Below are 72,089 nucleotides of genomic sequence, written 5' to 3' on the forward strand. Positions count from 1 at the left end.
CCAGAATCTTTTTGCCTTTATTCAAAGCCTTTACAACCCTTTTTCACACACAGAAGGTCTTTAAATTGATGTGTCACTAGAAACACTCACCTATAAGAAACTCTTCACATGTTTGCCTCTCAAGCTTCAGATAAGGATCCCCCTCCATAAAATCACCAAATCAGATCTAATATTCATCCTAATAAGAGCTCAGATATTACAGCTAAGAAAACCATTCCTTTCCTTTCAGCTGCTTCTGAAAGCTACAATGGTTTATTATTATGTTCAAGTAACAATAACCGAAGCATCTTATTCAAATTAACAACAAACAAAAGATAACTTTTGTTTTAATGTTATCCTCACACAAATAGATCAAACTGATACCTGGAGGAAGTTATATTTTTCACAATTTATACAAATTAAAGGAAACAGTATTTCTTAAATGTGAAGGTAATTAGACATTAAAGTTGTTACCAAAAGAGAGATTTTCTTTTCAATGCTAAACAAGGTGATTGTTTTTTGTGGTGTGGAGCAGGTTGGCCAGTTTTCAACATGTGTGTAGTTGCTGTGTAGTTGCTGTTGGGACTAAATACTGTACATCTAAATAGTGAATTATTTTGTGTTAGGCATTGTCAAAGTGCACATTTTATTTAATATTGGTATGCACATACAGTATGCAATGTTTCCTTTTTTTGAGAAATTGTTTACACAGCAGGCTTATAAAGAAGATACAGTATGCAGCAGCTTTTACTGTCTGAATTGGACACAACTGCTTCTAAATTCTAAATTCTGCTTCTGATTGTTCAGATGCAATATTTTCTGAGTTTCCTCTAGTTCATCAGTGGTGCATGAGTTGAGCTCGAATTCAAAGAGAACCTACAGTACACAGAAGAAAACACAATTATTTCTGTGATTCATTTTATGATGTCTCCACAAAAAGAGCCCAAAAAAGTGTTCTCAGATGACGAGCTTTAACTCAGATTAGAGACAGCATTTTTCCAGCTCTGATTTATCAGACACTGAGAGATCTTTAAGCCCAGGCAGAATATATATATATAAAAAAAAAATCCACCCCCTTGTAAAGACCAGGGGTGTGAATTAACAAATTAGAACTACTTCACAACACTACTTAAGTACATTTTTCTGAAATCTGTCCTTAAGTATTTTATTTTATTTTATTTATTTTTTATTTAATTACTAAAGAATATTGCTTAGAAAAGACAGTACTTTTACTCCGCTACATTTCCCAGAAGAATCTTTATTTTTCGTTCTCTCTGGGATATCGATGTTTACATCGGCAGAGATTCTGATTGGGAAAAGCAGAGGCACATGCACATGTTCTGAAACCGAGTTTTTCTTTTAAATAGCCACCCAATAAACACTACAACAGACTAGAGGGTGTCCTAGTTTAACATTTGTAAGGGTATTTGTAAAATATACAGTAGATGTTAAGGAGGAAATTATTTTCCCAGAAGAAATAATGCATATAGGGTTAATAGTACCTGTACCAACTGTACTGTACCACTGTACCAACGGTCCTCAAAACTGCTGCCATTACCCCCGTGCCAAAAAAGCCTAACATGGTTCTCGACAACCTTAACAATTTTCGCCCCATCTCCAACTCACCCTTTCTTGCTAAATTTCTAGAACGTGTTGTCACACTTCAGTTACATAACCACCTCATGACAATCTTTTCGAATCCCTCCAATCTGGCTTCCGTCAACTTCACAGCACAGAAACTGCCCTGGTCAAAGTCACTAACGATCTTCTAATAGCTTCTGATTCTGATTGTCTTTCTATACTCATCCTTCTTGATCTTAGTGCTGCTTTTGACACTGTTGACCATAACATCTTACTTTCTCATCTTGAGACTGTATTTGGAGATTCTGACACTGCTCTCAAATGGTTCAAATCTTACCTCACTGATCGCTGTCACTTTGACTCTCTTAATGGGTATAGGTCTGAAATTGGTCTTGTTAAGTCAGGTGTTCCTCAGGGCTGAATACTGGGCCCCTTGCTTTTCAGCATTTACATGTTTCCACTTGGTCAGCTTTTAAAATCACATGGCCTCAGCTTTCATTTCTACGCTGATGATATTCAAATATACATCCATATCAAACCTGACACTGATATTCTATCTAATTGCATATCTGACATAAAAATTTGGATGACTCATAATTTCCTTCATCTTAACTGCGACAAGACTGAAGTCATGCTTATTGGCACCCCCCATCAACTTCGTAAAGCCAGTCCTGTAACCCTATCTGTAGATGGCTCTGTACTTGAGCTTCAATCTAAATTGAAAAACCTTGGGGTTATATTCGATTCTGGCTTAACATTCACCCCACATGTGCAGCATATTGTCAAAACATCTTTTTTTTCACCTCAGAAATATCGCTAGACTACGCCCTATGCTATCACTAACTGTGGCTGAAAAGCTGATCAACACATTTGTGTTCTCTCGAATTGACTACTGTAATGCTCTACTCGTTGGGGTATCTAAATCTACTTTGAACAAACTGCAGTATGTCCAAAATTCAGCAACCAGAATCCTGACCAGGTCTAGTGCAAATGATCCCATTACTCCTATCTTGGAGTCCTTGCACTGGCTTCCGGTCAAATTCCGTGAAGACTTTAAAATCCTCATGCTCACCTATAAGGCTCTACATGGCTTGGCACCTCAGTACCTGTCTGAACTATTATCGCCCTACTCCCCACCTTTCAACCTTCATTCTTCTAACTCTGTTCTCCTTACTGTCCCCCAAGCCCGTCTACATTGTAGGGGTGACAGGGCCTTCTCCTGTTATGCCCCCAAGCTCTGGAACAATCTCCCAAGGATATCAGATAGTCACCTTCTCTGAACGTCTTCAAATCCAGACTCAAAACCTTCTTCTTTAGAAAAGCCTTTACTTAACTGTTCCTTTTTTCATCCCTCTGCTTTTCTTAGTACCACCATCCACGGTCTCCTCTGTATATTGTAATTTGTGTTGTATCGTGTATATTTTTTTTATTTATTGTTGTTGTCATTCTGTAAAGCACTTTCAGAAGCCACCTTTAAAGGCGCTATATAAAATAACATTTTTTATTATTATTATAATTATTATTATTATATTTTATTATTATTATTAAAATGGAAAACAGTATAAATGGTACAGAGGCAACACACTGACATGATCTGTCTCCCTCTACTGGTTTGATATAATAACTACAGTCTGTGCTGTTGTTCTGTTTAAAGATAAACACATCTGAAATAAAAACATCCATAGTTTCATTTTCTCCTTGCTCCTACTTCATTTGATCAATTAGAAACTACTGTAACCCGTCTGTTTCAACAATAGCTTCTGAGCTCTGCCTTTATAAATGGAGTTGATTGGATTTCAACTTGACAATAAGTATTACAGTATAAAAAAACACACATATCGCAATGCTAAATATGTATTGAAATATTTTCTCTGATGGCATTTATAAGCGAAATGTTAATTAGCAGATTTTTTGGTAATTTTCAATATCATAACATTTAATGTTTCGTAACTTAAATATATCTACTTAAATATATATATTCAGAAGTATGGCAGTTACCCTCTTAAACAGTGATACATGTCTGTACAAATACCTCTCTCAGCTCTACAGGTGCTGTTTGATAATTTTAAATTAGAATTATTTAACATTAATATTGTAGCGCCACGTGGGGCGCTTTTGTCATGCGCATGCAAGGTGGGCTAAGAACAGCGCCTGAGGGGTGGGACTACGGGACTGTATATAGTGGGATGAAGGCTGGGAGACAGCCTCTTCCCTTTGTGTTTGTGTGTTAGTATAGGTGCAGTGCTGTAACCCCTGTCCCTGTGTGTGTCCCTTTCCCCGGTTCTGGTTAATAAATGTGTTGTTCAACCCCATTCCCTGAGTCCTATGCCTGCTCCATTCCGTAGTGATGATGACTTAAATATATCTACAACTTCTTTATATGCACTTACTGTATTACACAACATTTATAAATAGACTCAGTTCTGTTCAGTGTTGTAGCAGCTCTGCAGCTGTTCCCAGCCTCAGTCCTCTGTGGTGCCTGTTGATGAGCCAGAGCAGCTCCTGTAGAGCTGAGGGAGGTTTTTGTACAGACGTGTATCACTGTGTGAGAGGAGTGCTGCCATACTTCTGACAGTAATAATCTCCTGCATCTTCAGCCTGGACTCCAGTGATGGTCAGAGTGTAGTCAGTCCCAGATCCACTGCCACTGAAACGACCTGGAATCCCAGACTGACGATATGTTGCTCCACATATCAGGAGTTTGGGAGCTTCTCCAGCTTTCTGATGGTACCAAGCAAGACAGGGGCCTATTGAGCTACTACTACCACAATAACAGTTACCCAGAGAACTGCTGGTCTTACAGCTCACAGTGACTGTCTGTGATGGGAGAACAGATGACACTGATGGAGTCTGAGTCACGGTAACCTGTCAATTGGAACCTGGAACAAAATAAACAAGTAAATATCTTACTAGAAATACAATTTGATTATGTAAAACTTCCTGAAATGCCTGCTACAGATTTGTGCTATCACCTTGCAAACCTTTCAATCCAGTTTCTAGTTTGAAAAGATAATATAAAATTACATTGCAAATCTCCTTGCATTGTGTTACTTTGCATTAATTTAATGGGTGCTCACCATGAAAGAAGACAAGTGTCCAGATGAAGATGGTGATGAATGTCATTGTTGCTGTGGGTTCTGTTGCCATGAAGGGCAGCTCTCAGTCATGAAGTGTTTAACTCACAGGGCTATAAACACTCCCAGAGCACTGAAGCATGTGCTGCCAATGCAAAGTGTCTCTTCTATGCAAATTGTTACACTTAATAGAGCAGGACTTTTAGCCAAGATGAGCTGTAAACACAGTTTGTGCACTGAGGTCTGTGAAGAAATGTCTGCTGGAATCTGGTCTTGCATCATTCTAAATGATAAATAAAACAAGGTTTTTGTATCTTTATCACATGAATATTCCAGGAATCACTACAGCTAAAAGAACTTATCAGTTGTACCTCATGTTTTTTTGAAAATATAGTCCATTGTTTCTGATGAAATTCAGCATATGCCAATTACTTTTGTGTTTAGTTAAGACTCACAGTGTGGATCAGCCACTGTTCAGCCCTTTCAGTCACGGACACACACAAGACAACGATGCCACCGATTCTACTGCTGGGCACACTGAGGCTTTTCGCTCATAGAGAGAACTGAAACAAACATCAGTCTAGTATTTCAGTTAACTAATTAGTAAAGATAATTTTAGTCCTTGTATCTTAGTACTAACAGAAATCCTAATCATAATAGATAAATTTTAAAAAAATGAAATACATGGAAATGTAGAAAATATGTTTTATTAGGCAAATATGCAATATGCACAGTAAGCAATGTTCAATACAAAACCCCAGACCACTGCCAAGTATTCAAATCCTTTTTTTTTCCAGTTGAACTTCATTTTTATTAGAATTTACTTTCTCCAATCTTAACAATTGGGACCATCTCCAAGATACACTGCCGGGTCCTGGCTTAACCTGTCCCTCAGTCTCTAGGGGCCACATCTCTTCCAGAGCAGGGTGTTCCAGCACAGCGCTTGTCAACATCTGGGTTTTCCAGCACTGGGATTTTGAGGCCATCAAAGCAGCCCTCCACACTCTATTATCAGCTTGTGATGGCTGGGCTTCTTCAACAGCCTGGCTATTTATTCTCTTAGCGTGAAGCTCCAAAACAAGGCAGTGCTTGTCAACATCTCCCTGCTCATTAGTCCAACCTGTGCTCCTGGACTTCAGCATCATCCTCTTCATCCCTCCACTTTCTGTTGCTTGAGCTTCATCCCTGCCCTTGACACTCAGCTCAACATCAACTGTCAGCAGACAGACAGAGCCATTGGCCTGGTCTTGTCCTCTTCATCCCTCCACCTGCTGTTACTTGAACTTCATTTCTGCATTGACACACAGCTCAACATTAGCTCTCAGCAGACAGATTTTATTCCTCCACTCCCTCCCGTACAATATCTCCACATATTGTAAGATCTAAGAGGATAGAGCCCATGCTGGAGCACAAATGCTCTCCTCCTGAGCACCTTCAATGCCTGCTCAGATCCCATCATCTCTGTCTTCTCTTCTGCTTTCCTGGAGACCTTCAGACCTTCAAAAAGGTTTTAAACACAAGTTCAATAAAGAGGCAAACCGCTCAGTCTAACTCCCTGGGACTTCCCCACATTCCTATATTCAATCACTCACTGGGCTGTGGGTTTGGCTCAATGGTTTAAAGTAAATTTTGACTAATGTTCTTTTTAAAGTGCATGATTTAGACCAATATCCTTTTCCATTTTTATTTTCCAAGATGTTTTTAAGGGACAAGAAAAGAAGAGGAGTTAACAGAAAAGCATATGTGATTGATAAATTAATTGAACGCAATTAATTAATCAAACATATACATCAACAAAATAAATGTTCCAAAACCTTTCCACAATTCACTAAAAATGAAAAACTGAAATTATTTCATTTTAAAAGTATTCAGACCCCTTGTATTCATACCCCAAGCTCAAGTTCAAACAGGTGGAATACAGTACATTACCTCAAAAGTTACATCATTTGTTGATTGACTCCACCAGTGTAAGAATTTACTGGGTCACCTGTTGTCAATTATTTTGTAAATATAAATACCCCTCTTTCTGTGAGATCTTACAGCATGGTAGAGAAAAGAAGTCAGATTTTATTATAGAAAGGAGGAGGAATCTGGTGAAGGGTACAAGCCTATTGCCTCAGTGGAGCTCAGTGGAGTCCATTGTACAGAAGTGGAAAAGTATGCAACTACAGCCACACTGCCTAGATCAGGCCGCCCCCCTAAACTTAGTTGCTAGACTAGAAGTGCACTTATCAGAGAAGCTACTGCAAGGCAAACTGTGACACTGAATGAGCTACAGGAGTCAGTCGCTGTGATGGAAGTTAATATATATGGGTCAACAAAGCTTTCCACAAAAAGAGCGTCTATGGGAGGGTTGCAAGGAAAAAACCCTGGCTGAGAAACCCATATCCTTGCCTGCGAAGAGTTTGCAAAACCACATCTAGAAGATACTACAGAGACATGGCAGAAAGTCTTGTGGTCTGACAAGACTAAAGTGGAACATTTTGGCCTGAATGGTCAGAGGTACTGTACTGTATGTATGGCTCAAATCAAACACTACACATCAGCGAAGTTACACCATCCCCTCTGTGAAGTTATCAGGGGTTATCATGTTATCAGGATCAATGGGAAAATGAACAGTGTACAGTATATCACTGACAAATCCTGGACAACAACCAGCTTCCCTTTTGAGCCAAAAAGCTAAAAATGACAAGGACATTTGTCTTTCAAGCAACAAACAGACTAAATAGGCTACAAAGGCATTTGAGTCTGTCTTATGTTCTTATTTCCATTGGCAAAGTAAATTTCTTCCATGATTAAATTTCAGATGTACTGTAGGAATAAAGTAACTAACATTTTCTGTCTATAGTAGTTCAGGGGGGTAGCTGCGTTAGCATGCGTAGGCTGCAAAGGAACAGGTAATAGGTTTATTCCATGCTAAAAAAAAGAAGAAAGAAAACACAACATTTCGGCCTTGGAGCCTTCTTCAGGTGTGAGAGAGACAAGGCAGTAGGTAATGTAGCAGGAGAACAAAGGCTGGGAGGGAGGAGGAGTGAGAGGCTGGAGCAGGGGACAGGAAGAGAGGCCAATCAAGAGGTGTGGAGTCAGAATAGGTATAGAGAGGTATGAAATGAAACTTCCAATGAATGGAGAAAATTTAAAAGAAGAGTAGTCTTCTAGGGGGAAGGTGTGATCCTAGCTGCAGGATAATTTTGGTTTCGGTAGTCTTTCTGATGTATGAGTTTGGAAAACAGTCTTTGAGAGCACAGACAGAGAGATTAGAGTGGGCGTGGTCATCAGAGGTGAAATGAGAAACAATGGGCTTGGAGAGATCTTTAATCTTCACAGCCCTGATGTGTTCTCTGAAGCGGTCTCCGAGTCTCCTTCCTGTTTCTCCAATGTAGATGGCTGGGCATTTACTGCAAGAGATACAGTAAATAAGGTTGCTGGAGGTACAAGATGCCATCTGGGTGATCTGGAATTGTCCTGAGGGGTCTTGAATGAGTGTGGTGTTGGATGTGTACTTGCAGGTGATACAGCGAGCTCTGTTGCACAGGAAAGTGTGGATGGTTGCTGAGGGCAGTCAAGGGAGCTGTGAACAAGAAGGTTGCACAGATTAGGTGATTGGCGATATGAGATGATGGGGCAGTCAGAAAAGAGGGCCCCAATGGAGGGATCATTTTCTATCTGTGTCTTACAGTACCTTCAAATTCAGAGTTGAGCTTGAAAACATTATTAAGCCCCTTCAGAAAAGAGAGGGCTACATGTCCAAATTAAATAATCATAGCCGTATTCATATTTTTTCATCCCAAAGGATTGCAAAGAGCCATATAAAGTACATATGAGGTCAGCTCTTCTGCTCCAGCTACCCCACTGCACAGCAGATCAGGCGCAGATGTGAGAAATTACTACATCAGCTGAACTTAAATGAAATAAGGAGAGGGCAGATTGTGCAAGTCCTGCTCCCTATTGAATTACCACATAGATAAATAAAAGAGACACAGATTAACATTTAGCCTGGATTAAGTGGTTAGAAAATGGATGAATAGATAAACAATTATCAGATCTTTCTGAAATATCAAGACTCATCACAATGTTAAACATACAACACTGGCGATCTTAATAACCAGAGGTATACAACTATAATAGAAGCCCTGTTTTTTTTCACAAAAAGTGATTAAAAAACATTTTATCATATATTTATAATTTATTTTTGCACGCATTCTTTATTTTTATTTTGTCATATTGACAAGATGTTTAACTCATTTTAGTTTCGAGTTAGATGTTTCATGTCCTGTGCTTTTTAACTATGTCCTCGGGTTAGCTCTATCATTTTTTAATGCCTGACTACAGGGATTATTGAGTTTCAATGCTGGGCCTCTGACACGGATGAAAACACATTTCTGTGTCTTTGTCTCGCCCTACAGGTGTTTCTTGCAGCTGCAGGTAAAATAACTTGGACCACTTTCCCAGATGGCTGCACTTTGCCTTGAAGACACCTCAGTGCCTCTCAGTGCCTTTCCTGTCACTCTGATTGTTGAAGTGAAACAGTCCTTTCACACTCCTTGTCTGTTTCTACAAATTAATATCCTCTACCTTTAGAAATTCAGTAACTAAAGAAAGTTTCACCATGCTCCCAGAACTTCTTTTCAACATACAGAAATATCTTAAAATTGTTTAACTGCCCTTTTTTAAGAAATACTGCCCATTTACTGTCTGGATGAAAATGAGAAATGGAATATATTACCAAGCCATTGAAGGAAGTAAAAGATTTTTCTTTAAGCGGACAGGCATTGTGATCTTGAGTAATTCTTTACTTTAGATGCTAGATGTCAGTGATATATTCTTGTTCTGTTGTTAGGTGCTGTTAGGTGTTTTTTTTACTTATAGCACTGCATTCTGTTTATTGATATACTGTATAGTGGAGAACAGTTCACTCTGCCACCACAGAGCAGGAAGATGCACTGAGACAGAGCGGACCAATAAAATACAGATTCACATAATCCACAGTTTACTATTATTATCATTAATCAAAAGGGTGACTTACAGCACATGCAAATTGTTTAGACCACAAGCCTGCGTGGTTTGCATAAAGGGAGTCAGACAGTTTTAAATCTGAAGACTCATCACCAACCTGACATTTTTTTCAAATCAGGAAAAGACATCAGCCATGGTGTCAGTCATTTCAGTCACCTGGATTATTTTATTCTACACTTACTGTATGGTGAGTCAAATAAATATTTATCTACATTTAGTTCAAGTAGATAGGTGCGTCAGCATGCGAAGGCTGCAAAGGAACAAGTTAAAGGTTTATTCCATGCTGAAAAGAGAAGAAAGGAAACACGATGTTTCGGCAGTGGAGCCTTCTTTGGTTGTGAAAAACATGTTTCCTTTCTTCTCTCTTCAGCATGGAATAAACCTATTAATTGTTCCTTTCTCTACATTTGTTTTGTATTTTCACTTAAATATATATTACAATAAAATGGGATCTGTCTTATACACATTGTTTCTGTGTTGTTTCTGCAGGGACTGATGGTGAGATTACAATGACTCAGACTCCAGCCACACTGTCAGTGTCTCCTGGGCAGGATATCAGTCTCCAATGCAGCGCAAGTCAGTATATAGCTGGAAATTAATCTGGTACCAACTCCAGGCTGGTCACAGTCCTAAACTGCTGATTAAAGCTGGGGATGGGTGATTTGAGTTTCCAGTCGATTTCCAACTTGATTTAATGACAGTTGATCCAGAACTGTTTTTACCTTCAAAATCACTCCAGGATTTCAGGTGGAAAATGCAGGAGATTATTATTATCAGAAGTATAGAAGCTTTCACAGAGTGATACATAATAATAAGGAGAACAAAGTGATGCAATTAATAGATGGGGATTATTAGGAGGCCAACAGGAAATTATACTAGGATGCCAGGGTAACACCCCTGCATTCTTCAAGAAACACCATGGGATTTCTAATGACCACAGAGACTGAGGACCGCAGTTTTACATCTCATCCAAAGAATGGCTCCTTTTTACAGTCTGGCATCCCCGTCACTATACAAGGGCATTAGGACCCACACAGACCACAGGGTGATTGCCCCTTGCTGGTCCCTTTAATATCTCTTCCAACAGCAATTTTAGTTTTTCCCAGGAGTCTCCCTTCCAGCTACTGACCAGGCTCACACCTGCTGAGCATCAGTGGGCTATCAGTTATGAGTTGCAGAGTGATATACTCTTCTGGAGACTGAGAAAGGACACATACAAAGAGTCAAACTGCCAACAAGTCTTTCTGCTTTTTTCAGGTTGGCATTTTGGCTCCTTCTTGCTCATACTCTTGATCATAATCCATCTCTATCTCATTAGGAGTGAATCTAATGTGAAGTTAGCCTGTTACTGTACATACTGTACTGTACGTCCTCGGTTCGTCTCGTACATCTGTATGTAGGATATTCTTTATTTTACCACTCCCCACCAGATTTATTCAGTTGTAAATACTTAGTAGTTACAAATGAGCTTCTAGATTCTTGTTCATTCCAGTGTTTTCTAACACAGAACACTTTGTTAATCTCATTTCTTTCCTAATATTTGCTTTCGAATACTGTCTGTAAGACTGTTCACTTTCATGATAATCTCTTTGTTTGCTTCATCCTCTTTTTCCTTTCACTTGAAAGGGGAGTTTGATCTCTTTTTTAGATTTTCCTTTGCTTGACTGGATTGTTTTTACATAGCTCAGTAATAAAAGAGTTAAAGAGCAGGAAAAACAATGTCTTACATCAGCTATTCTCAGATTTCTGCACATCATTTGAACATGATCGTCATACCTGACTTCCCCAACTTCCACAGCAATACTAACTATGGGAGAAAGCTGTCCTAGAAGATAGCCTTACTTGGAGCAGGGGAGGAGTGCTGGTGTCATTCATGCCATTTCACCTCTGCTCCTCTTGGGAAGAGTGCCAGCCTTAAGCCTAAAACTTTGGCCTAAAAAGCACATCACTCTTCAGCCCCTTCCTCATTCATAACTGAGCTTCAGGTCCCTCTCTGTGTGCACACTCTATGATAGCCCCTTAACAATGACCAGGATTACACAGCCCATTCCAGGTGCACTTCAGTGTAAATAAGCTGACCTGAGAAAGCCTCTTGCCTTTGCCTCCGGACTGTGTTCCCTGATCTCCCTTCAGCTCTGATCTCTGTGTGTCACTTGACTTCACCCCTGGCTTTTAACCTGACTGAACCTCACCCTGTCTCCTGATCAGCCCTTGTGCGTGACTACAGCGCCTCCCCAGTGACCCCCCCACTTGTTTCGTATTACAACCCCGGACTGTGGTTACCAGCATCCTGCAGGTCTACCAATCAACCATGACCCAGGAAATTCCATGTGAGCAGTGACCTGTGGCTGATGTAAGAGCAGCCCCTGACACAACATGATCCTCTGATGAAACTGTCAAGATCCTTCCTAGAATGTGTGCTGGACGTCACCCAGTTGGATCAGCTTCAGCGCCATGACTGAATAGCTGATTATAGACCCACAATGCCGTGAAGTGAAAGGGTTTGTTACAACCTGATGGATCATAATGGCTGTGTGGCAGCTCCTTTTTATTTTACTTTCACCTGAGAAAAATCTGAAATTGAAAGCATTTGTTTGTTGTGCTTGGTCTGGAAGAATCTCCGTTTCTCTGTCTCTCATTCATCATCGATGTCTGGGCTCTTGAGCAGAAGCCAGGTGTTTGGTGTCTCTAACCCTCCTGGCTGCCTCACACACCTGCTGAAAGGGAGCCCGAGTGTAAATGGGGAGGATTGCCCTCTAACACAAGATCAGGCTGTGGTTGTTAAAAGTGAAAGTCTGGGAGGATGAAAGGCGCTGGAGTGTAACGCTCTGTTAAGCTCATGCAGTTCCCCCAGCACAGCATGAGGCAGCCTGTGAGGCAGAACTGGGGAAGGTGAACAGGGTTTCAGCTCAGGGCTGTGAAGGGAGGCAGGTGAAGGCAGCGACCATCTGGCTGTGTGGTTTCTCTCTCTGCTGCTGCCGTGAAACTGACTGTCAGTCTGCTGCTCTGTGATTGCAATCGCACTCTTTTCCTGTGATTGTCTCTTTGCTACTGTTCTGTGATTGTCATTCTTCCTTCCTTCTGTGGTTGTGCCAAAAGCAAAACAGACTAAATTAAACTTACAGTTTCAAATCTAATTTTAAGGTAATTTAAACAAATTAAGCTGAATTTCATGGGCTTCTGAGCAGCAGTGTTGTGTCATTTATCTGTGAAATACCATGTTGGCACTGAATGTGATAAATTCTTTCTCACTTTTTGTTGAAATGTGAAAATACTTACAGTATGCACAGTAGGTGACAATGCTAAATGATTGAATGAAGTGTGTCTATTATGAAGAGTTCAGCATATCATATTAAATGAACATTGTATATTGTATATCATATTTTTCTGGTTTATAAAAAGCAATCACTTTGTAGTAGCCTTAAAACAGAATATTTTAATTTTGAAATGTTAAGGACATTTTTGATGAGAGTTGGCTTTAATTTTTTTTCATGTTAAAAGTATAATATATATCTGACTATATTGCAAATTTGTCCTCACAGCTCTCTGGTCCAGGGGTGCCTTCTGCATGGAGTCTGGATGTTCTTACTCTGATCAAGCAGGATTTTTCCTTGTGCTCCAGTTCTTCCCACCTTCCAGAGCCCTGCTGGCTGGGATAATTGATCTCCGCAAGTTATTGCCCCCGTCAGCTTGTATCAAAGTGCCCTGTGTTGGACTGGCATCCTAGCTGCTGTCCCACCTTGCGCGAAGTCCTCCAGAATAGACTCTGGACCAGGAATAAGAGACTTTCTGATGATGGATGGACTCAGATTTGTATGATACAAGAACACAACTACACAATGCATCTGACTGTCAGACATGTCTGTTGTGGCGCTGGAGACTTCAGCCTTAGATGTACTGTAAGTCTTAGTAATAATTATTTCAGTACTGTACATCGATAAAGTTTCTAGTCAAACACCACAGAAAGAAAATCAAGTTAGAATAAGAAGAACTGAAAGGAAGACATTGACAGTGGAGGGCTGGGAAAGAGCAGTTTGGTGCAGGTTTTGGTACAGCTGCATACGAGACTTCACACCACTTTATTTTCACTGACACAACTCTTTGATTTATAATTAGAATTATTAGATGTCTTGATAGGTACAGAAGATATACTGTAGTGCTTTATTGGGCAATCTGTGTATGTAAACGAATATATGTATATAGAAGTGCTACTGCGGGCAGTTAATCTTGCTGCTTATGCCCTAGATGGGCTGCTGGAAAAGGACTAAGTGCTGCTGTATGCATGTATGTTGATCTCCCTATTCAGATTCCTCACCGGGTGACTGTTTATAACCCCATCAGCAGCAGAACCATGAGTCCCCCCCATAGACTGGACTCCAGTGGTTTGGTGGTGAGCAACTGTGACAGACAGTAGGGGGTGGGGCTTATTATTAATTTTCTGCCTCCCACCTTCCCAATCCCACACTGTTATGTGGCTGAGGAGATTGATGTTTCATTTTCTATTGGTTTGGAAGCAGGAAAGACTCAGGAGGGAAATAATGTACAGGCCGCTACCCTTGGGGGGGAAGTCTATCCCAGACATTGCCATGAAGCTGCTGTGCATCTTCCTGACCTCTGTACTGAGAGGTCTTGCTAGAGCACCTGAACCACAAATCTGGACTTATTTCCCCAGGTGTTGGGGAGGTAGGGAGTGTCAGGGAACCAATACGTGGAATAGGAGGATCCTTATGCATGACCGGAATCCCACAGGACACGGAGTAGCAAAGGGACAATCCAAAAGACAAAATCCAAAGGCTGGGTTGATAAGGGAGGCAGAGGGTCCGGTAACGAGAGATATTCAAAACAATTCAAAGGCAAAATCCAGAAGGCGAGGTCAAGAGGCGGAAGCAGAAGATTCGTAACGGGAGATCAGTCAAAAAGTTAGGAAACGTGCACTGGAGAATACTAAGATAGGCTTCTCAACAGTGAGCGTGGGAAGGTGTGCGAAGGGGGTTTAAATACTGAAAGGAAAGGGGTGTGATTGGATGATTGTTTAGGGAGTGAGAATTTGAGGAATCTGATGCATGTGAGAATGTGCTGGGATGAGATTGGGAAGCAGAGGTTCCGGGAATGTAACGTCGTTTGCGAGGGAGAGTGTGGGGCGTGACAGTACCCCCCCTTTAGGGTCGGCTACTGACGACCTCAGAGAGCGAGTACGAACAAAGTCATCAATGAGGCTACGATCCAAAATATCTTTCTCCCAGACCCAGGAACGTTCCTCAGGACCATAGCCCTCCCAGTCGACTAGAAATTGTTGGCGACCTCGGAGCCAGCAGGCATCCAAGATCTTATTGACCGTGTAGGAAGGCAGACCGTCAATGAGTCGTGGTGGGGGTGGAGGTGGCCGAGGCCGGGAGAGGGGGGATCTGTGGTAGGGTTTCAGGAGAGAGACGTGGAAGGAGGGGTGCACCCTGAGAGTTGGAGGAAGAGCAAGACGATAGGTTACAGGGGTGAGCTGGGAGAGGATGCGAAAAGGTCCAATAAAACGGGGTCCCAACTTATGTGAAGGCTGTCTAAGGGGTAAGTTTTTAGTAGACAGCCAGACAAACTGTCCTCGTCGTAGTCTGGGCACAGGTCGTCGATGACGGTCAGCGGTGGTCTTCTGCCGCAAGGAGGTCTTCAGGAGGGCGGATCTGGCTTGTCTCCAAATCCTCTTGAGGAAAGTGAGGCGCGTCTGGAGGCAGGGAATATCCAAATCAGGGATAGAGTCCGGGAGAAGAGAGGGTTGGTATCCTAGAGAGCAATAGAAGGGAGACATTCCAGTGGTGGAGGAAGAGAGAGAGTTATGGGCATACTCAGCCCAGGGGAGGAGAGAGACCCAGTCATCTTGAGAAGCAGAGACGTAAGATCGAAGGTAAGTAAGAAGGTCCTGGTTGGTTCTTTCCGTCAGTCCATTGGATTCAGGATGATAGCCAGACGTGAGAGATGTGGAAGTCCCGAGAGATTTGCAAAAAGTTCTCCAGAATCTTGAAATGAATTGAGGTCCTCGATCTGATACAATATCCTCAGGAATGCCGTGAAGTCTGAAGAGGTCAGCCATGTCTTGAGCAGATGGAAGGGCAGGAAGAGGAATGAAATGAGCCAACTTCGAGAATCTATCTACCACGACCATAATGGTAGTTTTGCCTTGACTCTCAGGAAGATCTGTAAGAAAATCCACTGAGATGTGGGACCAAGGTCTTCTAGGGGTTGGGAGTGGTTGGAGTAAACCGGGCTTCTTAAGACGGGAGGATTTGGACATGGCACAGATGGGACAGGCCTGCACGTACCCGGTAACATCAGTCCTCATAGTTATGGCCACCAGAAATGTCTAGAGATGAATTCCAAGGAACGTTTGACACCGGGGTGACCTGCAAATAGTGAGTCATGACCCCAGCGAAGAACAGTGGAGCGTATGGTATCAGGAACAAAGAGTCTGTCTGGAGGACACTGGGGGGGAACGGTTTGGTTGTGAAGTGCACGTTTGATTTGGTTCTCCAGGTCCCATCTAATAGCAGCCACAATTCTCTCAGGGGGTATAATAGGTTCAGAAGGGTCCAAAAAGCCAGGAGGATCATGGAGGCGAGATAGGGCGTCAGCCTTTATGTTCTTGGATCCCGGTGTATAAGTAATAAAAAAATGGAACCTAGAAAAGAAAAGTGACCAGCGGGCCTGGCGTGGATTCAAACGTTTGGCAGTTTGTAGGTAAGAGAGATTCTTATGATCCGTAAGAATAGTAAAAGGGTGTAGGGCCCCCTCCAACCAGTGTCTCCATTCCTCCAGGGCGAGCTTGATAGCCAGTAGTTCTCGGTCTCCAACATCATAATTAGTCTCGGCCCGGGACAATTTTTTGGAGAAAAAGGCGCAGGGGTGGAGGATACCCTTCTCTCCATGACATTGAGATAATATGGCACCGACTCCGTTGGCTGAGGCATCCACCTCGAGAATGAATGGAAGGTTGGGGTCTGGGTGACGGAGGAGGGGGGCTGTGGTGAACAGTCTCTTGAGATGAAGGAAAGCTTGGTCTGCCTCAGGAGTCCATTTCCCTTGATCAGGACCTTTTTGGGTCAGGGCTGTAATGGGGGGGACGTCAGAGCTGAAATTCCTAATAAAACGGCGGTAAAAATTGGAAAATCCCAGGAAGCGTTGAATTTGTTTTAAATTCTGGGGGGTTGGCCAGTTCTGTATGGATTCAGTCTTGGCAGGGTCAATTTCAATGCCCAGGGGTGAGAGGATGTAGCCAAGGAAGTGGATTCTTTTAACATGGAAAGTACACTTTTCCAATTTGGCGTAGAGTTTGTTCTGAATCAAACGATGAAGAACCTCACGCACATGAGAGACATGCTCCTGGGGACTTCGGGAAAAGATTAGAATATCATCCAGGTATACCAGGACATATTTGTGCAAGATATCCCTAAAGATGTCATTCATGAACCCCTGAAAGACAGCAGGAGCATTAATCAGTCCAAACGGCATTACTTGGTATTCATAATGACCGTGGGTAGTAATAAATGCCGTCTTCCATTCGTCACCCTCCCGAATGCGGATCAAATTATACGCACCGCAGAGATCCAGTTTAGAAAAAATAGTGGCGCCCCGGAGTGATTCCAAAGCCGATGAAATCAGAGGAAGGGGATAACTGTTCTTGATAGTTATGTTATTCAGACCGCAATAATCAATGCAGGGTCTGAGAGAGCTATCTTTCTTTTTAACAAAGAAGAAACCGGCGCAGGCAGGTGAGGAAGAGGGGCGGATGAAACCAGATTCCAAGGACTCCTGGATATAATCTTCCATAGCCTGAGTCTCCTCGTTGGAAAGTGAATAGACATGGCCCTTAGGGGGTAGAACCCCTGGAATTAGATCTATAGGACAGTCAGATGGGCGATGAGGCGGGAGGGATAGGGCCTTCTGTTTACTGAAGGCTAGGTGTAGATCCGAGTACTGGGAAGGGATATTGGGGAGGTTATCTTGAGATATGCAGGAGACGGAAACTTTCTGAGGAAGCTGACAACAATGCAAAAGGCAATGGGAACCCCAGGCTGTGAGTTCCCTTTGTGACCAGGAGATGTGTGGGTTGTGAATCCGTAACCAAGGGAAACCAAGAACCAATGGGTGAGAAGGGGATTGAATGAGAAAGAACCGAATGACTTCCTGGTGGGTGGCGCCGATGCGAAGAGTGAGGGGAGGGGTCTGCCACTTCACCAGACCAGGGGAGAGGGGGGAGCCATCAAGAGTGAGGAGCCGAATGGGCTGGGTGACTGGCAACCGGGGAATATTCCAGGACGAAGCGAGTCCAGAGTCTAGGAAGTTCTCTTCGGACCCCGAATCAACAAAAGCAGAGAGAGAGATCTGTCCAGTAGTCCATGACAGGGTGGCTGGGAGAAAGAGTCCAGATCTGGGAGAGGAAGAAGTGACACCGGCCATAACAGCAGGTGGATAGGAGCGAGGAGGGCGACTGGGGCAGGCGGCTCGGAGGTGATCAGGGGAACCGCAGTAAAGGCAACGCCCCTCACGAAGTCGGCAATCTCTTTCCTCAGAGGTCAGTCTATGGAAGGAAGGCAGTTGGGAGGGTGTGGGAGGGGTCTGATTGTCCGACCTTCGCTGTTGAAGCCTGTGCTCTACTTCAAAAACTCGAGAAATGAAGGAGTCAAGTGATGGGAAGTCCTGGGGCAGGTGCACAACGTGATCCTTGAGTTCATCAGATAATCCAAGGCGGAAGTAGTGAATCAGGGCATTGTGATCCCAAGCGAGTTGAGCAGCCAGAAAACGGAATTCGGAAGAGTAGTCCTGAAAAGAGCGAGATCCTTGAGTAAGGGACGTGAGGCGTGCAACAATGAGATGGCGAGAGTGCAACTGCCCAAAGGCAGATTGTAGAGCTGTCTGAAAAAGGTGGAAGTTAGCAGTCTCAGGAGCGTTTCGAGAGAGCAGATGTCCAGCCCATTCCAGAGCTCGTCCAGAGAGGCAAAATACCATAAAAGCAATTCTTTCTCTATCGGTGGGGAAGCAGTCTGGGCGGATGTGGAAAGCCATCTGACATTGAGTCAGAAAGCCCTGACAACTGGAGGAGTCGCCATCAAATTTTTCCAGGAGGGGAGGGGGTAGAAGATTAGTTTGTGTTTGAAGCGGGGGTGCAGGGGCAGGAGCTGCAGGTGGGGGAGACAGTGGAAGTGCAAAGTGGTCAGCTAGTTGCTGGACTGCAGTAGTTAGCAGGTCCAAGTTCCGGGAGTGTTCAAGGAGAATAGAAAGTTGACTCTGGTCCGCTGGATCCATTTTAATATGGCTCACTATTCTGTCAGGGAACCAATACGTGGAATAGGAGGATCCTTATGCGTGACCGGAATCCCACAGGACACAGAGTAGCAAAGGGACAATCCAAAAGTCAAAATCCAAAGGCTGGGTCGATAAGGGAGGCAGAGGGTCCGGTAACGAGAGATATTCAAAACAATTCAAAGGCAAAATCCAGAAGGCGAGGTCAAGAGGCGGAAGCAGAAGATTCATAACGGGAGATCAGTCAAAAGGTTAGGAAACGCACACTGGAGAATACTAAGATAGGCTTCTCGATAGTGAGCGTGGGAAGGTGTGCGAAGGGGGGTTTAAATACTGAAAGGAAAGGGGTGTGATTGGATGATTGGTTAGGGAGTGAGAATTTGAGGAATCTGATGCATGTGAGAATGTGCTGGGTTCAATCAGGGATGAGATTGGGAAGCAGAGGTTCCAGGAATGTAACGTCGTTTGCGAGGGAGAGTGTGGGGCGTGACAGGGAGGTACTAGACCCAAGCTGGATTTCCTATTCTCTGACACATGTCCTGCAAGTTAAAGCACAGATAAAAGCATTTTAAGATCGGATCCAATTGGTGATCTTTCCCTCCGAGATAATGTATCAGTATCCAAAAACTGGAAGATCTTGTCATGCTTCATAAGGATTGGCTGAGCGTTTTAACAGCAGCTCAAACAAGAAAGGTGGGGAAACACACTGCCTCCAGGCTTCTGTGCACTGTTCACAGAGACTTAGGCTGGGATTGTGAACACATGTGTCAAGCCCTCCACTCATCCACCCCCATATGATAAGATCCTCCATCTGAGACTGAAGAAATGAAATTATATCTTTGTTTCACACATTGAATTGATTTATTCATGCTTTTATGACCTCAGTATTCTAAATGAGGTCGAACACGTGTGAGGGATCATTTTAGCTAAAATTTCCCTCAGTTCCTGTGTGAAATGTATCTTTATTTCTTTATGTCTGGTTCTCCCAAACCTCTCATTGCTGTCCTATGCTGAGAGACGATGTGCCTCTTCTCTCCAGCCTCACTCCATGTTGCTTTTCTCCCAGGTGACACTAGGCTCTCGCTGACATCCTGCCCCCCTCCAGCAGGGAGCTGTTGGAGAAGAAATTGGCCACGCCACTGGGTCTGGCCAGCAGGGGCTTCCTGTCTGGCTGGAGCCTGTAGTGGACAGTGGACCAGCAAAGTCACCAAGACCCCCGGCCTCCTGGACGGCACTGGCCTGTACAGCTGGGGCAGCACCCTGACACTGTCAGAGGCTGAGTGGTCCTCAGTGGGCACTGTGGTCTTTGAGGCCACCCACAGCTCCCAGACTCCCCTCTCATCACCCCTGAAGAAATCCGAGTGTACGGAATAGCCCAGCCCGGATTCTCAGCTTCATTCCCAGATTAGAACTGCAGATAGTGGTGTTTAACTGTAACCTGTTCGTACTGTGATTCAGAAGCAGAGGGCTCTCACCCCTTCGCCTGTGTGGCCCTTCGTCTTGAGCCAGTGACCTGCTTGTGTTAGACCCCTCTCATGTCTGAGTGTGGAAATGGTCTGTTGCTGCTAGTGACACAACAGTCAGAGTAATAAAGAGTTTTTGGATCATACTGTAAGCATCAATGTTCTCAGTATTATTGACAAACATTTTGTCTCATATTAGACTCCTGTAGCTAAACTGGTGGAGTTACTAATGATTTATTCTTCAAGATTCATCTACTGCTGGGGATCATTTTTACACAGTGTGCTAATGAATGGAGTTTAGAAAAAAAGTTCAGGAGGGATGACAAGAGCCAAGTTCAATCAGACTCAGCTCTCAGTAATTCAAAATCACCTCTGACGTCACTTCCTCACCTAAAACATTATAGATACTGTATGTGATCCCCTTATCTCCCTCTCATACATCTTTTTACATCCCTCCTCCACACCATCTCTACCTCTGCAGCTGCCCCTTGGTCACTCCTCACTCTGCAGGGGGTCCCTGCCTCCCCGTTCTCTGGCCAAAAGGACCAGGACGGTGAAGCCAAATTTTTACTGAACACTCCAGAAACCTTCTTGGGTGTTATTCCCTGTGGATATTCCCTTGTGTGTGTGCCCTGTGGTAAAGTTGGCTATGATACACACTCACACTCGTCTCATCCCAGAGTGAAGACTGACCCTCCGAGCAGCAGATTAAAAACTAATTACTGTCAAATGTGTGCTGCTGTACGGGCTACTACCTGTTAATGCAAATCATTTTAGGTTAGTGGATCACTAACCTCTTGGGATAGAAGATCAGTAGATCTGTAGATCAGTAGATAGTAGATCAGGAATCTGTCATTTACATGTACGTGCTAAAAGCTCTTCCTTTAGCCAGTTTTAAAGAATGATATGTGTTTTTGAAATTTGATTGTGTCTGATGTTCTTCAGTGTGAATTGACCCCAGACTATACCCCAATTTGCAATGTGACTCAATGGTTCTGACCCACTGTTTTGTTCCTTTTGTATGAGGTCATTACAAGCACCTGAATGAATAAAATGTCGCAATATTCACAGATACCCTGAAAAATACACACACCTGTCTTCACAAAATTGCAGTGAAAGAGGTGTCAGACAATATTTTTAGAGCAGCAAAGAAAACATCAGCTTTGCTATATAAGAAATGGGTTTACAGAATTTTACAGTGCAATTTCTTCCAACTTGAGAAGGCTAGCCTGTCTGGAATACTACTTATGTATGATTCATAAACTGAACATTAATTAATCCCAACCTTTCCAGTTTTAGCCTTGAAACTTGAGAGTTTATCATTTTTCCAAACAAGCATTTGAGGATACAGGAAGAAAGCAGGAGACAGCTTCTTTCACAAACAATTGTAAAATCTATCTAGATTTTTCACATTCTTTGTTTTTTTTGCAACACTGAATATTTATCTTGATCACATTTTTTTAAAGAAAAGAATTAGTATCCATGTGAGAAAAATTGTAGCTTTTCAACACATCATGTTGTAACATCTTGTACATCACTACACAGTATGTACACATACAAAAAAGAAGATCAAGCCTTTTACAATCTCTCCTCCAAAAACAGACAGTATCAATTGAAGTTCACAGACAATGGTTCTGCAGTTTAATATGTGATCTTGCTGTTTTAGATAGTGAGGTTGCCTGAATGGCTTTTTACTGTTTGTAATCTGTGGTGCATTTAATTACTGTTATTTCAACTGTAACCATAGTCAACAACCCATGTTAACACCTGTGTGTGCAAAGCACCAGTGAACTTACAATTTAAGAAGGGATTCGATGTGCACAGTTTCTGTGCTCTTGAAACACTGCCACTGGGCAGGAAGGCTGCAGGACTGTAAGATATATATTAATTGGGAAACCAGGCAGAAACCACGGGGATCTGTTGGGAGAATCTTCTAGGATCACTTCAGTACTCCAACCTTACAAGGGTTGCTTGTGTTCTTCAAGGCTCTTACTCACTTCACAAGGGGAATGTTGTTTTGTTGGTGGTGTGTTAGGATAGGAAATGGAAACAAAGAGCATGTCTAGTCAAGGCAAGATCTGAATGAAATGCAGAAAGACACTGACCATGACATGGAGGAGGAATCTTTTGAAAGAGTCTTAATGGATTATGGATCATATTGATAATCCAACCAGCAGTTTCTTTTATTATTGAAGTCATCATTAGGATCAAGGATATTTATCACTTGCCAAGAGCAATGTTATCTCTTATGTCCTAAAAGAGGATACTCATGAATTCTTTGTTTATCCGGGATGAGGAATTAAAGGCCATTTACTGACTCATTAACTTTGGAAGTGGGACACATCATCAGATAAATACAAAGAGAGACATCATCACGGAGTCTTGGAGATCCAGCTTGATTTGGTCTTTGTGTCAAATGAGTCTTTGACACATGGCTTCTGTCCAATCCATGCTGGACAGAGTGAGCAGCACACAAGACAGGAGCAGACACTGGGCTAAAATTGTTTCTAAGACAACAACAAGAATGCTGGAGACATTCCATAACTCATGGAGCGACCTTTTGCTTTAGAATCCTGAAGGATTTTACAAATAATGACTGAATGGTCCTGAAACTCCTTGGTCCAAAGTCCATTCTTGACTGTATTTCATGGAAATAACTTACATTGGCTGGAAACTGCATTCTTTACTGACCTTGACATGGAACTGAAATCAATGTTTCACATTTGTAATGTGGGGTCTTTGGATGTTTTTTAAAAACATTCTGGATAATTATTATTTTTATAGGACTGTGGATTCATCTTGGAATACAGTTTATCACAATCCTCAGTAAAGGGATGAAGGTATGTTAAGTGTACATACGTCACATGTGAGTCAAGAATAGTCTGTGATCAGAAATGACCTTCAGGTGTTATACAATCTACTAAAACTTCAGCAGTGCATCTGGTGGATATACTGTGCTGCACAGAACTTACATTACAAATGCTTCTGTCAGCAAAGACAAATTAAACAACCTTGATTTATACATATACCCAGATACCTTTAATTTACAGTTTACATTCAGGTATCAGGATCAGGCAGGATGTCCTTGTTTAGTAACATTTGGCTCGAATGCAACAGCAGGCTGGCTTTCAAAGTGACGTTTGCTCCAGTCTTCTGCTCTAAATAAACCCCAACTTCTTCTCTTAAAAGTGGTCATCAATTGAATAATACTTTGTTCTATTTTCATTGTCATTAGCTACATTTAACATGTATGATGTCTTTTTAAAAATGAGGATAACGTTTAACTGTGAAACAGAAAGCTATGAAAGTCTCTCTGTAAGTGTTCTGCACTTCATGCATACTTGAATCCATAGGATAGTGATAGGCCTCATGTTTGTCCTTGAAAATAAAGTCTGATTGAACTTGGCACTTAAAAATGTGATAAAGACAAATTACGTGTTATAATTGCAAAGCTTAAAGAAAAGCATTATTGGCAGTAGGCAGTGTATTGAAGAGCAGGGTCTGCTCTCTGCAGCAGCAGGAGGTTTTTGTACAGCGTCTCTATGGCAGTGAAGCACTGTGGTACACTTTCGGACAAGGCACCAAGGTGGTGGTCAAATGTAAGTGACTTCTCTTCTTTTATTCAACTCCGCAGGTTTGTTTGTCTGCTCAAATGTTTTTGTGATGTTTTAACTGTGATCCTGTGTGCTTTGTGCCTCCTAAACTTGGTCATTCTTAACTGATGTACAGAACAGAATATTTATGGTTGAGGAGGGAAATCTTGACAGGACAGAAGCTGCTTCAATCGAGCTTCTTCTGTGGCATTTTCCTCTCTCATGATCCTCAATGATCTTGAGTGACCCAGACTTCTGGGCTGGTTCACGAAATTAATGCTGATTCTTTCACAGGGAAAAGAAGCTTTCACACACTAACCCTCTTTGTAAAAAGATCTAAATGTAGAGTTTGAGAGTTGTTTTGGGCACTTAATGAGAGAAATAAAAGAGGAAAAACTCAAACTCAGCATGTTCATTTCTAAAAGAGGTATTTTAAACTCATCTTAACTGCAGCACAGTAATATCACCATTAACAAAAAGAAAGGTATTAAAGTATAGTGATTACATACTGTAGAGCAGGCAGTGCACTGGAGCGCTGGGTGCTCTTTCTGGAAGTTTTTGTACAGCCTCTCTATGGTAATAAAACACTGTGGCTCACTTTCGGACAAGGAACCAAGGTGGTGGTGAAATGTAAGTGACTTCTCTTCTTTCTCTCAACTCAGCAGACTTTTCTTGTCTTTTTAAATGTTTTTATGCTATTTTAACTGTGATCCTGTGTGCTTTGTGTCTCCTGATCTTGGTCATTCTTAACTGATGTACAGTATAGAATATTTATGATTGAGGAGGGAAATCTTGACAGGACAGAAGCTGCTTCAGTCGAGCTTCTTCTGCGGCATTTTCCTCTCTCATGATCCTCAACGGTCTTGGGGGACCCAGTGTTTTGGGCTGGTTCATGAAATTAATGCTGATTCTTCCACAGGGAAAGGAAGCTTTCACACAAACTTTCTTTGTTAAGAGATCTGAATGTATAGTTTAATTAATGCTCTTAATTATAGTGACAAAAAAGGTGAATACTTAAACTCAGCATGTTCATTTATAAAAGAGGTATTTTAAACTCATCTGAACTGCAGCACAGTAATATCACCATTAACTACCTTGAGATGCTAAAGTTTAAGATTCCAAGTGATCATAGAGCAGGCAGTGCACTGGAGAGCTGGGTGCTCTCTCTGGGGGTTTTTGTACAGCCTCTCTATGGTAATAAAACACTGTGGCGCACTTTCGGGCAAGGAACCAAGGTGGTGGTGAAATGTAAGTGAATTTTCTTTCTCTGATTCTTTCTCTCAACTCAGCAGACTTGGAAGTCCTGGAATTTTTACATTTCAGCAGTATAGAATCTTTCATTTCTCCTGGAGCCAGACTGTGCTTTTACATTATTCTTTAGATCCTGTTTCCTTTCTGAATCAGTGTCCTATGTGACATGTTCAGCTGTAATAATCACTATCAGCCGTGTGCTGTGTTCAGGTTGGCTTTCAAAGTCTTGTTCTTCAGGGAACAGTTTGCTCCAGTCTTCTGAACTCTAAATAAACCTTTTCTTCTCTTAATTGTGGTCATCAATTCAAAAATACTTTTTAATGATGTTTAAACAGGTAAGAATATTTCCACTCATAGTGTCAGTGACTGGAATCTGTTTTATTGTTTTCTTATCCTTGTATTTTGTACCAGGTTGCTAAAAGTAAGTCAAGGTCAGGCACTTCACTTACAAACTTTAATTTTCAATGCAGGCTAAAAACAAACTGACAAAACTCCACTAGTACTGCTGCTCTATTGAATTCCTATTGCCAGACAGATTTGACATAAAGACTGTAGTGAGTCTAATCACTGCAGTTCACGTTCAGACAGGAATGGCAAAGACAATTGTGTTTCTTTTTCTTTTATTGTATTTGCTTAACAGAGAAAAGCAAAACATCTTTAGGCTCTGAAGTGGTTTTTAAATATGTTTAAAAGGAATTACTGGGCAGTTTTGAGCTTCTTCAGAAGTAAAGCTATTTTTCAATACTGATCTGTAGGCAACAGAACCTAACCGAACAGGAGGCTGCTGTCACTGTTGAGGGTGAGGTTAACTGGCATTTTAAAATTCACCCCGGTTGAGAAGTATGGTTTTCTAAAGATACTGTTGTTTTCTCCTTAGACAGAGACATGATTTAATGAAATAAATTATCAAAATTTAATGTCTACTACTTCTAGTAAGACCAGAATACAGTTGGAATTTACAAATCATCATCATTATTTTCAATATTAAATTAAATTACTTTCAGTTGATTAATCATCTTTGCTATAGTAGTAATTAATAATGATGTTGATATAAGTATTAAACAGTATAAATATAAATAGTATAAAACCTGTATATTCATATTTTTGAAAACTTAATCATGGACAAACTGCAGGTAAGTCTTTTATAAATTATTTTAATAAATATAGGAATTGATGACTTCTAATATACAGATCAGCACGGGATCAAAAGCTTTGAAGTTATTTCATTAACCTTGGGAAAGTATTTGAACTTAAATCTTCAGGTTTTGTTGCAGCTGTTTCTTCAGACACATTTTCCTCTGCTGTGCTGCTCAGTAAAGCATGAAGTGGAACACAGATGACAGATCCAGCGCAGTTGTTTTTTTTTAGTAATGCCTAATGATAGTATTAAACTTCAAGTTATATAGAAACTTCAAAAATAATCTTAAAGTGCATATACATTGCAAGTATGTTATGTTTACACAATTCTTGTTGCAAGGTGTAACAAATGAAAATTATTCAAGCACTAATTGAGTCCAGACCAGCATCACCCTGTGATCAGTCTCAGCTAACAATTACCTCCACAGCTGAAGTTTAATTTACAGCGCTGAGAACTGACACTTACAGTGTAATGTTTAATAAGATCCTGTGAAGTGATATGTGTTGCAGATATATTAATACATGTTGTCTTTAAATTGAGAAGATTCTGCATTGGCTTATTTCGAGTCTTTCATGCAGACAATCCTCCTAAAATAATCACTATTTGTTGATTCTGAATTTCAGCAGCAGGTAGAATGGGGTGTTAGTTCACTTGGTGGCTCTGTCTAAGTGTCAGTGAACTCATAGGAAACTGGGCTGGCCAACTCTGCAGACCTGTCTTCTCTGTATCAGAGGTGAACAGGCTGCTCAGGGTCACAGCTTGGAGTCCGGGCTGGTCCAGGACAGCTGGTGCAGAGAACTCAGGCGCCACGATTCCAGAGACAGGTCATCAGAACCTCAGAAAGGCTCCAAACAAGCACAGACCTGTCCTGCTCACTAGGATACTTGTAGCACATTGATCTGAGGATGTCAAGGGGCTTCTTTGAAAGCACTCCCGTTTATAATATGTGTAACTTAAAAAAAATGTATTGATGTTAATTATTGAGTTTTAAAACTACAGATACAGGAGTAGGAGAAAGCCTGATCTTTGTTTAGAAGTGCATGTGGTGTTTCTAGGAGTCCCAAAGCAGTTTGTGTGTTGGTGCAAAGTTAGTGAGGCTCAGTCTCCTGCTGGACACCAGTCCTGACTCTCTGCCCTGCTCTGTCTTGCTCTCTCCTAGCCGGGGCCACCGTGAAGCCTACAGTGTCGCTGTTCCCCCCGTCCCCCAGTGAGCTGTCCGCCAACTCGGCCACACTGCTCTGCCTGCTCAGCGGCTACTCCCCCGAGGGGGCTAGCGTGGAGTGGACGGTGGACGGCTCCAAAGTGACCAGCGGGGTCCTGACCAGCGCCGAGGAGGGGAGGGACGGCAAGTTCAGCCGCAGCAGCTCCCTGAAGCTGAGCAAGGCCGAGTGGGAGGCCAAGGAGTTGTACGTGTGCACGGTGACCCACGACAACTCGCCGGCCTCCTACAGCGTCCACAGGAGTCAGTGCACGGGCGCCGTGGCATGATGCGCCGGGCCCGGCCAGGCTCAGGGCCTCTCTGCTCAGCCGCTGTCCTGGGAGAAGAGGGGAAGAGCCGCCCTCCCCTTGGCCCCAGTGTGTCTGCAGATCCTGTCGAGCCATGCAGCAGCTCAATAGCCTCGCATGTTAGTCTCAGCCTCTGGCCGTCACTAGAGCTTGTCTGGTAACTGGTGTGTGTTTGCGTAGTCTAGGACATTTTTCATTGTTTGTTTCGCTCTAGATGTTCAAATAAAATATTGAAGTCAGAATCTGGAGTTGTGTCACTTTGTGTGCGTTTGAATTTCTGAAAAGGAATATAAGAACTCCGGGCTGAAAAGGGACCCTGTTTGACCCTGTGGCACAGAGACAGAGAACAAGAGCCTCCATATCAAAGGCAGCTGGCAGATTTTAACTGAAAGACAGGGGGTCAAAGTCAGTGAGAGGAAACTGTCTTCTTATTACAATAAAAAGAATAATAGTTTTATTGATTTTCCTGACATCTTCATCATCAAAATTAAAGAACTGCAAAATATTGTAGCGTATTGCAGGTTCTTTCTCAGAACTAAAGAACAGTGGAGACGCGATTAACCAAGCACTGGCTTTATTTTACAACCACACCAAAAACCAAACACAGGATCTACACACACATGAGGAGACTGACGAACACGTACACACATTTAGGGTGGTAATTACCTAACAACACACTCTACTTTTACAGGACTACACAGGGCACTAGAATTACTAGGACATTATTTACACAGGCAGGGTCAGCCGCTGGTCATCGTGCTGACCCTCAGACTCTTCCCGGCTACCACTCCCAGCATGCCCAGCGGTACTACGAGCGCCTAGGGGCGCTTCCTCCTCACCACCAGGCGAGGGCGTTACACTGCCCCCACCTGAAGCGTCTGGCGTCTCGCCGACGTCGAACACCCCCCTCAGGCTGTACTCGTATTCGGCCAACTGCTGCGGAACCCTGCGTGAGCGGCCGCTGCGCCGCGGTGACGGCTGGCGATCCACGGACGCCCCACTATCGGCCGGCTCCGGCCCCGGCTGCTCCTCTGGAGCCTCCCCACACGGCTCCTCCTCCCGGGCCCGGTAGGGGGCCAGGCGGTCTCGGTGTAGGACCACCACTCTCCCCCGTGTTCGCAACCGGACACGGTAGCAGACCTCGCCCACCACCCCGAGTACCTCAGCGGGCCCCTCCCACGACGGCGCCAGCTTAGGACTGAGGCCTTTGCGGCGCCGCGGGTTGTACACCCAAACCGAGTCCCCGGGCTGGAAGGCAGGCCCCCTGCAGCGCAGGTCGTAGTACCGCTTCTGCCGGACCCCCGCCTGTGTCAGGTGGGTCCGTGCAAAGCTGTGCACCCGCTGCATCCGCTGCCGCAGGTCCCACTCGTAGTCCGGTCCAGCCGGCGGTGCCGACCCGTCTCCGGGCGGCGGGCCGAAGACCAGGTCCACCGGTGTTCGCATTTCCCGGCCCAGCATGAGCGAGGCCGGGGTGCACCCGGTGGATTCCTGGACCGCGGTCCGATACGCCCAGAGCGCAAGGGGGAGGTGGCGGTCCCAGTCCCGTTGGTGCCGGGACACCAGGGTGGCCAGCTGGGTGGCGAGCGTCCGATTAAACCGCTCTACCAACCCGTCGCTCTGGGGATGCAGCGGGGTGGTCCGCGTCTTAGTAATCCCCAGGCGCTGGCACACTCTGGCGAAGACCTGGGACTCGAAGTTACGCCCCTGGTCACTGTGTAACTCCTCCGGCACCCCCAGCCTGGCAAACATCCCCTCCAGCAGTGCATCGGCCACCGTGGGGGCACTCTGGTCCGGGAGGGCGTAGGCCTCCGGCCACTTCGTAAAGTAATCCATAGCCACCAAGACGTAGCGGTTCCCGGCCTCGGTGCGCGGAAACGGGCCCAAAACGTCCACTCCCACCCGCTCCATAGGAGCCCCCACCTGGTGTTGTTGGAGGGGGGCCCGAGAGCGCTCGGGGGGACCCTTCTGCGCCACGCACACCGCACACGTTCGGCAGTACCGCTCCACGTCCCGGTGGCAAAGACCCCAATAAAAATGGCCTCGGAGACGCTGCAGGGTTTTTTTACCGCCGAAGTGCCCCACACCCGGTTGGCCGTGCACCGCTCGGAGCACCGCCCCGCGGAGCGACCGAGGCACCACCAGCTGCCACCGTACCTCGCCACTGGAGGGTACCCGCCACCCCCGGCGCAGCACCCCGTCCTTTACCTCCAAGGCCTCCCACAGGGCGCAGAGGGCCTTGACGGACTTCGGGTGCGGGGCGAGCTCCTCTCGTGTAGGCCGCACTCCTGCTGCCCTCCAGCGGAGCACCGGGCCCACGTCAGGATCAGCTGCCTGACGCTGCGCCAGGTCTGGCAGGCCCACCCCCAGCGGCCCCTCCCGGGCCGTGGCCGCGGCGCTCACCCCCGCCACGGTGCGGACAGCCTCCTCACGCTGCTCCCGCCGGGCGCAGTGATGGCAGTCCGCGGCCTCGCAGGGGCGCCGCGAGAGAGCGTCGGCATTGAGATGGCGAGACCCCGCACGGTGCACGACAGTGAAGTCGTACTCCTGCAGGATCTCTATCCATCGCGCCATCTGTCCCTCTGGCTCCTTAAAGTGGAGCAGCCAGGTGAGGGACGCATGGTCGGTCCTCAGCCGGAACCGGGTCCCGAACAGGTACGGCCTGAAGTGGTGGACCGCCGCCATCACCGCCAGCAGCTCGCGACGGGTCACGCAGTAGTTCCGCTCAGGCCTAGTCAGAGCCCGGCTATAGTAAGCCACTACGCGCTCCCCATCCGGCCCCTCCTGCGCCAACACCGCCCCCACCCCCGAGTCACTCGCGTCGGTGTCGAGTATATACGGCAACCGCGGGTCGGGGTAGGCCAGCACGGGGGCTCCCACCAGAGCTTCGCGCAACCGGCCAAAGGCAGTCTCACAGCCCGAGTCCCAGTCAAAACGGCGGCCCTTGTCGGTGAGGCGGTGCAGCGGGGCGGCGATGCTGGCAAAGTCCCGGACGAACCTCCGATAGTACGAGGCCAACCCCAGAAAGCTGCGGAGCTCCGCGACTGTGCGTGGAGTCGGCCAGCCCCTCACTGCGGCGACCTTACCTGGGTCCGTAGCCACCCCTCGCGGTCCAACAACATGTCCCAGGAAGGTCACCTCCCGCCGCAGGAGCTCGCACTTGCGGGGGTTGAGCCTCAGGCCAGCACGGCGGATGCAGGCCAGCACCGCCTGGAGGTTCGTCAAGGCCTGGTCAAAACTCCGTGCATGAACCAGCAGATCGTCCAGATATAACACGCACTGGTTCCGCGGGACCGATGCCAGCACCCTCTCCATCAGCCTCTCGAACGTCGCCGGGGCATTGCACAGGCCAAAAGGCATGACAGTAAACTGCCAGAGGCCCTGGCCGATGGAAAAGGCCGTCTTCGGGCGAGCATCGGGAGCAAGCGGTACCTGCCAGTAGCCGCAGCGGAGGTCCAGGGAGCTGAACCAGGTCGACCCGGTGATGTAGTCCAGGGCGTCATCTATCCTCGGCAGGGGGTAGGAATCTTTCCGGGTGACCTCATTCAGCTTGCGGTAGTTGACGCAGAACCTCCACGAGCCGTCTTTTTTTTTTAACCAGTACGGCTGGCGCCGACCACGGGCTCGCGGAGGGCTCAATCACCCCCGCTGCGGCCATCTCCCGGATCTTTTCCTCGGCGGCGGTCCGCTTGGCGTGGACCATGCGTCCTGGTGGGATGCGGATGGGCCGAGCGTCGCCGGTGTTGATCTCGTGTTGGACCAGGGCAGTGCGGGTGCAGTCCTCATCCCTCGCCGCAAAGAGGTCTTCGTTCTGGGCGAGTAGCTGCTGGAGCCGCTGCCGCTGGTCCTGATCGAGGCCCTCGCAGCTCCGCTGGAAGAGGTCCTCAACGGCACGCTTCGCTTCCACGCAACGCTCGGCCCCCGCCGCCGCCTTGTCTGGCCCCCCGGCCGACTCAGGGGCAGGATCCGGCACGCTCGCTCCCCGGCTCGCAGGCCTGGTCTGCCCCGGCGACTGACGCCGCCGCCGCCGCCGCTGCCTCTTGTTCCCCCGGCTCCGGCAAGCCCGCGTCCCTCGGCCCTCGCCGGACCTGCCCTCCACCAGGTGCAGTCGCTCCCCCTGCCACACCAACTCCTGCCGGTCCAAGTCCAACCTGGCCCCCACTCGCTGCAGTAGGTCCAGCCCCAGAATGCAGTCCTCCTGGATGGGTGCAAGGTAGCAGGGGTGGCGCACCGTCGCTGCACCCAGACGGAAGGCAAGCACCCGTTTCCCCCGGACTGCAGCGAGCTGTCCCGTCACGGTCCTCAGCCGCAGGCTGGAGGCCTCCCATCCTGGGGGGTTGGTGCCCTCGGTGTCGGGGAGGACGCCCGGCCGAAGTAGGGTCACTGATGAACCGGTGTCGAGTAGGGCCAGGCAGGGTTGGTCCTCAATCCGGCAGTGGAGGTACAGGCCCCGGCTACAGCCGACTCGCCCCACGGTGGCGTGAGGGGCGCCGGTTTTTACAGCGCTCTCCGGAGCGGGGGTTGAGGTGTTCAAGGACGGCCTTCCCCGCGCTGAGCCGCCCCGTTCCCGTTTCCCGACGCCGATCGGGGAGAGCGAGGTTCGGGTGCCCGGCAGACCCGGGCTCGGTGTCCTCTTTTCCCGCAGCGGACGCAAATCAGCGTGCGGGGCTGTTCCGCGGCGGTCGCTGCACGGGCTGGCTCCTCTTCCCCCTCGCTGGATTCCTCCGTCGCCGCCTCGGTCAGCCGGCAGGGCGCACTGCGTCTGCTGGCGCTGCCAGTCACCCCGAACACTACCTCAGCCCGTGTAGCAAGGGCCAAGGCCTGCTCCAGCGATGTTGGCGCGGCCAGCTGCACGTGGCGCCGCAGCTCCTCGGGCGAGAGGGCCTTGAGAAAGGCCTGGAGAGCCATCTCCCGCTGCGCCTCCCGGGGGAAAGTTGGGTATCCTCGGCGGGCGAGGAACATGACATCCGCGGCGACCGGGCCCAGTCGCTCTCCTGGTCGGCGCCGCCGCAGGGCCAGCCTCTCCCGCATCAAGTCCGGCGCCTCCTCTACACCGAAGCGCAGCTGGAGGGCTGCTGCCAGCGCCGTGTAGTCGCCTCTGTCCTCCTCCGGGACGTCCAGGAGCACCTGGCAGGCCGCTCCTTCCAGAGCCGCCGCCAGGTGGCCGGCCATCTCCGCCCGGCTCCAGCCATTCGTCCGGGCTGCGAGCTGGAACTGCGCCTTATAGGTCTCCCAAGGCGCCTCACCATCGTAGCGACCTGGTCGCACCCGCGCCGATGGGTGTGGGAATCGCTGATCGGCTCCGGCAGGGAGGGCATCCTCTCTCCGGGGCGGCCGCCCCAATTCCACTGGCGGGACCACTACTGGGTAGCCCTGGTAAGGGCTGTGGCCACCTGTCGCACCCAGGAGTTGCTCAGGCTCCTTATGTGCGCCGCCGATGGGTTCTGCGTCTTCCAGCGTCAGCCGGCGCTTTATGGAATCGGGTAGTGTCTGCCACGAGTTGTTCATTCTGCCCGCTTCTGACACCAATGTAGCGTATTGCAGGTTCTTTCTCAGAACTAAAGAACAGTGGAGACGCGATTAACCAAGCACTGGCTTTATTTTACAACCACACCAAAAACCAAACACAGGATCTACACACACATGAGGAGACTGACGAACACGTACACACATTTAGGGTGGTAATTACCTAACAACACACTCTACTTTTACAGGACTACACAGGGCACTAGAATTACTAGGACATTATTTACACAGGCAGGGTCAGCCGCTGGTCATCGTGCTGACCCTCAGACTCTTCCCGGCTACCACTCCCAGGATGCCCAGCGGTACTACGAGCGCCTAGGGGCGCTTCCTCCTCACCACCAGGCGAGGGCGTTACAATATAATATATAATAATACAGTATAGAATATAGAATATAGAATATAGAATATAGAATATGAAGAGTGGGTGGATTATTCACAAAATCTCCTGTCATGGGTTATTGTCAAACAGCTCAGTAACTAAAAGCAGTGCAGCTCAAGGGACAGTGACTTCTCGATGCAGTCGAGACAGCAGGGCCCTGAGAAGGCTGGAGACACACACACCCCTCATCAGGGGTGGACAAACAGCAGCACTGCAGGCTGGACAGCGAAGAGAAGCAACAGATGGGTTTGAACAGAGAGGAGGAGGAAATCGAGATTATATATATTATATGTGTATTGAGTATTGACAGTGTGAAACTTTCCACACTACACTGAATTGCAAACTGAGCACTGACACGCTAGGATCTACAGTACCACAGTGTTATCAAATTTACAATTGTTTGTCCTGCATAGTGACAAAAAGAGTCAGCACACAATTCTGTGCTTGTCCTGCCGTTACTTATCCTGTTTCTAATCTTTCATAGTTTGTATACATTCTGCAACATGTCTTTGCATTTCACATCTATTTATCTAGTTTTAACTTTTACAAACCCTGTAAGTATATATCAACAGAATACATGTATCACATATATGATATAAATCAAAATAAGGAATATGGTCTTATAATGAGACCTCAGGCCAGCTCAATGGAGAGTCAGACAGCAGGGTCCTGAGGAGGCTGGAGATACCCAGGAGTGTCCAACAGGAGGCCAGTTGGCTAATCTTGCTTATTTGTCAGTTTAGTAGCAAATAGAATCTAAAATTTTGCCAGGACTTTTCTTAAATGTTCCCAGAGTTTGGGGCTCAACCACCTAGATACCTAGAACAGTTTGGTTACAGCATCAATTTTTATTTACCATCCTGTATTATTTCCATTTTAGTTCCATTTACTGTATGACCTTGCATCCTTGTTTGACTTCTGAGTGTGTAAAAGATCCTGTATGTTGAATCTATCTATAGCCCATTGTAGTTTGTTTATCTGGAACAAATCTCTCAATTTCCTCTGTTCTAGTTCGATGAGATTTAGCTCCTTGAACTTGTCTGTAAATGACAATGCACTGAAACTAGGATTTATTATTGTTGCTCTTCATTTTACTCTTTCTTAGACTGTATTCTCCTTTTTGATATGCTGCCCAAAACTGAACACAGTTTTCTAAACAAGGCCTTAGAAGTGCCTTGTAAACCTGGAGTATAACCTCCGTGGAATTAGATTCCACACTTCCTGCTCTGTACTCAGTTCGCTTTATTGATTCCCCACATCGTCTAGATGAAGACATAGAACAATCCACCAGATCTCTTTTGTGTGTAACATCCTGCAGTCCAGACTCTTCCATGCTAAATATACACAACGTACACAACATCTTCCTCCTACCTACCTGGATCACTTTGCACTTAAGAATGTTAAATTTCATACCAGGTGTCTCCCCAATTTCTGAATTTGTCTTTAAAGTCTTATTTAGTTCCCTTACCACTGTTTCTGTGTTAACCACTCTATCAAACTTGAATTGTTTAAAATTTAACTAGTTTGATAACTAAACCTGAAACTGATGTTTATATGGACCAGGAAGATGATGGGGCCAAAAACACATCCTTGAGGCACACCACTAGTTTCATCTGCCCAGATAAGTTAAATTCAATTCAATTCAATTTATTTTTGTATATCGCCTTTCACAACAAGGTTGCCCCAAGGTGCTTAACAATGCAAGTGACCAAACATTTTGACAATACAGAACAGAAGACCAGAACACAGTGGAAGAGAGGAACCAAAAACTCCTTAGTAAGGAGAAAAAAACCTCTAAGGGTCCAAGGTCATCTGGTTTCCAAAAAGGAAATGAACGAATGAGGGTATTAATCCCCATTATGTCTTCTGTGTGTTAGTACTCCATGCAGATCTCTGTAGACCAGAAACTTCCTCGTAAATGATAGCTATATCCACGATGTGCCTCTTGGATCCATGGCAGTGATGCAGCATCCAACTCAGACGATGCCCAGCCTGGGCCCCATCCTGACATGTGGGAAGGAGAATAGGATAGTTGTGATACCCTTCAAGATTATGCACTATGCTTTTAAGGCTATGCACATTATGTTCCTTTTTAGCCAGTTTCCAGTCCATGTACATAAGGAAAGGAGACTTGAACAGTGAATTTTGCAGTGCTGTGAATGTTTTGTGCCTTGACCATCGTGACTTCTGTTGAATTTCACTCAGATTTCAGAGAAAGGTGTCTTTGTTCCGTCTTTCCTTTGAAGCCATGAGGTGTTTTGGTCTCTGTTCCATTTTAAGCTTTAAGGTGCATTTTTACCAAACTCTACAGGACACTGTTATTGTTTTTTACTTCAAGTTCTTTACTTAAATGTCTAGTCACTTCAAAGCACATAAACAACAAACCAAATAAAAGGTTTTCCTAGTTTATTCAATGATTAGTTATTAGATAAAAACAATCTGCAGATCTAAAGGAGCTACTGTACTTGCAAATGTAAGTGGTAAGTATGGGCAGAAGATCATCCTCTAACTTGTACTTGTAGCTTTCTTTTAAGGACAGTCCGACAGAAAGGGCTCAACCGGTGAAGGCACCTTTTGGAGTTCAGGTTGGGCTCTGAAGAGCTGGACTGAACCTATGATATCATTTACTCACTACCATAACTTAAACACAGACACACAAACACAGACACAGACACACTCACACCAGGGCCAATCTTCCCAGAAGCCAATGATCCCACCAGTATGTATTGGACAGTGGAACATACAGACTCCACACAGACAGCACCCCAGGTCTGGAATTAAACCTAGGACCCCAGTGCTGCTAGCCCATGCTATCCCTGCTATCATTATCAGAAATATAATTTAACAGAGTCTTCTAATAAGGTGTCTCTCTCCTTCCAGGACCCAGCTACTGTACTGTCTCTATGACACTACCTGTGCTGACTCTACAACAATCATTGCCAAAACTGTCAGTACCCACCATCAATCTTAATTCATAGTGTGTGAGCACTGGCCTTTTCCAAGGGATCAGCTTCTAACATTTGTGGGGATTTTCGGGGTTCTCAGCTTACTTACTGTATTTTAATTACCATGCTGAAATGTGAATGGTCGGTGTGAATATTAATATTAATCGTGTTAAAGCATGTGTTAAAGCATTTAAAAACCTCTGAGGGAACTGCACAGTATTCTAAGTGCTGAAGAAAGAGAGTCAATTAATCTATCATAAAGGGATACGGATGATGGTCTGTGAGACTGGAGCTGCCTGGTGCTCTCTGCTGCTCTCGGAGAGACTCTCACACCTGCAGCTGGTCTATTCCGGGAGCGCGTCGGTCACGCTGGGGCAGCTGCGCAGCTCGCTATGTAAATCCTCTCGTCAGCGGTTTCGCTTTCTCCTCCCCGTCTTCCAGTTTCACAGCCAGAAATAGCCAGGGGGCGGCGGGGCAGCGGAGCGCGGCCGTGGAGATTTGCCTGCTGTGGCAGAGAGCCAGCCGGGCGCACAGCGCAGTGGTTTCGGAGAGCCCAGCTGTCTGAGACACAGGCAGAGAGACGGAGAAACGCGAGGTGCTGTAACGGTGCACAGATAATGAATTCAAATTTCTAGATTAAAAATAATTTTCTGAGATTGAAGATTTCTGGAACTATCACTTACAAAAGAAGTTCAAGTAGGGAGTTGTGGCTGCAAAGGAACAGGTAAAGGTTTATTCCAGGCTTAAAGGAAAAGAAAAAAAATAATAAAAGAAATATTGCAAGGGAGATAAGAAGGCTTCACAGCTGAAACGTTGTGTCTGTTTTCTTTTCAGCATGGAATAAACCTTTAGCTGATCGTTTACAAAGATATTTATTAAGATCTGACATATTAATAGAATAATACAGATTCATTTGACTAATTAGTCTAAATTCCCAGCCTTTTTCTAGGGATTCTCTTCTAAAATTTGTGTAGATCTTTTGTGGGTCCCGATTTTATTGATTTTAATTACCTTGTTGTACTGTGAATGGTCAGTGTGAATATAAATAGTGGTAATCTATACTAAAATATTATCCAGGTGTCAGAGGCTGAATTTTACTTATTAATCTGTAGTACACAGATAATATATCATATCTAGCAAATAATTTACTTATATAACTTCATTTACAATTTCCTACCTGTAATTTTGAGCATTAAAATGACCATTTTATTTATACATCTGACATGTGCTTTAATTGTATCCGTGTTTACGCTGAGTGCTGTATGAATGTTGGTAAACTTCTATTTTTACTGCATTGATGAATGATGACATCAGCAATAATAAACAGTTTAAGAAACTTAATCTGCCTGGGCTCCTGTAAGATCAGCTTGTAAGGCATACATTTTACTTTTTTAGCTTGTTCTCACACTGAATCTAGGATCCTAGCCTCTTTCTTAAATACTACAGCATCAAGTACTTTGTGAAATGATTCATACTGAACACTGTTTACTTAGTGTTTATTACTCATCTGGTGTTGTTTCTCCTATTTAACTGGACCCAGTTGTGAACCTCTGTGTAAACTGTATAATACAACTAGTATATGCCAGTATAAACCTCATAAAACATACAGTACATACCAGATAGTATACTGCTCAGATTTCTGTCTTTACTTGTTATATATGTGCTTTGTTTTGAATGAATAATGAAGTGTTTATTTATTCTTGGGCTGTTGATAGGCCTGTAGATTTTGATAACCTGAGATCTGGACATTTCTATCTTAATGTTCACTATAAGATTGGAGAGGTCTGTGTGAGGGATGAATTGCTCTTGAATGGGTGCAGGATGATTACCCAACTCAAAAAAACTTTCCAGGGCTTAGGTTACTTAGACACAATGTTTTTACATGGTTTTATTGGAACGATGCAGTTTGCTTATATCAGAATTCCAGACATAATATTGAAGCTGCTGTATTTTGGAAATACTTCCCATGTTTATGTTGTGTCCTTGATTTGAGAAAGTGTTACTTGCTGGTGTTTTGTACACATTATAAAGATGTAAGCATGTTATCTAATCCCTAATCATTGCAGCAGAATTGGGCCAAAGATGTATTTTGACTTTTTTAACATTCCCTGGAGTCTACAAATTAATTCAGCAATGATGATTTTATACAAAGTTGCGGCTTTTTATTATATCACCACAGTGTTATTTGGTTAGCAGGGTATTTTTTTAATCAATGTGTTTTCACTTGTTCCTGTCAGCTTGTAATGCTCAAATTATCTTTATGCTTTCTCTCAGGAATGTCACCACTTAATGTTTGTACAGTATCTTGTGACAGGCGGATCTTGTGGTAGTTTGGGAATAATCTCTATGAAAAAGATGACTTTAAGCCTGTCTGTTGAATCTGTCTGTACTGATCACAGCAAAACAAAAGAGATGTGCTGAAGTCAGAGGAAATAAACTAGGATAAGCTGTGAAAGATGAACACAAAGCTTAGCAAAGCAGAAAAATGTTCAAAATACTGTGGATACATACAGTATGTGATCTTTCAGAAAGTTCTTTTATTTAATTGAATCGGAAAATGCAGGTATTCGTAATGTAAAATGAGGACTTAGACACCAAGTATTTTACGTGCTGTAAATACACATACAGTACTGTACTGTAGCGATAATATTTTACTGCACTCACTGGGTAGAAAAAAGCTATTATTCGTGGAAAAAAATCAGCGTTTCAGATTGTGTATGACTGTTCCAGCCTGTATTAAGATTAATGTAGTTCTGAAGCTGAGGTAACCAACTGCTATTCTTTGTGCTGGAGGTGACTCAGCAGAGTTACCAGCAGTGGCAGGAAATGGCAGGAGAATTGAAGGAGAGTCTTCAGTCTGTTCACTTGCATTTCAGATGCAGTATATACAGTACCTTATTATACACAACTAAGACTCACATCACATAAATTACAATCCACAGGGAGTTCTGGGATAAATAAACCTTTATTTTTTTTGTCTGCTTCTCCTTCAACTGTAATTGAACTTTTTACAGTTTACTGTTGCTTTTTTAAGTAAATTGTCAGAATTTGCATTCTGATATAAGTTATAAATTAAATGCCCAAATGTTGCACTTGTAATAGTAACAATCACACTTTACAGTTTTACACTTAGATAAAGAAATAAAGATTTACTTTAAAAGTAATATGTGCCATTGGATTTCTTGTTCAATTAGCATGAGAATATTGTGATTGCACAAAGACAAAGTAAAATACAATAGAAATGCCGACAGTGGAGCACGGAAGCGTACGGAGTCTTATTATTATTGTAACGCTTACGGCCGACAGGCACTGTGTAAGAGCCGGCGTACCAGAGCAGGTGACGTCACCGCCCTTCCCTGTGATAGCAGGACTACAGCTACTGGGCTGTAGAGAGATCTCTCTTTCTCACGGGGATGGGTCGCTGCAGAGAGACGCGGAAGTCCCGGGTTCGAGCCTCCAGTCGGGATGGGGCCGACCAGATGCGGCAAGGGCGCCCGCCTGAGTCCCCGTTGCGTTACATTATAAAATATATCATTTATACGAGATAGCATTGCGTTTATACGATAAAAGTATCTTGTACCTGTATATATGACACATGTATTGTATTTACACAAGAGTTAATTTGTGAACAATGTTGCCTACTATATTAATACTGTATATTGCATTGTACCGTATATTGTAACGAGACGGGGTCAGCAAGGATGGAGACAGGAACTCAGGCTCTTTTTAAATCTCAGCGCTTTATAGTCAGACATGTGTCCAGCTCAGCTCCAGCAACAGAGAAAGTGAGAAAAGAGAGAAACAGGGTAGAACACCCTGGGGTCATTTCATGTTCAGTACGTGGTATAGAGTGGTAAGTGGGTACAGATATAAAAGGGGCTGCAAAACTGGGATAACTATTTACAGGGACCCCGGCAACCTATCTAGGGTGTACACCCGTTCAGAATGGTCAGCGGCACTGGCCAGTGGCTGTCCTAGTCCCTGCCCTGACCACTACTACTGCTCCCGTTCTGCCCCTCGCCGCGCACCCCAGCCGGGCGCTCTTCGGCCGCAACGCCAGGCGAGGACGCCACACTATGAAATAATATTGTCCCCTGCAAAGTAGCATTGACTTAAACAGTAGAATACTTCCACACTCCTCTTTTCGAAAAAAAATCTAAAGTGTTCAGTCTTTTGGATAAATGAAGTACAACGCAGTGTCAGTAAATACGGAAGCGCATTGCTGCCAACAAGGGTAAAAAAAATCACCCTTTTTACGAGATAGCAATGATTACTTCAGTGTATACAGTACACAACCTGTTGTGTTGTGCACTGAACGCATGCAGAAGCTACCGTGAGCTTAGCTGGCACTTTCGGTTTAATGATCGTGTCAATGTCCGGCGCTGCAGAATTTGTACGGATTTACTTTCGACTGGGGTTTAGTCATAATGAAGTCTTGCAATTGTGAGCAAATATGAACAGAATCATTATAAGCATTAGGACCAAATGTGTGGGATTTAGAGATCAAAGCAACGATGGCTCCGTTATAAACAGTTATATGTGCAATCAGCTCCACTGCTTAAAACTGTAAGTCCGCACGGAGCGATAGAGGTATTACAGTATATGGCGATCGTGCTGTCGCATGATCATATAGAGTACGCGAGAATTACTATCTCGTACGTGAAAATTCCTTATCGAGAATTTTGTTTTCCTTAGTGGCAGCAATGCGCTTCCGGAAGTAAGCATTCTCAGGTTAAACGCTTATCGTTTTCGCCTTTTTTGTGAGAAGAGACATCACGGCTTTCCAAATTTTCAGTATGTTCTTCTTGATGTGAAGCTGCAGAAACATGTCCCGTACATAGGTTGTACATTGCCTCCTCTTTAAACATTGAACGCAATACGTTCACTTGACTTGATAGTGTAGCGTTTACAGGTTCTTTTCAGAACAAAGGACTAGTGGAGACGCCATTAACAAACCAAGCATTAGCTTTATTCATTAACAACCACACAAAACCAAACACAGGATATACACGCACACGAGGAGACTGACGGAACACGTACAATCTTTAGGGTGGTAATTACTGAACAACACGCTATACTTTTACAAGACTACACAGGGCACTAGAACTACTAGGACATTATTTACACAGGTAGGGTCAGCCGCTGGTCATCGTGCTGACCCTCAGACTCTCCCCGGCTACCACTCCCAGCATGCCCAGTGGTACTACGAGCGCCTAGGGGCGCTTCCTCCTCACCACCAGGCGAGGGCGTTACAATAGTAAGACTAATGCCAAGTGTTATCGCTGGAAACAGTAAACGGAACGCCAGCCGTGTGCCAGCTGTAATACGGGTTGTGTGCCGTCCTGGAATTATTTTTCAAAAAGTTTTTGTTTGGCATTACCCTGTCTCTATACACATGAATATCCGTGCAAACGGACACACAAATATTGTTTCTTCTCCCATCAAAATGCACTTTTCCTGCATTTTGCTGTGTAAATCCAAATTCAAATCCATTTGATGTCAGCATACTGTAGTCTTAAAGCTTTTAATAATTATTATAATTGCTTACACTTATACTGTTCTGTATAATGATTATTTTTTTGTAAGAGGCTGCACAGAGATTACTGTATTATTAGTCAACAGAGGGCAGCACTGAAAACTGAATTGAGAGTCTCCGTCTCTGCTAGCAAACGCTGCTGCTCTTCTTACTGATGTGACTCTTGTCTCAGTGTAATTGCCGTATTACTGACACTAGAGGGCAGCACTGAATACTGAATTGAGAGTCTCACTTTAAAAAAAACACTGCTCTGCTCCTCTTACTGTGACACTTGTCTCAGTGTGTGAGAACAATGCTGCTCTTTCATTTCTCCCTGCCTGTCCAACACATTGTTTCATCCGATAAACACAGCTTCTCTTAAGAATCCAGTCTGCCTGATATTGAGATACCTTACCTGTGAACCTGTCTGAGATGCTTTGCTGCCTCACACCTCTTCTTTGTACTTCAGGATGTTCACCAGTTTCACTCTGTTTCATCAGTTTCTGTATTTGATGCACTGAAAGTATTGAAGTAAGAACAGCAACAGTATGTTGACTTGGAGAAAATAATCTTGCCAGACCTTGGCAGCATATCACTCTTATTGAGGGTTGGTTTCAAAGATACCCTCTCAACTATAATCTTAAAGTATAATTATTGTACTGCAAGTTTTTTTTTGTTATGAGGTGCAGATTCAAATGCTGTTTCCTACTTCAATACTGTCAGTGCATCAAATACAGAAACTGATGAAACAGATTGAAACTGGTGAACATCCCGAAGTACAAAGAAGAAGTGTGAGGCAGCAAAGCATCTCAGACAGGTTCACAGGTGAGGTATCTCAATATCAGGCAGACTGGATTCTTAGGAGAGGATGTATTGATAGGATAAACCAATCTGTTGGACAGGCAGGGTGAAATGAAAGAGCAGCACTGTTCTCACACACTGAGACAAGTGTCACAATAAGAGGAGCAGAGCAGTGTTTTTTTGGGAAAGAGTCACACCAGTAAGAAGAGCAGCAGCGTTTGCTAGCAGAGACTGAGGCTCTCAATTCAGTTTTCAGTGCTGCCCTCTGTTGACTAATAATACTGTAATCCCTGTGCAGCCTTTTACGAGAAAAAAAATAATCATTATACAGAACAGTCTTGTGTGCAAAACTCTTAATACAATGATTCAAATGACTCAAACAGGAGCAAAAATTCTATAATTCTATAAATGGAAGTGAAGAATTCAGTCAATAATGTCAATTTTAATGATTCAAACAAAAAAAGGAAAATGGTCACTTTTAAATTGGCTCCTCAGACAGAATAATTTGCTCTAAAGTGCAGTTTACTGTACATCAGTCACATTTTGTGCACATCTATCACAGAACCTCTTTAAAGACAGAAATTTGTATATAGTAACACAAGTCAAAATAAACATACGAAGACAATCAATCCACATTTCTCTTATTGGCCTATTTAGGCATTATGTTTGACACTGCATTATTAGGCAGTTGTTGCAGCTCTAATTTCATTTGAGACAGTGGCATATCTGTGCTGTTGACCTCAACCGCACAAGCAAGTCTGACTTCTCCCATCCATGACCCCATCCATGAGCACCTGCAGGTTCCAAGATATCAAGGGCTGCTGGCAGCTAGTAGCTTTTATATTCCTCTGTCTTGATGACCAATATTTCAGCCCAGCAGTTATGTCACGTGGTGGTCTGAAATGAGCCACATGTGTGACTGGATGCTGTGCACGACTGGCAAATAGCATTTGAGTTTGGTTTAAGTGTGGACCAGAGTCCTTTAGGAACCTGACTAGTTTGCATTTAATAATTAACAATGATGCAAACTATATCTAAAGCCTTGGGTTTTAGAATTCAGTTTGGTTCACTGTATGAAGAGTGTGTTCATAAGAAGACTGTTGTGTATAATTAGTCAAATCATTTCTAAAAACTGAAATAAGGCCACCTGGCCTTTTGTTTTGGCTTCAGTAATAGGGTGACTACATTTATTACATAACATATCTGTGTAATCCAGTTTGGAGGGGTTTGAAAAAGTTATTTGCATACTGTATAAGTGGTTATTTAACCAAAGTGTAACAGCACATTCTAGTATTTTTACAATTATTTAGATTGTCCAGAGCCATGTTAGGCTTTTTTGCTACAGGGGTAATAGCAGCAGTTTTGAGGACCATTGGTGCAACACCTGTGCTCAGGGATTCATTTATTATATTGAGGACAACGGGGCAGAGAGAAGTGAAACAGGACTGAAATAAAGTGGTGGGGATGGGATCTAATATACAAGTGCTGGATTTCATATGTGAAGCCAGTTTTCTGATGGATACAGAGTCAAGAAGAGAGAAAGTGGAGAGAAGGGAAACAGTAAAGTTGGGCAAGCAGGGAGGAGGTGTGGAAGTGACAGGCGCTGTGGTGATAATGTGATGCCGGATATTGTCGGTCTTGGAGCTAAAGAAATCTAAGAATGTGTTGCAAAGTAGCGATGAGGCAGGTAATGTGGTGGGGCAGTTAGGCTTAAGCAGTCTGTTGATGGTGGAGAAAAGGTGTCTGGGGTTGTTGTGGTTATTTTCAATGATGTGAGAGAAATAGGTGGATTTAGCAGACTCTAATGTTCATATAGACCAGAAAGATGCCACCTACACTCAAGTTTCCAGTAGACTGACTTTATTGATTGCAGATGGTCGGTGTACCAGGGGGCAGAGCGAGAAAAAGAGATGGTTTGAGTTTTTAGAGGAGCAAAGGTATTGAGTGTAGATAAAAGAGCGCTATTAAACAAATGTATTTTGTCCTTTAGAGGGTCAGAGAAAGAGAAATAAGACAAGGAGTGTAGAACAGAGTTTGTGAACCTAGGCTGATCAACTGATTGCCAGTTGTGGAAATTTACAGAGCATGTAGGGGAAGTGTTAGAAACAGGTAATGTTAGATTGAAAAGAATAGCAAAGTGGTCAGAGAGGTCTAGTTCAAGGGAAGACAAGTGAGAAGAGTCATTTCCAATGATGACATCTAGGGTGTGTCCTTTGTTATGTTTTGGGCTGAGAACAAAGTGGGTTAAATCAAAGCATCTCAATAGAGCTAGAAAATCCTTTGCCAAACTGGAAGACCTGGAGTCAATATGTATACTAATGTCCTCAAGAATAAGGATCCTCTTAAATCTGAGGCATGAAAATTCAAACTCACTTAAAATGCCAGATAACTAGCTGATAATTCAAGCAGGTAGACGAGAGCAGGAGTGCCTCTTTAGGAAAAGGACCAGTGGAAACAGAGACAGAGAAAAGAAGCAAGTTATACTTAAACAGCCGTTATTGTTTGGATGTTCTGAGGTTTGTAACTAATCCTGCTTCATTTCCCGTTAGATAAAACAATTGTTTAAAATGTAGTTGCTGTGGGACTCCAGTAAGGAGTATGGCTTTTGTTTTAACTGTTTTTATATCAAAAAGGATTTCACCGGCCTGTCAAAAGTAGGAAGACTGGTTATTGGTGTAACTTTAAAAACAGACACTTTAATAATTGAACATTAGTATATTGAGGTGATGCGTGACCTGTTTGTTATATTTAAATATCCTGTAGCGACATCTAGAGGTGATACTGTAAACTGGGATCTGGAGTCTGGAGATCAGATAAATCTTTGGACAGTAGATAATCATGTTCCTAAACCCACTCACATCTTACTTTCACACGACATATACTGTATGATTATATATGCATCTGGTATGGGCCTTTGTACATGCTACCTGTATGTGTATTTTGCACAATATTACATTTAATAATTTGCATCAGTGTGGCCTGGCTCTGGCTCTGAGGGAGGAATGAGTTATCACTGAACTGAAATGGGGCATGTTAATTGGAACTCTTTACTTTAGGAACACTTACAAAGAACCACAAGGTGATTACCATACTGTAAGCCTGGTAAGGTAGTTCTGTTAGTAAAATACTACATATGAGCCAGCTTCTGCTGACCAATACTACAATTCCTAAACTATTCCTCTTCACTCTGCCTGTCCTGGTGTAAATCAGGGATGGGTTGATGTTTTAGCCATTAAATGGCTCTGTGGCTAAGGATCTGCGTCTGTGGGTAGAAGGTTGCTGGTTTGAATCTTCGTTGGGCCCCTGAGCAAGGCCCTTAGCCCCAACCTCTCCAGGGATGCTGTATACAGTAAATGACCGACCCTGCACTCTGACCCCAAGCTTCTCTCTCCCTGTCTGTTTGCCTCATGGAGAGCAAGCTGGGGTATGTGAAAAGATTAATTCCTACTACAAAAAAATTGTATATGGCCAATAAAGTGTATGTTAAATTATTTTTCTTCTTCAGGCTGTGACTGAGAGTGAGACATTTGCTTTTATATATTATACATGTAGATATCTGGGTCTTTACAGTGAGACAACTGTAGCAGACCTTGTATCCCCTGGAAGCAGTGATTTCATGAGGAAGCCATGAGGACAGTGAAAATGTGCAGATTAGAAGATCTGTGGTTAGAAGAGGTTTTGTGGGGACAGACCTCACACTTCAATGTGAATAACCCAGAGACATCATGTGCATAATGTCCTTTCATTTAGTGTGGACTAGTGGACAAAATGTGAACTGTCAAAACGTTTTTGAGCTTTCTTTTTTAAACAGTAATTGCCTTGTATAAGCACGTCTGATTTTATAAAGAGAAAAACTAGATTTATTATAATGATTCCTTCAAGAGATTTCACTGACCAAATCATAGTGCTGCTACTGCTGCTACTGAGAGAGCAATGGCCTGTTTTGTCTCCCTCTACAATACTTATAACTGCAGTTTGTTTTTCCGTTTGATTAACACATCTGAATGAAAAACATCCAGATCACAGGTGTCTCACAATAGCGTCTGTGATCTGTCTGTGGAAGCAGAGTTGATTACATTCTATTTTACATTAAAAGCAAATATCACAAGATAAAATATATATCTAGTTATGCTAAAATATTGAAATATTTTATTTGATTATATTTATCTAGTTCAGATGGATAGCTGTGTCAGCATGCGTTGGCTGCAAAGCAACAAGAAATAGGTTAATTCCATGCTGAAAAGAGAAGAAAGAAAACACAACGTTTCGACCATGGAGCGCTTCAGGTGTCACACCTTCTTTACACCTAAGGAGGATCCACGGCAGAAACGTTGTGTTTTCTTTCTTCTTCTGTCAGCATGGAATAAACCTATTACTTGTTCCTACTTATTATCTATAATGTTAATTAACATTTTTTTTTTCACTTTCATAGCCTATTAAGTTTAATAACTAAATACATCTACACATCCTTTCTGTGTGTTTATTACATACAGAATATGTAATAAATGATGTAAATCATTTTTTACATAATTTATAAATGATGTAAAAATGCAGCTCTGTTCAGTGTTGGAGCAGCTCTGCAGCTGTTCTCAGCCTCAGTCCTCTGTGGTTCCTGTTGATGAGACAGAGCAGCTCATGTAGAGCTGAGGGAGGTTTTTGTACAGATGTGTATCACTGTGTGAATGGAAAACTATAACCACTCTGCCCACAGTAATAATCTCCTGTATCTTCGGCCTGGACTCCAGTGATTGTCAGTATAAAGGCCATTCCAGACCCACTGCCAGTGAATCGATCAGGAACCCCAGAATAACGGTTTGTTGCATAATAAACCAGGAGTTCTGGAGCCTGACCAGGTTTCCGCAGGTACCAGTGTAGGTAGCTGGTACTACCACTGGTAATAGTGCTGCTGGCTGTACAGCTGATAGAGACAGAGCTTCCTGAGAGAACAGACTGAGCTGGAGACTGAGTCAGAACAATCTGCCCACTGGACTCTGGAGGTGAAATAGCAACAAAAATTATTAATAGATACTTTTTATAAATATTTGCATATACAGTATACACATTTGTTACATTTCTGTTGAAGTTCTTTAAATTGTAGGTTTATTCTAACTTTATTCAAAGTTCTGTCACACTTTGGCTAATATTATGAACTTAATGTTAATATCATAAAAATAGTAGAATTAGAGAAGTATTTTCTTTAATTCTCACCTTGAGCAAAGAGCCCCAGTGTCCCCAGCATTAGAATCAGTGGCATCATTGTCCTGTGTGTGTCAGTGACTCTGAAAGGACTGAACAGTGACTGATGACACTGTGAGTCTTAAAGTGTTTGGAGCAGTGAGGCAGCACAGGTATGCAAAGGACCTTCCTGTATACAAATCCTGTCACAGACAGTTAGAAAAGCCCTGAGCTGGGAGAACAGGTGCAAGGGCTGGGTCTGTTGTCATGTGTATATACAGTACTGTAATATGTAGTGCATGTACTGCTAGTTCAGTACTCTGACATTAGAGCTGTACCACATTTAGGCTTTGCATATACAACTCTTAAAAACAACAGTTTTTTCTCTAAACATTCTGAAAGCACTGATCCAGCAGAGACTCGCCTTTCCCTGGAGGTCCTCCGCTGGCCTTGCTACAGAACCTGCTATTCCTCTGTCTGTTTATTCCTGGTGAACTCTCCACAGTGACCCTGCTGTCTACTTTCCACATAGCTCCTCTCGCGCTGGTCTCCCCACCTTCTCCACAGACAGGTCCCAGTCTGCAGACTGCAGCCTTCACTCGATCCCAGCCCAGTCAGCCCACACATCTCTCCCTCTCGGCTTCCTGCTCTCTGCCTCATCTCCATCTCATCTCTCTGATCTCCCAAAGATCCCTGCAGTCCTGCACTTGGGGCTCAACCTGTCATTTCACTGCAGGGCTTAATAGCAGCTGCAGCATAACATACATGGTGTACAACTTATTGCTACAACACCAGAACATGCATAATAAACTATCAGCCTTAAAAGAGTATATTTGTGAAATTTGTCTGCTGTGATCGGAAAGACTCAGGGATTACAAAGATAAGGCTTAATAACATGATATATAATATATATCACATACATTAATTCTAATGATATAGTATCTCATAACACATATCGACTATAAAGAGTTGTTGTCAAATTTGTAGGTTATATAATTATCAAGCAGTTAAATCATATTTATACTCTCATATAAGTAAATATGCTTTCACTATCATGAACTATCAAACAAGTCTCAATACAATTTTTGACATACTGTACATACAGTATAATGTTTTTTGTGCGTCCGCACTTCCCAACATCCTTATCATGGGAAGGTGATCTATTTTGTACAACTTGTACAAGAGGTAATATTGTGGTCGGGAATCTTCCAGGATGTTCCATTTGCATACCAGAAGGTTGAAGACCACATTTCAGGTGGGTTTTAATAGGGTTTTAGGGATGTGACTGCCAATTGTGTGGTGATTCATCACAGGACTATTACTATATGATGATTGGAAAGTATTGTGGGCCACTGTCTCTTTTTTCCTTTAGTTCCTTCTCTTTAGTGTTCTGTCTGTCCCTCTATTCCAGGTGTGGGCCAGACTGCATACATCCATTCTGACTGTGTGGTAATTAATGAACATCCAGGCATCTAGACACACTGTATGATTCTATATGTGAAGACTGCTGCTGCTGTGCTAATTTTTTAAATCATTTTCAGTCAGAGCACTTCAATTGTTCATTATGATATCAATTATGTGTTTTCAAATTATCATCATACTATATTAATTAACAGATTGGAATATCACTTACTACCAATCCTGTATTAAGTTTTTATTTCTTCTATTTTATAGAAGATCTCTTGTAACATCTTCTATACATACCAGTGACTCGCAACTGAAGTTATAGAAATTATTTTTAATTAAAAGTATGTCTTAATTGCAATCTCCTCATATATTATTTCTGATAGCACAATCTGATTATTTTTATTTTAACAGAGACTCATCTGGACATGGTCATTATGTCCAAGGTCACAATGAACAAGGTAACTGTTCATCACCCAGAGGAAGATCCACCAATGGGAGATCTGTAGGGTGGGTACCAGAACCCAACCAGCTGTGATCTACAGAATTCTGTCCAAGATATTCTTTCTGCAACAGAGGAAATCTTGTGTTGGTGAAGCAACTCTTATCTTTACCTTATATTTCAAAATCGGACAGTTTGTCACTTTCTTTTTGTTGACATGTTGAATGGACAAACTGAGTTCTCCCACCTGTCTACCTTGTGGTCAGTACCAGGAAAAAAAACTGTGCGCAGTCTCATATAAAAATATTGTAAACATTTTCAATAAATTTTCCTGAAGTGATACAGCCTTGTAATGGGATCCTTGAAAATAAAGGAGATAAAATTCAGCATTAGGATTTACCTTGACTTTGCTACCCTGTACTGGTTAAAGAGATTATAAAATGGATGGATGGAGTTTTTGGTGCTGACAGAAAACACACTCCCAATGAGCAGGAAAATAAAACCGCTTGAATATCAGAGATGGCAGATGTGATCTGTATCCCTCTCTCCAAACTCAAAGTCAACATGATTGAAATGATAAATAATATAAGAAAAGTGTTTTGAATACTACAACTGTGGTAAATGATCTCTTGCAGCAGTAAAATAAACTTGTTAGTGCACCTGCAGGAGGTCCCAGCTGCAGCAGTGTAGTCGCTGTGCAGCCCTGCTGAGGGAAGTTTTTGTATGGCTGTGTAACACTGTGTGAACAACAGGTTACTGTTGATGTTGTGTAAACTCTGACAGTAATGATCTCCTGTGTCTTCAGGCTGGACTCCTGTGATGGTCAGAGTGAAGTCAGTCCCAGATCCACTGCCACTGAAACGCTCTGGGATCCCAGTCTGACGGGTATTTGCACCATAGATCAAGAGTTTAGGAGCTTCTCCAGCTTTCTGGAAATTCTAGGCTGTCATCAAATATGCGGAACTGGTCTTACAGCACAATGACTGTCTGTCCAGGGAGAACAGATTTCACTGCTGGAGTCTGAGTCACAGTAACCTGTCCACTGGATTCTGAAAACAAGACAAAACACAGGAAATGCAGGAATTTAAAAACTAGAAATATTTAATTTCTTTTAGCTATTTTATACTTTTCAGTAAAGCTTCTTTACATTATATACTAATAGCCATATCCTCAAACATAAATTAAAAAAATATGCTAAAATCAACACCTAGCCAACTATTAAATAATACCCTGAGCAGAGATTAGTCCAGATGAAGATGGTAATGAAGGTCATTGTTGCTGGCGGTTCTATTGCCATGAAGGGCTGCTCTCAGTCATGTGTAGTCCTGCTGAGGGAGGTTTTTGTGCAGCTGTGTAACACTGTGTGAACACACGAGTACTGCTTGGGTAGTGGAAACTCTGACAGTAATAATCTGCTGCATCTTCAACCTGGACTCCTGTGATGGTCAGAGTGAAGTCAGTCCCAGATCCACTGCCACTGAAACGCTCTGGGATCCCAGTCTCACGGTTAGTTGCATAATAGATTAGGAGCTTAGGAGCTTCTCCAGCTTTCTGTTGGTACCAGGCTAGGCGGTTATTACCATGCACTGCAGGACTGGTCTTACAGCTCACAGTGACTGTCTGTCCAGGGAGAACAGATTTCACTGCTGGAGTCTGAGTCACAGTAAACTGTCCACTGGATTCTGAAAACAAGACAAAACACAGGAAATACAGGAATTTAATAACTAGAATGCATTAATTTATTTTAGGTATTTTACACTTTTCTATAAAGCTTGTTGAAATAATATTTTACAAGGTATATGCTCTATGAAAGTTTTAAAAATGTTTAAGTCAACACCTACAGTAGATATGTATTACATCATACCCTGAGCACAGATGAGGAGTGTCCAGAGAAAGATGGTGATGAAGGTCATTGTTGCTGTGGGTTCTGTTGCCATGAAGGGCAGCTCTCAGTCATGAAGTGTTAAACTCACAGGGCTATAAACACTCCCAGAGCTCTGAAGCATGTGCTGCCAATGCAAAGTGTCTCTTTTATGCAAATTGTCTTCCTGGGTTCAGCAGTACTTGTAGCCAGTCAGTGCTGGAAACACAGGCTTGGTGTTGTGTGTTGTGACAGAGCAATATGAGCAGTTTAGTATGAACACTCCCAGGACAGACAGACTAGACAGACAGCAGCTTTATAAGGAGCAGAGAATGAGACACAACCAGCTGAGCCCTTATTCCAGCTGGAATGGACTAGAGTGTGGAGAGTCTGGTTAAAGCGGCTCTGTGTGCTCAGACATACTGTAGCAGGACTGTAGGATTAAAGTTCAGAATGTATGCTCCCATTATAAGATAAAACTTCTGCTTAATGTTGAGCGACACCCGTGATTAAGTCCCTCCTCAATTCCAGCACTTTGTATGTTGGGCTGGAGAGCAGCACATTGAACAGAACATCTTTGACTTCAGGTAGCGATTCTGGGGGACTTTGCCCTCTGGTGGCACCAAAGTGGTTTTACTTTTCTGTGAAATTGTGAAAAAGACAAGTATATTAAATGGACAGTACTTTTCTAAGCCAATATAATTTCTCCAGAACTCACTGACCTTGTGCAAAACCTGAAAACCATCAGAGAGCCAAAAATCCCCTTGTAGCACCAGTTGTGTTTCATGCTTTTAAAGAGGTTATTTTTCCAAACACTACATTCCCCTTGAAGCACCTCAAATCCAGTACAGAACAGGCTCTGAATGGGTCCTGGCATGAAAATGGAGTATCATCCTGGTTTCTTACAAAATACAATCATATTAAAAATGATACATAGTGGAGATCACCAGATTTTTAATAGGTTTCAGATCTGTACATGTTTTAAATTTTCACTCTGGTGCCTGAAATGCAACCAATTGGATCTGTAGAAGGAAAAACCTCTTTGTGGGTGTGTCTGATACATTGTCCATCTCCAAAGTGGGCGTGATCCATAACGTGTCACTCCCACTGTGGGCATGTGTGATACCACATCACTCCCACCTAACTATTCATCTTCAATTGATCAACTAGTAGGAGCTGTTCAATCAGAATAAAAAGCTGACAAATTGAAAACAGGTTGTGTAAAGATCTGTGTGCTGATGCTGCACAACTAAAGTGTGATAAAAGTGTAAACAAGCAAGAATATCAATGAAGTTATGAAAATGCACTGGAGGAGCAGGGCTCAGCTGGAATGAAAACCAGCAGACTGTGTTCCTGCAGCCCCAGGGCTGGGAGCCACTGCTCTGATTTATTTTCATGCCCAGGGAAATGTGAGAATGACTATCAGTGAGACTGACCTCTGGAGGAGCTCTGCCTGAGCGTACAGACCTCCAGCCTATAGAGATCACTGTGCATTGGAAAGAAGAGCCCAGAGGCCCTGCAGATTTTTTTAAAGCTCCGTCTTTATACATGGAATGGCTTCGGCAGATGCTCTGTTGTTCACATGCCAGGCAGCCCTCACAGCAGACTTCCTGGACATCTCGATCACCGCATGAAGCGGGGTGGTGTGTTCCCCCACTAAGCAGACTCTCTGAAAGGCACAAGGAGGTCCTGGTGATAATCCATCAGTTGGAAGGGTGTGAAGAGCGCAAAGACACCCAGGCTGGACTCATCCAGTCTCCACTTCTTTACCAGCCTGCCTTCGTACAGAGTGCAGACTCCTTCGCCATGGATGGCGGCCAGGTCGCTCAGCACCACCTCCTGGCAGGCCTCGTTGCTCCTCCCCAGGAAGAACAGGGACTCATCCTACCAGCTGTGAGACACCAAACTAGCCCGACCCTGCTCTCGAGCGCTTCGCTCACATAATTAATAACAGGACAGGACTTGACGGACTTGCCCCGCGGATCCCTTCCTTCTCCCAGAACTGCTCCTTGAAGAGCAGGAAGAGTTCAGTCCAGCTGTCATAGTGGACGCTCCGCAGGGCCTCTCTCTTGTGCAAGGGAGAGGGGGGTTAAATCTGACTTATACGACGGTCCCATAACTATGACAGTGAAACCAAGCACAGAGAAACAAGACCTATGGGTGTAAGGGGGCTGTTTAAGGTGGAACTGTAACATAGGTCTGTAGGTCATAAGATGAACCCTAGAGCTGGAACAGGTTCAGCTGGTGAGCAGCAGGTAGGAGCGGCAAGCAGGCCAAGCACAGTCCAGAACAGAAGTCAAGAAACAATCATAGCTGGGAGCTGGAGAGACATAGCCAAGGAACAAGGAAACATCTGATGGTTAAGGACTAGAGAAACAATCCAGGTACACAGTTGAACAAAACTCAAGGAAAATGCAAAGCTGGAGTTGAGACAAATCAGGTCGATAGTCCAAAGAGAAACTCAGACACAACCAGGAACAAGGCAGTGGCTCAGAAATGAAGCCCTATACTGGAGCCCAGAGCAGAGCTCAGTCAGACCTTAAACAGCCTGCAGCACCAGGAGACGGGGAGGACGTGGTGATCCACAGGTGAAGCCAGCTTCCTGTCTGACTGCATTACCATGGCAACCAGCTAGTCAACTCCACAGCGCCCCCGCGAGGACGACTGAGACAACTGGTACATTGTACTTACAACCAGACCCAGAAATCACTGTGTTCCTGAGATAATATTTGTATTTTCTTCTAAAGTTTAAGAAATTAAAACTGAAGAGCAGCCGTGTTTCAGTAGTACTAGGAGATATATAAAACTATATTTTTGAAATATTGAGATGTAAACATAAAATGATAAATAATTTTAAAAACATAAACAATTGCAGTTTCAAAACATTTTCCTGAAGATCTAGAGGCTGGTATTGACCTCCTTTGAAAATGAAGGGGAAAACTTCAGCATCAGCCCAGTGTAACATGACAAAGTGAGGATGAGACTTCAGTGTTAGAGAGCTGTGATATACTGTACATCCATGCATCCATTTTCACTTCCGCTTTTCCTGGTGAGGGTCGCGGTGAACCTGCACAAGGCAGGGTACACCCTGGACAGGGTGCCAGTCCAGTGCAAGGTAAGTGCAAGCAAATCATACATGGGGACAATTTGGAGGCCACAGTAAGGGCAGAGGGGGGAAATTTGACCTGGACACTGGAATAACTCCCTACTCTTATCGAGAAATGCCCGGGGATCTTTAATGACCAATGAGAGTCAGAACCTCGGTTTAACCTCTCATCCGAAAGACGGGACCCACTATAGTTCAGTGTCCCCGCCACTATACCAGGGCATTAGGACCCACACAGACCGCAGGGTGAGCACCCCCCACTGTTCCCATTAACACCTCTACCAGCAGCAACCATACAGATGCAGCCATTCAAAACAAGCAGGCGATACCGCATTATTTTGCGGTGCGCTTGACGCAGCCTACCGCGAGTTACCGTAAATTCTAGTATAGTACCTCATAATACCACTTGGTACCGCAATTAAAATAATAGTATCCGGAATTTCCGCAAGGTGGAGCTAATAAAGCTCAACTTCTCATGTTTGAGCTGTCACCATCAAAGTCTTTAACGAAGTTATTACTAATAGTATTAATAATGAATGACCTTGGACAAGCTGTAAACTCAAAGTATTGCCCTGGTCCACATTCTTTTTTTCATTGACCATCTTTGTAAAAGTAACACCACAGCATTTCGCAATCACGCATTTGTTTCCAATCATGCAAAGTACAGTAATTTTTGAGAATCTCCGATTCACCATAATAATAATAATAATGCTTACACTTATATGGTGCTTTTCTGGACACTCCACTCAAAGCGCTCTACAGGTAATGGGGACTCCCCTCCACCACCAATGTGCAGCATCCACCTGAATGATGCAACAGCAGCCATAGTGCTCCAGAACGCTCACCACACATCAGCTATCAGTGGGGAGGAGAGCAGAGTAATGTAGCCAATTCATAGAGGGGGATTATTAGGAGGCCATGATTGGTAAGAGCCAATTGGAAATTTGGCCAGGACACCAGGGTTACACCCCTGCTCTTTTCGAGAAGCACCCTGGAATTTTTAATGACCACAGAGAGTCAGGACCTCAGTTTTACATCTCATCCGAAGGACGGCGCCTGTTTACAGTATAGTGTCCCCATCACTATACTGGGGCATTAGGACCCACATGGACCACAGGGTGAGCACCCCCTGCTGGCCCCACTAACACCTCTTCCAGGTAGCAACCTTAGTTTTTCCCAGACCTGAGGAGGTCTCTCATCCAGGTACTGACCAGGCTCACACCTGCTTAACTTCAGTGGGTTGCCAGTTGTGAGTTGCAGGGTGATATGGCTGCTGGCATTCCTTTCACATGCTCATAAAAGAGATTGATTTAGGAACATAAACATATTACTGTATGCAAACTGTACTGTATACAGTATGTATATGTACAGTATATTTAATGTCTTTACTGTGCCCGTTTAAGTATTGAATATTTTTATGGAATTTTACCACTGAAGGGAAATCTTAATAGCTGAGCATAAAAAGAATAGGAGCATACTGTAATGCGTGTGAAGGCCATAAATGATATTGGTCTCGGTACTTTAAAGAAAAAATACACACCAGTATTCCATTTCTCCCTAAACATTTTAAGCATCAAAGTCTTTAACTAACATGATACCGGACTCAACAAGCATACTTTTAGAATTTGATTAAAAGGGAATATAATATGGAATTTAAAGAAATTAATAACGATATAATTATATTCATGTACCGCAACACAAGAATAGTACACGCTGTGCGATGTCTGTTGATAATATTTCTGTAGGGCTTTTTCGACACTTCTCATGTGACCTTGCCAGTGGTGCTGCGGGTTAGGTTCCTGACTTATACATCACATGTTGGGTGTTCCAATCCAACTAGAACCATGGCTTTTTTTTAACACATTTCTTTGAAAAAATAAAATAGGGTTAGTGTTAGGGTTACTGTCAAACTAAATCAACAATTGATTTAAGGACGATCTGTCAAAGTGCAATGAAATACAATATTGTTGTTGGTGTTATTGTTGTTTTTATCCTGTAAAGCGTTTTGAGAAGCCACCTTTAAAGGCTCTATATAAAAGTGTTGATTCTTATGGAATGTGTTTTCTTTCTTCTTTTTTTCAGCATGGAATAAACCTATTACTTGATTCTTATGGATGCCCGGTTCCGCCGGGGATTAAAAAAAAACCCCATGGAATCGCATATCTAAAGGTGGCTCCTCAAAGCGCTTTACAGGATAAAAACAATAACAAAAATACTGTTAGACTGGGCAAACGATTTTGATTTTTTTTTTTAAAGAAATAAAAAATGAGATATAATGATGTGTTCCGGCTTAGACATTAACGAAGAGCATAACGAAGGTCATAAAGGTCATAAACGATATTAATTTTGGAACATCATTATGTAAACTGTATGTTGCTGTTATTGGTATTTTAAAGAAAAAATACTGTAAAATCCTGGGTTCGGTAAAATGTTTCAGGCATTCATGTGAAGGACAACAGAGCTTTCACTGGCCGATTATCAAACTTTATTGATAAAACAAAAACAAAAACTATCCGACCAAACCAGAAAAAGAAAAAAAGAATCAAGAATAACGGACACAGCGCGAGCCTGCATTCTCTTCTCATGTACAGCATTTGAGCTTTTAATTCTAAACTGTGTATTACAGCATGTTAAACATCAGTCATTAAAAAGTTGGTATATTTTATGAAAGCAAGATTGCTCAGTTGGACAAAAGCACACAACCTACCTTTATCATAAATATTTTAATTATGCAGAAATATTGCAGACTTTTTTTGCTAATTTCTTTAGCACATTTGTACAAGCACTTGGGCAATACATATGCAATAATATTGCTCCATGCAAAGTTCAAATTTCATTAAAGAATATTGTTAAACTCTTCTTTGTGCAAATTAATTAATATAAAAGAGCAATATTTTTAGAGGTTTAATGTATACAGTACATCTCCATGGTTGTACATACTGTAAGGAAATAAAACATGCAAAAAAGGTTCCACATATATACTATTGCTCCACAGTATTCAGAATCTATGCATGAGACTGTACATTGCTGTGTTGGATTGGTTCCTAACACTCCTTAAAGCACTCTAAAAATTGACTGTATCAGTTTCAGATTCTTTCAGTAAATTAATGACCAAGCCTCACAATGTTTCTTCTGGTTTCAGTGATATATTTCTCCTTACCTGACAATAGAAATCCATCTTTGTCAACACCTAATTTAAACATAACATTATAAACACATAAGTCATGAATCATTGTTTTATTAGAAATGCAAGTAAGGTCTGTTTTCTGAGTCACTTTAAATTCTACTTTTTTTCTGAATTGCTCAACATTGTAAATATTTTGCACATAACATGGAGAAATAAAGACTGAAAATGTATTGTTTTTCCCTTTCCCTAGGGACAATTTTAAAGCCACTTCAGTGTTTTAAATTGACCCTTTTCGAATCTTCACCATATTCTCATCTGCAAATCTATACGGGTATTTTCTCACAAGATGAATACTGTATATACAGATGCAGCCATTTAAAACGAGCGAGGTACCCTGTGGTACAACGCAGTGGGTGTGTCGCATCAAAACACGTCATAACAGATGACATATTGCTCATACCGCATTTTACCCCTTGCAAATTAGATTATGGTAATAGTATCTGGAATCACCTTGTAAAACAACCAGTTAAGCTAATAAAGCTTAACCTCTTCTGTACAGCATTTGAACTGTCACCAGAAAACACCCGATTTCGAATCCTGTGCACTGCTGAGGGACAATCTTTATTCAATTAAGAATTTCAGTTGTATACTCTTTAGACTTTTAAATTTAAACTGTGTATTACAGCATGTTAATCATTAAACATTAAAAAGTTGGTATGTTTTATGAAAGCAAGATTGCTCAGTTGGACAAAAGTACACAACCTACTACCTTTATCATAAATGTTTTAATTATGCAGAAATATTTTATGCATCAAAGTCTTTACTGAAGATATTATTAATAGTATTAATAATGAATGACCTTGCACAAGCTGTAAACTCAAAGTATTACCCTGGTCCACATTCTTTGTAATTGTCTTTGGAATACGAAAATACTTGACAAAAAGTACCACCACAGCATTTCGTTGATCCGATCATGTATTGGTTTCCAATCATACAAAGTAAGTTTTGAGAATCTCCGATTCACCATGCCTTTCACATGCTCATAAATGATATTAATTGAGGAACATAAACATATTATGTAAACTGTATATGGCTGGTATTGGTAGTTTAAAGAAAAAATATACACCAGTATTTCACTTTCTCCCAAAACATTTTAAGCATCAAAATCTTACATGTGGTTATTTCGGTAACGTTTTTTCGTGCTCCTTTTGACCATATTAAGTTTACCGTATATATTTTGTGAAAAGTGATAGTTTTAACCTTTTCTGTGAATTCGCTCGTTATCGGCGTAAACAAAAGCATAATTTTAGAATTTGATTAACAGGGAATATAATATGGAATCGCGTATCTAAACAAATTAATAACAATATAATTAGATTCATATACTGTCTGGTGGAATAAACTGAAGCGTTAGTTAATGCGACATGGAAGATAGTATTAATAATGTAGCACTTTTGGGCTCATACCCTACCAGCTGGGGAATTGAACTCAGACCTCCAGCATCACTCAGCAGGGAAGCAGCCAGTAGAACTATAGTGAGATCTACCTTCAACCCTGCTGGACCAAGTCCCTCCTAGTCATATGAAAGGTAGTGACGTCACCGCACTGGCACGCCTTCAGCAAAGTTTAACTCGTTCAGAGCGCCCTACATTACAAACTCCAAGCGTTTCATTTTGGGCTGAAGACCCTTACACCTGAAGAAGGCTTCACAGCCAAAACGTTGCATTTTCTCTCTTCTCTTTTCAGCATGGAATAAACCTATTACCTGTTCCTTTGCAGACTACGCAGGCTGACGCAGCTACACCACCTGAAGTTGTGTTGTACAGTGATAATAGACGTGGGTAATATCATCCCCATTAAACAATGTACTTATCGCACAAATCCTGCTAAACTAAAAATTGGACGCAAGAAGAGTATTGTTGTTGTGAAGGTCTGGCGGAATTTTACTGTAAACTGAAGAGTTATAGAGGAGACACGTATCACCTCTTTTTACACTTGTAAAAAGTGTTCGTAATCTTGGCCATAGCTTTACCAAAACTATAGTATACTATGCAGTAAGTTGTCTGTACCGACATATGGTACACATATACGTGTACTATACTGATAAACTAATGCCTGGGAAAAAACACTTTTATCTTCTTTAAAACATAGACCATATGCTAGGAAATGTGATTCAAATACCAAGAGATACATACATTCATTATACCATTCATTTATACCTTTTCATTAATGAGCATTGATTACAATTTCTGCACTAGAAACTCAAAAGCAAGTACACTCATAGGAATTCAATTGACATCAACTGGGATTGAGGTAACAATTGAATTATCGAGTTGTAATGCAGAATGTTGAATACTCATTCAATCTATGTGGATTCAGATCTCCCGCGGACACAAGGGAACAGCGACAGGCTGTTGCTGCGTCCAATCGGCATCCTCTGGCTCAGTGCCAGCTTGTCCTGGTGCGGCATGAGGTGTGGGAGAAGGAGGGAGAGATTCCTGCTGCGGCACGCTGGCAGTGACTCTCTGAAGACCGGCTAGTTAGTCCTGGTTGAACTAGCAGAGTTTGTGCACGTGAAAAGTGACTGCAGGTCCGAGCAAATCATATTCTTTAGACGGGAAGATCGGTTCATTCCCAATGTAGCGCTAGTCCTAAATACTGAGATTCAGCTGTCGACAGTTCCGACCGTAGTTCACTCGTTGATCAGGCGAGTGTTCGCGGTGGGTTCACGAGGCTTGCTGCTGGGCTAACCTCGGGGCAGGTCACGCGCGGGCAGCTTCCGGTCTCGACTCTTAGAACAAAGTAAAGTCCTGGCACTCGGACACACTGGCCATCACGTGATTGTCCGAGATGAGTCTGAGAATGTCCTGGAGGGGCACCTTCAGGGCGCTGTGCTGCCTCTTTTATCTGGAGGAACTACTGTCGTTTATTGGTTGAAAGATTTGCGGGTATTCGAGACCCATGTGGGGTTACCCTGCCCTACCAGTTCCTGATTGGCTGATCGAGGTGGAGGATGAGTAACAATGCTCTCTGACCTTTGGGTTGTAAACCTTGGGATGAGACTCTCCCTTGGAATCTCCCAGACAGTAAGGCACCCAAGATGACCATTCACTATGGTGGCTGGCGAATCTCAGCCTTGGGAGTTGTTCCTTATCAGGAAACTCAGATAGATCAGATCAGATAGAAAAACACTTTAAATCTGAACCACAGGGAATGGCCTCCCTGTGTCCAGCACCACTGAGATGAGGGAGAGATGGACTGGCAAGGGAGCAGCAAACTTAATTCCTGTATTATTAATAAACCTTGCAACTACACTGGTGAAACTTTGAAATAGACATTTTATTAATTGGTCATCGGTATATTGAGATGAACGAGTGCTCATTTGATGTGTGACCTGTTAATTATATTTATATATAAATGCATGTATATAAATGTAGTTGTTTTAGGACTCCAGTAAGGACTATAGTTTTTGTTTTTATTACTTTTTCTATCAAAAAGGATTCCACAAGCCTGTCAATAGTAGGAAGGCTGGTTAATGGTATAACTTTAAAAACAGACACTTTATTAATTGAACATTAGTAAATTGGAGTGAATGAGCGCTCAGGTGATTTTAGTGGGGCGGAGAGGTGGCTCTGTGGCTAAGGATCTGTGCCTGTGACTGGAAGATTGGTTCAAATCCCATGGCTGGCAAAGGAATCCTACTCCGTTGGGCCCCTGAGCAAGGCCCTTAACCCTAACTACTCCAGGGGTGCTGTACAATGGCAGACCCTGTGCTCCGACCCCAAGCTTCTCTCCCTGTCACTGTCTCTGTGTCTGTGTCTCCATGGAGAAAAAGCTGGGGTATGTGAAAAGATGCATTCCTAATGCAAGAAATTGTATAGGGCTAATAAAGAAACATTACATTATATTATAGTGTGACCTGTTTATTCTATTTATACGCCAGCAGCCATATCACCCTGCAACTCACAACTGGCAACCCACTGAAGCTAAGCAGGTGTGAGCCTGGTCAGTACCTGGATGGGAGACCTCCTGGGAAAAACTAAGGTTGCTGCTGGAAGAGGTGTTAGTGGGGCCAGCAGGGGGTGCTCACCCTGCAGTCCATGTGGGTCCTAATGCCCCAGTATAGTGACGGGGACACTATACTGTAAACAGGCGCCGTCCTTCGGATGAGATGTAAAACCGAGGTCCTGACTCTCTGTGGTCATTAAAAATCCCAGGGCGCTTCTCGAAAAGAGTAGGGGTGTAACCCCGGTGTCCTGGCCAAATTTCCAATTGGCCCTTACTAATCATGGCCTCCTAATAATCCCCCTCTATGAATTGGCTACATTACTCTGTTCTCCTCCCCACTGATAGCTGATGTGTGGTGAGCGTTCTGGTGCACTATGGCTGCCGTCGCATCATCCAGGTGGATGCTGCACATTGGTGGTGGTGGAGGGGAGTCCCCATTACCTGTAAAGCGCTTTGAGTGGAGTGTCCAGAAAAGCGCTATATAAGTGTAAGCAATTATTATTATTATTATTATTTAGATATCCTGTAGTGACACCTAGAGGTGATATAGAGAACTGACAGTGAGCTGGTCTCTGGAGTTGATCAGGTAGATAATCATGTTCCTAAGCCCACTAACGTCTCAACTTGAAATGTATGATTATATATGCATCTGGTATGGGTATTTGTAAACACTACATGTTTTGCACAATATTACATGTAATCACCTGTCAGAGTATTTTTAATCTGCATCAGTGTGGCCTGGCTCTGGCTCTGAAGGAGGAAAGAGTTACCACTGAACTGAAATGGGGTGTGTTAATTGGAACTGTTTATTCTAGGAGCACTTACAAAGAACCACAAGGTGATCACCATAAGCATGGTAAGGTACTTCTGTTTGGAAAATACTACAGTACATCTGCTGACTAAGACTACAACTCCTAACCGTGATTCCTCTGCCTATCAATTAGCTTGCTGTGCAAATCATAAACCAATTATATATTAATATGACATATATTTAATGATTTGGTATACCTCTCCACCCCATACAGAATAAGTCTTATTAGGACATACTGTATTCTTATCATACAGCATAGCCAGTGATTAGTTTGAAACAGCTGTTTTCTTCACATTAGGTTTATACAGAAGTTCACCACAAGGCATCTGAGAATATTCTGATCATATTCAGTAGCTGAAATCTACAACAGAAGGAATCGAAGTAATGTAATAATAATATAATAATATGTTATTCTGCAATGACGTTAGTCTGGTAATTTTCCACAGTATGTTCTGTATTATTACTGTCTTGCTGTTCTCTGGTGGCATTAAATGATTAAAATCCCAGTGATTTTTACCAGGAAGGTAATTGCAATGTTCAATTTCACACAGTAAATAATGAAATTATATACACAAAAACAAGACAAGCTAATTCACAATACTTATAAGAGAGATAGATATTCTCCATCTCTCTACTTTAATTCAAATCTAAACAGGACAGTCACTATTTTTTAAAAGTTCAGCATTGAAGTTCATCAAGGTTCTGTATGTCCAACATATTGCTTAGAGGCCAGTCATTCCTCTTCACTCTGCTGTCCTGGTATAAATCAGGGTTGGTTCAATGTTTAGTCAGAAAATGATTTGTCTTCTTCAGGCAGTGTGTGATTTGCTTTTATACATTATACATGTAGATATCTGGGTCTTTGCAGTAAGACTACTGCAGCAGTCCCTGTGTCCCCAGGAAGCAGTGATTCCATGAGGAAGCCATGAGGATAGTGAAGATTAGAAATGTGGAGATTAGAAGAGGTTTTGTGGGGAACAGAACTCACTTCAATGTGAATAATTCAGAGACATCACGTGTATAATGCCTTTGCATTTAGCTTGGACTGTTTTAAAGACCTGAACTTTCTTTTTAAAAGTAATTGCCTTGTATAAGCATGTCTGAAACACTTCTCTGATTTTATAAAGAGAAAAATCAAGATTTATTATAATGATTCCTTCAGGAGATTTTTTTTCTAACATACAGTACAGTATTTAACTGATTAAAATGTTAGGATGTTTCAGACTAAGATCCTTTAGGTGCTGAGTAAGAAAACTAAGCACTGTGCAGTTTTTACATCACTAGATAAGAGGAAACAAATATTAGCAATGGGAGAAATTAGTTGAATATTGTGGGAAATGAAGCCTGTTTCACTGACAAAATCATAGTGCTGTCACCGCAGAGACAGCAATGACCTGTTCTGTATCCCTCTCGTGGTCAATATTAATAACTGCAGACTGTGTTTCTTGTGGTACTGTTTGATGATTAACATCCAGGTCCCCAGTGACTCACGGTAGATTCTGTGATCTGTCTTTAGGAATGGAGTTGATAGGATTTTATTTTACATAAAAATATATATGACAACAAATAAATACATATCTAGATAAAAATATTGAAATATTTCATTTGATGATGTTTATTATCTATAATGTTAATTAACATTATTTATTTGTAATTTTCAGTTTCACAGCCTGTTAAGCTTAATACTTAAATACATCTACAGATTCTTTCTCTGTGTTTATTACACAATGTTTATAAATAATGTACAAACTCTGCTCTGTTCAGTGTTGTAACAGCTCTGCAGCTGTTCTCAGCTTCAGTCCTCTGTGGTTCCTGTTGATGAGCCAGAGCAGCTCCTGTAGAGCTGAGGGAGGTTTTTGTACAGACGTGTATCACTGTGTGAGAGGGTAGCTTCTCTCCTACTGACAGTAATAATCTCCTGCATCTTCAGCCTGGACTCCAGTGATTGTCAGTGTAAAGGCTGTTCCAGACCCACTGCCAGTGAATCGATCAGGAGCCCCAGACTGACGGTTTGTTGCACCATAAACCAGGAGCTGTGAAGCTTAACCAGGTTTCTGCAGGTACCAGCTGAACTCAGTACCAATGGACCGACTTGTCGTACAGCTGATTCAGACAGAAGTGCCTGGAAGAACAAACTGAGCTTTTGCAGACTGAGTCATGATGATCTGCCCACTGGACCCTGAAATTAGAAAATTGTCTTACCTGATATAACATGAAGATCTATTGAACACTTGGCACAGAAATTGATTAAATGTAGGTTAATTAGTTATCCAACAAAGTGTATGCTGAACCTTATCATACTTGCAAAAATCATATTCTTCTGAAGTGCTAACATAATTAAACAGTAACACAAATATTTATTTGAGGAAGTATTTTAGACCTATTTTCACGTAAATACCAATATATGTCTCACCTTGAGCAAAGAGCCCAAGTGTCCCCAGCAGTAGAATCAGTGGCATCATTGTTCTGTGTGTGTCAGAGACTCTGAAAGGGCTGAACAGTGACTGATCCACACTGTGAGTCTTAAAGTGTTTGGAGCAGTGAGACAGCACAGGTATGCAAAGCTCATTCCTGTGTACAAATCCTGTCACAGACAGTTAAAAAAAGGCCTGAGCTGGGAGAACAAGTGCAGTCTGTAAAGATAAGGGCTCTTTTAATAGTAACTATATTTTATATTCAGTACATGCACTACATTTTATATATACATAACAACAGACTAGTGTTAAGATTTCATAATCATTAAAACATGTTTATGGTCTTTTCTAAATCACAAATGGAACAATACTTCAATGGATTGTACTTATAAGATAACAATACATCTGTACTTTTAAAATGTTTTTCTATTATTACATTGTCACGATCACAAACCCCTCCTCTTAAGGGCGCTCCAGCCCTTCCTTGTTTGCTTCATCTCCCGCACCTGTTCCCTGTTCCAGACCCTTTTCAGTTCCCCCTTAAAAGCCAGATGCTGAAGCTTATCCGGGTTCTGCATTGGTTTCCGCATCATGCGAGCCCGGGACCTGGCTGCGCCTGGCTCCATTATGGTTTTAGTTTCTGTTTCTTGTTCCTGTTCCTGTCCCCCCTGCCGGTCCCGACCCTGTACTTGATTTTAATTGTCTGTCTCGGATGGATCGCCTGGCCTTGGACTTTTGCCCTGTTTTTGGATTTCCCGTTTGTTTCATCCCTGGATCGTTTGCCTCGGCCACACCTCCCCTGACCACCAGCACTCCATGGACACGCCCCCCTGTTTTCATTCCCGTATCCTGCATGACTTTTTCCCCGTGTTTTCTTCACTTTTCCCTGGATCGTGTCGTCTTCATGACATACATAGGCTGATATTCCAGGCTTATTACAAATTGATTGCTAAGCCTTTACTAAATTGATATTGCTGCTTAATTACCACATGGGACCTCGCAATATAAAAGTCACAGTTGTATCAGGGCCCAAAGGAAGTTTTTATTTATTGAACAACTACTTTGTTCACAATAACTCAGCAAACATGACACCTAATATTTTTTTTGAAAATCCTTTTTTCTATTTATATTTATTTCCTATTTTATTTCCCAGTTACAATAAATTATAACTTCACTTTTCATCTCATTTAATCCCCAGTTTAAGCAAGCAGCTCTATCACCCTGCAGCTCACCACTGGCAGCCCCACTGGAGACTCAGCAGGTGTGAGCCTGGCCAGTACCTGGAGGGGGTACTCCTGGGAAAGATAAGGCTACTGCTGGAAGAGGTGTTAGTGGGAATAGCAGGGGGTGGTCACCCTCTGGTCTGTGTGAGTCCTTATGCCTCAGTATAGCAATGGGGATACTATAATGTAAAGAGGTGTTGTCCTTTGGATGAAATGTAAAACCAAGGTCCTGATTCTCTGTGGTCATTACAAATCCCAGGACATTTCTTGAAAACAGTAGGGGTGTAACCCTGGCATCCTGGCCAGATTTCCCCTGGTTTTTACCAGTCATAACCTTCTAATAACCCCCCTCTCTGAACTGGCTTTATCACTCTGCTCTCCTCCCCACTGAGAGCTGGTGTGTGGGGAGTGTGCTGCGTGCACTATGGCTGCTGACGCATCATCCAGGTGGGGCTGCACACTGGTGGTGGTGGAGGGGATCCCCATTACCTGTAAAGACCTTTGAGTGGAGGGTCCAGAAAAGTTTTGTATACTGTAAGTGTATGGAATTATTATTATTCTAACAATAATTCTATAACAAACAAGTACAAACAACTGAAAAGAGAAGAAAGGAAACACTACATTTCGGCTGTAGAGCCTTCTTCGGGTGTGAGGAGCTATAAGATTCAGATTATTATTAGAATACTACCAATAATAATCTGAATCTTAATTCTGAAGTTCTTTATTTCTATTTACTGTAGGCTTTAAATATTCCCAGAGCACTGAAACACTGAAACTCAGGCTTGGTGCTGTGTGTTGTGAGTTTGAACTGGGAGTGCTGACTTTGGAATGAATGCCATGAACTTTACGGGTATTTGTCATGCCAAAGCAACTGTTAGTAATATATTTCCGATAATTAAAACCATTATAATTTTTATGGTGCAGTTATTAACATTTTGCTGCATTGCAGCTCTGGGGCCCTGGGTTCAAGTTGAAATCTGGGGTGCTGTCTGTGTGGAGTTTACATGTTCTCACAGTGCTCACATGGATTTCCTCCGTGTGCTCTGATTTCCTCCCACAGTCCAGAGACATGCTGTGAGATAAATTTATTATTATATCTCACATATTAATTTATTAATGTGAGAATTTGCCCTGGTATGAATGTGTTTGTCTGTGTGTGTCCTGTAATGGACTGGCGTCCTGTCCAGGGTGTACCTGCCTTGTGCCCGTTGCTTGCTGGGATAGGCTCCATCTACCCGGTGACCATGAATTAGAAGAAGCAGTATGAACATTATCAATAATATAATATAATTAATAATATATAATATAATAATCATTATTATTTTAGACTCTTGATTTCTTTATCATTCTGTGACAGGAGTGTATAAACTGCTCTGCAAAATTTATTGAGCTTCCTCCCCACATTAGATTGAGACTTATTTTGGAAGGTGTGAGAAATCTGGAATCAAATTAGTTATTGTAGGGAGTCCCTGAGTATTTCCTGTGATGCAGCAGAAAATTCCCCCTGTCTCTGCTTCTCTCTGCTGAAGGTAATAGGATTGTCTCTCCTCTCTGGACAGGCAGGTCTGTCTGTGTCCAATCTCTGTGGCCAGGCTGTGGTCAGTTAGCCTGTACTTCATCAGTATTGATCGTGATGAGGTGATTCTTTTCATTGAAGCTCACTGTCTGAGTGCAGCTGAGCTCCTCCTCAGGCTGTATCCTGTGTCTTTGTCTTCACCCTCAGCACCTGCAGGAGGTCCCAGGTGCAGCCATGCAGTCGCTGTGCAGTCCTGCTGAGGGAGGTTTTTGTACGGCTATATAACACTGTGTGAACAGATTTTTACTGTTAATGTAGTGCCAACTCTGACAGTAATAATCTGCTGCATCTTCAGACTGGACTCCTGTGATGGTCAGAGTGAAGTCAGTCCCAGATCCACTGCCACTGAAACGCTCTGGGATCCCAGTATACCGATTAGTTGCTGCGTAGATCAGGAGTTTAGGGGCTTCACCAGCTTTCTGTTGGTACCAGGCTAGGTATACATTACCATGCACAGCAGGACTGGTCTTACAGTTTACAGTGACTGTCTGTCCATGGAGAACAGATTTCACTGCTGGAGTCTGGGTCACAGTAACCTGTCCACTTGACTCTGAAAACAAGACAAAATACAATTAATACAGGAATACAGAAAGCCAAAAAATATCTGTAAAACATTTAAAACACATAAAACATTTAAACATATTATGTTTAAATTAAAATGTAGACAAGTATTAAATTATACCCTGTACAGAGATGAGGAGTGTCCAGATGAAGATGGTGATGAAAGTCATTGTTGCTGTGGGTTCTGTTACGATGAAGGGCAGCTCTCAGTCATGAAGTGTTAAACTCACAGGGCTATAAACACTCCCAGAGCACTGAAGCATGTGCTGCCAATGCAAAGTGTCTCTTCTATGCAAATTGTCTTCCTGGGTTCAGAAGCACTTGTAGCCAGTCAGTGCTGGAAACACAGGCTTGGTGCTGTGTGTTGTGACAGCGCAATATGAGCAGTTTAGCATGAACACTCCCAGGACAGCAGGACTAGATAGAGAGCAGCTTTATAAGAACCAGAGGATGAGACACAATCAGCTGAGCCCTTCTTCCACTCAACACAGCTGGGATGGAGTAGAGTGTGGAGAGTCTGGTTAAAGCACATGGCTCTGTGTGTTCAGACACAGCAGGACTGAATCATTAAAGCTCAAAATGAAAGTTGCCATTATAAGACTTCAGTTAACTTCTGCTTAATGTTCAGTGACACAGGTGATTAAATCCCTCGTCAATTCCAGCACTTTGTGTGTGGGGCTGGAGAGCCAGAGATTGAGCCAGAAATCCAAGACGGAAACCCACTGATCATATCCAGAGCGGATGTGTGTAAAGTTTTTAAAAAGACCAATCCACGCAAGGCTCCTGGCCCTAATGCCATCCCTGGCTGCTTTCTGAAGGCATGTGCAGACCAGCTGGCAGATGTCTTCTCTGACATTTTTAATCTCTCTCTAGCTCAGTCTATAGTTCCTTCCTGCTTTAAGAAAACCACCATTGTCCCTGTTCCTAAAAAATCCAGTCAGCTGCCTAAATGACTACCGCCCTGTTGCACTCACATCAGTTATCATGTTCTTTGAGCGGTTGGTCAAAGCATACATCACCTCCTCACTGCCAGACACCCTAGACCCACTGCAATTTGCATATAGCCAGAACAGGTCAACAGAAGATGCTATTGCCACTGCCCTCCATACTGCCCTCTCACACCTGGATAAGAAAGGAACATATGTGAGAATGCTGTTTGTTGATTACAGCTCAGCATTCAATACCATAGTGCCCTCAAAGCTCGTCATCAAGCTCCAGGACCTGGGACTGAACACCTCCCTCTGTAACTGGATCCTGGACTTCTTGACGGAACGTCCGCAGGTGGTGAAGGTGGGCACCAACATATCCTCTACCCTGACTCTAAACACTGGAGCCCCCCAAGGCTGTGTGCTTAGTCCTGTCCTCTACTCCTTATTTACCCATGACTGTGTCACCAGGCATAACTCAAACTCCATCATCAAGTTTGCGGACGATACAACAGTCATTGGCCTAATCACAGATGGTGAGGAGTCTGCATACAGGGAGGAGGTTGAAAACCTGGCAGTATGGTCCCAGGAGAACAACATCTCTCTGAACATCAGTAAGACTAAGGAGATGATTGTAGACTACAGGAAACATCAGGGAGGAGACCACACACCTATTTACATCAATAGGACTGCAGTGGAGAGGGTCAGCAGCTTTAAGTTCCTGGCAGTTAACATCTTAGAGGATTTAACCTGGACCCACCACACCAACACCGTGGTCAAGACAGCACGGCAGCGCCTGTTCTTTCTCCGCAGGCTAAAGAAGTTCGGCATGCCATCACATCTCCAGGCCAACTTCTATAGGTGCACTATTGAGAGCATCCTGACTGGTTGCATCACTGCCTGGTATGGGAACTGCTCCGCCCGGGATCGCAAAGTATTGCAGAGGGTGGTGAAGTCAGCACAGCTTATCACCAGCTGTGAGCTACTAAGCATCAAGGAGATCTACTCAGCTAGATGTCTGAAGAAGGCCAGGTCCATTCTCAAGGACCCCAGTCATCCCAGTCACAAACTGTTTTCCCTCCTACCGTCCGGTAAACGGTACTGAAGCATTCGGTCCAAGTCCAACAGACTACGGAACAGCTTCTACCTCCAGGCAATAAGACTGCTAAATAGCCAACCTGTATCTCCTTAGCAAATCACCTGTAATGGCTACATGGACACACAATTCTCACTATATTCAGCATAACTGCACTATGTATATATTGCATACACCATGGACACATAACAGCTCTATTCACATTGAGTTTTATTCAATTTTTAAAAATCTAACCTCAATTTTGTGATTTTTTTGTTTTTGTGAATTTTTATGATTTTTGTGATTTTTGTGATTCTTGTGATTTTTGTGAGCTCGCAAGAAAAAAACATTTCATTGCCAGCAACTACTGCTGCACGCCGTATTGTTGTGCATTTGATAAATAAACTTTGATTTGATTTGATTTGAACAGGACATCTGTGATTTCAGGTAGAGACTCTGGGGGAGTTTTCCCTCTGGTGGCACAAAGTGATTTTACTTTCCTGTGATAAAGAAATTGCGAAAATTGTGAAAAAGAAAAGTACATTGAATGTACAATACTTTTCTAAGCCAATTCAATTTTCCATCTCAAGAACTCACCAGCCTTGTGCAAACCCTGAAAACCATCAGAGAGCCAAACATCCCCTTGTAGCACCAGTTGTGTTTCCTGCTTTTAATGAGCTTTTTTTTTTTTCAAACACTACATTCCCCCTCAAATCCAGTACAGAACAGGATCTGTGCAGGTCCTGGCATCCTGGCATCCTGGTTTCTTACAAAATACAATCATATGAAAAATGATACATACTGGAGCTCATTGGATTTGTAATAAGTTTCAGATCTGTACATGCTTTGGAGTTTCACTCTGGTGCCTGAAATGCAACCAATTGGATCTGTAGGAAAAACCTCTTTGTGGGCGTGTCTGATACCTTGTCTCCAAAGTGGGCATGATCCATAAAGTGTCACTCCCACTGTGGGCATGTGTGATACCACATCACTCCCACCTAACTATTCATCTTCAATTGATCAACTAGTAGGAGCTGTTCAATCAGAATAAAATGCTGACAAATTGAGAACAGGCCATGTAAAGATCTGTGTGCTGACGCTGCACAACTGAAGTGTGATAAAAGTCTGAACAAGCAAGAATATCAATGAAGTTATGAACACACACTGGAGGAGCAGAGCTCAGCTGGAATGAAAACCAGCAGACTGTGTTCCTGCAGCCCCAGGGCCGGGAGCCACTGCTCTGATTCATTTTCACGCCCAGGGAAATGTGAGAATGACTGTCAGTGAGGCTCTGGTCTCTGGAGGGGCTCTGCCTGGGCTTACAGCACTCC

General features: G+C 43.2%; 1 long non-coding RNA gene and 1 gene segment (V, D, J or C); one reads left to right on the forward strand and one right to left on the reverse strand.

Moving 5' to 3' along the window:
- Window positions 1-3,045: 3,045 nt before the first annotated feature.
- LOC138223942 (uncharacterized) lies at window positions 3,046-4,710 on the reverse strand. The gene is made up of 2 exons (XR_011182360.1): window positions 4,638-4,710; window positions 3,046-4,439 (listed from the first exon to the last, which is right to left on the reverse strand). It is a non-coding gene; the product is annotated as an uncharacterized lncRNA (long non-coding RNA).
- A 10,560-nt stretch (window positions 4,711-15,270) lies between these two features.
- Window positions 15,271-28,128, forward strand: LOC102688492 (Ig kappa chain C region, B allele-like). The segment is given in 3 exon segments: window positions 15,271-15,413; window positions 23,858-23,997; window positions 27,540-28,128. Coding segments are annotated over 3 exon segments (612 nt in total).
- Window positions 28,129-72,089: the final 43,961 nt, after the last annotated feature.

Source organism: Lepisosteus oculatus, chromosome 18, assembly GCF_040954835.1.
Source record: "Lepisosteus oculatus isolate fLepOcu1 chromosome 18, fLepOcu1.hap2, whole genome shotgun sequence".
NCBI classification, from domain to species: Eukaryota; Metazoa; Chordata; class Actinopteri; order Semionotiformes; family Lepisosteidae; genus Lepisosteus; species Lepisosteus oculatus.